Consider the following 72,089-nt stretch of genomic DNA (forward strand, 5'->3'; position numbering starts at 1 on the left):
AGTGACCCAATCGGTGGGCGGGATGGCCCCTCCCCTTAAGCTAGCCACAGCGCCTGCCTGTGCAGTCTGTGAACTCGCTCCCGCCGCAGGCTGAGGATTTCTATCCTCAGACCCTACCCCAACTGGCTGTTTTCTGCTTTCGGGTATAAACAGTTTACACTGATTAATATGGAACCATTTGGTGCGCCGAGGCATCTTAATGGCATATACCATGGGGCTGGCCTTGTCTACAATGCTGTAGGGCCCCATGTATAATGGTTCCAGACTCCCTACCCGGGCATAGTTCCTCACCATGACCTGATCCCCTACCTCCCACTTGTGCTTTCGGGGTTCTAACAGCAATCAATTGCTCCGATGCTGCTTTCCCATGTTCCCAGCCGCCTGCTCGTGGACCTGTTTAAGGTGCTCGAAGAAGTTTCGGGCAAACCTGTCCCGGTTTACCTCTCTGAGCTGACCCTCTGTGAGCACCGGGGCTAGTACATGGGTGGGGGTCCGCATAACCCTGCCAGTCATCAGCTCGTATGGGGAGTACCCCGTGCTTTTTGACTGGCTGGCCCGGATCTCCATCAGAACCAACGGTAGGACCTTGGCCCATTTTCAGGGCGAGTCCACCGACTCCTTCCTCAACCTTTCCTTTAGGGTCCTATTCATTCTCTCCACAATCCCTGATGACTGTGGGTTGTGGGCCACGTGCCACTTCCCCTCGATGCCTAGCAGCATAAGGGTATTCTGCATTACCTGCCCGGTGAAGTGGCTCCCTTGGTCGGACTCCACATACTGTGGTAGCCCCCACCGCGAGAACACCTCCCGGACCAGGATCCTGGCAGTACCCAGAGCTGTGGCTGTTCTGCAGGGGAAGGCCTCTACCCATTTCGTGAACACATCTACCAGGAGTAGGCAGTAATTATAGTCTCCCTGGGCGGTGGGCAGGGGCCCGATGTAGTCGACCTGAATCGATTGCCAAGATCCCTCTACCCACCTGATGTGTCCCATAGGTACCTTCCTTTTGTGGGTGTCAGGGTTGTTAGCAGCGCACACCAGACAGCCGGCGCAGAACTCGCGGACATCTTCCCTGAGTCCTGGCCACCATCCTGTCTGTTCCACCCGTTGCCAGGTGGTCTCAGGCCCGGGATGCCCCGCTCCTGGACCCTCATGGGCCAGTTGAAGGAATTCCCTCCGGTGTTGCTGAGGCACCACCCACTGTTCCCCCCAGAACAGCACGCCCTCTTTGGCGGAGAGGGTTGCTGTGCCGTAAGGACCTTCTACCCTTTTACCCTCAGTCACTGCGCTGAGGACTGCCTTGAGGACAGGGTCTTGGGCTTGGACCGTCTTAAGGTCCGGGGCTAAAGCTACCCCTACACTCCCTTGGGTCCCGTCCCTATCTCTGACTGCTGCCATGGGACACATATGGGTCCCAGAAAGTGCCTGTGCGGGCACCCTCCTTGGCGAGCATGTCAGCCTGCTGGTTGCCTTGGCTACGGGGTTCTGTGGAGGAATGGGCCTTCACCTTGTGGATAAAAACCTCCCCTTCCTCCCCCACTGCTGCTAGGATTTTTTCCAGCAGGGGTTTCACTGTGAGGGGTCTCCCGTCGGCGGAGGTGTATCCGCGGCGGGACCAGATGGCCAGGTACTCCGTACACGAATTGCACGTAAACATGCTGTCCGAGCAAATCGTGTATGGGGTGGAGAAAATTTCGGGGTGTGTAACGACGTACACTACCGCAGACAGTTCAGCCTGCTGGGCGCTCATGGTGCTGGGGAGCTTAATCGCCAGGGCAATGATTGCCGCTGGGTCATAAACTCCACACCCCGTGAGACGCTCGCCGGCAGATACCATGCTGGAGCCGTCCACATAGATCTCGCGGCCTGTGGGATGTATCCCGGCCCGTAAACCTATGTCCACTTCCCAAACCCCTTCAATGGAACACCGGTGGGCTGTTCCAGGATATATCAGGTTGGCTGCGAGCTTAGGCTCGCAGAGACCCTTCACTTTAAGGTCCACCTGTGAGAGGAGCAAGGTCCAGCGAGCAATGCGGGCACTGCTCACCGTTCCATCCTTGATCCTCCCATCCAGAAGCATCTGGGTGGGTGTGTGATGGGTGAGGAGGGTGATAGGAGAGGTGCCTGTGAAGATCAGTGATCTTTTCACAGCCCAATGTGTGGCCAAAAGGTGCTGCTCACAGTTGGAGTAGCTCCTCTCCACATCCGTGAGTATCCTGGAGGAGTAGGCCACCGGCCTCAGCCTGCCGTGCCGCTCTTGGAGCAACACAGCACTCAGGCTGTCCCCGCTGGCTGCTACCTCCAGGAAAAACTCTTTCCCCCCATCTATGGCCCCTAGAGCTGGTGCGGTCTGCAAGTCCTTCTTGAGCCTGACAAATGCTGCCTGGCAACCCTCATCCCATATTCACTCCACTCCCTTGTGTCGGAGTCGGAGCAGAGGGGCCGCTGTGGCTGCATAGTCTTCAATAAAGTCCCTGCAGTACCCGGTCAGCCCTAGAAATGACCTCACACCCGTGACTGTGTTGGGGACTGGTAACTCTTGTACCGCTTCTCTCCTAGCCTTATCTATGGCCCTTTCTCCAGCGCATACGGTCAGGCCTAGGAATTTCACCTCCTGCTGGCCGATCTGCGCTTTCTTGGGGTTTACTTTAAAACCCTTTTGCCCGAGCAGCTCCAGCAGTTCAGCCAGCACTGGGTCATCCTCCTCTCTCGAATCAGTGAACAGGAGCAGGTCATCCACATATTGTACCAAATGTCTGGGCTGACTGAAATCCTTTAAACTGTTTGCCATGCACTGATGGAAAATGCTGGGGCTGTTGTGGAAGCCCTGAGGCAAACAATTCCAGGTGTGCTGTTGCCCTTTAAACGTAAAGGCAAACTTGTACTGATCCTCCCTCCTTAAAGGGATGGACCAAAACCCGTTGGAAATATCCAGCACCGTGAAAGTGGTCGCGGATGCTGAGATACTTCCTATCAGGTCGGCAACTGCTGCTACCGTGGGTGCACAGGCTGGGATGTTGCTGTTGAGCACCCAATAGTCCACCGTGGCCCTCCAAGAATTGTCCGGCTTTCTAACCGGCCACAGTGGAGAGTTTACGTGGGTGGCTATCGGTCTCAGAACCCCCTGTTGTACTAAGGAGGACATGGCTGCTTCCATGTCTGGCTCCGCTTCCCTGGGGAACTTATACTGTTTCTGTGGCTGGGCCATGGGGTCCCCGTCTACGCTGACCTCAAACCCGTTGACCCTCCCGCAGTCGTGTTTATGTGTGGCAAATGTGGCTAGGTGGGCCTGCACAAATGCCTGGAACTCCTTTGGGGTGTTACTGACCATGAGCTTGAGGTTATAACCCTCCTTGGGCTTCATGGTGCACAGGGTCCCCTTCCCTTCCTTCCCTGGGGTTACTACTACCTCGCCATCCTTTCCTGTACTTGCCCCCCATAGGCAATGATGTCTTAAATCGACCAGGATCCCATGACCTACAATAAAGTCGGCTCCCAGGACCCTGCTTCCACCCTCCACTTCCCACTTCATTAGGACACATGTCCACTTAGAGCGGAGAGGTCCTAAACGAATGGCGAGCGGGATGGAAAACGAGCCAGCCTGTTCTTTGCCTGTGAATCCCGACAGACTGTCAGACTGTATGGGACCCTGCTAGATAGAAGTGAGGTGGTGGGGTTAGCTGAATAGACCATGGTGCATGATGCCCCCGTGTCCAACAGATAGGTCCCCTTCACCTTTTCTACCTCCATCTCCACGAGGGGTCTTTTCCATTCATCGTACCAAAGGGAACACAGGTAAACAGGCTGTGCTGGCTCTAGTCATGGCTGTGGGTTGGATGGGGCTGATGGGGTCAGAGCACCAGTACCAGCTGCTACTCTCCCGTGGCCAGTCAATAAGGACCAAAAATGACTCGACCGCGGCGAGAGGGATTCCTGCCATCGCCTTTTGGGCTGGGGCTGTGGAATTCTTTCCCTTGTTTTCTTTCCAAGGGTTTTTGCACTCCTTCTGCCAGTGACCATCCTTCCCACACCCATAACAATTCATCTTTGTGTTGGGGGGGTTATTCCCTTCCTGATGCCACTCTTTCCTACCCTGTCCGGGTTTTACCTCATGCACCTTCCCCTTGGGTGGGTGTGCATCGGTTCCCCTACCATTCTTATAGGCTAGGGTCAACTGTCTGATCACTGTAAGTTCGGTGGTCTGGGGATTCTTGGGGTCGAACCAGACTTCCGCCTTGGCCCAGACCTGTGGCAAGCTGTTTGCCACCAGGCAACGGAACCAATGGGCCAGTGGATCCCTGTTCAGGAATGCCCGGTTAGGTGCCCCCGGATAGGCACTCCAGTACACCGGCCATAACCTGCCGCGAAAGCTTGCGGGGTTTCCCCTGCGAGCTGCACCGTCTTCTCCACACGGGAGAAAGGACTTCCCTCATTCATCCCCATGGCCTCCAGAACTTCATCCCTGAGCTCCTCATACCTGCACTGCCCCTTCTTACACTCGTCAGAGAAGGATTGGAGGAGCCTACTCTCCAGGGAGAATAGCAGCATGTTGGCCTGCTCAGCGCCATCGCAGTCGTTGACGCTGGCTGCCTGCTCTACTTCCCTGAAGTGGGTCGTGGGGTCCCCCTTTTCGGAGAGCTTTGGTTTATGGCTCACCATAGCCCTAAGCTGTTGGGTGTTATAGGGTAATATGAACTGGTTTTGGAGGGGTCCCTCATCATCGCCATTGACGGGTGGGCCGAACCTCCGATGCCGGGCTGGGCACATCGGTCCTGGCTCCGGCCTCTCTGGCGGGGGTTGCTCCACCTCTGCTCCCACCTCTGACTCCACCCCCCCTTGCTGCCAGACCTCGCTGAAACCTGGCGCTACGGGTGGTGGTCGTGTGACCTCCTGTTCCTCAACCGGGTCGTCCCTGGGCACTACCAGTGATGTTTGAACTGTCCTCCCCTCGTTCACCATAAAATCCACCTGGCCTGCCTTCGGGCTTATGAGGCACACCATGTCTTTTGCTTTCCTGAGGACCAGGCTCAGATTTTCTATCTGCTCCTTGCAGGGGCCATGATCTGCATCTTCAAACTCCTGTTCGCTCACTAACTTGTAAGCTGCCTTTACCTCTTTTACCTTCTCCTCCTGTTCTCTCACTTGCCTTGCTAGGCAGGCGTTCTTTTCCTACAACCTCAACTCGTTACCCTTGGCTTCAGTGACTTGGCACTGTAGGTATTCCAACTTGGCCTTATGTTCTCCCATTAAATGTAAACTCTCCTGATTCAGGGCTTGCAATGCTACCAGTAACTTTTCCCCTGCTAAAGCCTTGTCCTGGATCTCCAGGGCTGACTCCTTGAACTCGGCCGCCTGTGCTGCAACGAGCCTGTCCAAAAGCTGGACCTGCTTCTTGAAACACATCAGCCAGACTGCCTTCCCTAAGGACTTCTTGTGCTCCCTCCCTTCTGTCCATTTAGCTGCTGCATCTACCGGACGCCCAGCCCTCAACAGAGTGGTGATCCACTTCTTTGTGATATTCACCTTACTAAACACATAATCAGAAATCCTTTCCTCCATCATGGTTTGCTCATCTGAACCATTGTCTACTGTACCGCACCCCTGTTGCCAGAGTCCTGCCAAGGTCGCCATTTCTGTAGGGGGTGGCGTGCACCCAGTCAGCTTCACCTCTGACTGTCTTTGAGCGGTTCGAATCACTCCCACACCCCTGGGTTCTAGACACCGGACTTAGGTACATGCGGCGATACAGAAAATCGAGTAGACAAGTGGTTTGGTGCAAGAAAACCAACATTTTATTAAAGCAGAATAAAACACAACTTTTGAAAATTACTGGTATGAATACAGGCATAACCAATTACACTTATATGGGAATGGGGAACACATGGCACATCGAGGGAAAACAACTACATTAACAATCCCCTTATCCTTATCCCACCCCCTATACCTAACTAGATTAAGCTATGAGGGGCCAGGAATTCACGCTCACCAATCCGAAACCTGTTGCTTTAACTGGTGGGGTTTTGAGGTCCACTCTTGCTGTCCTTTGGGGTATCCCATCGCCACGTGGTCCCAGGGCGCGATGCTGAAGTTGTTTATGCGAAGCACCCTCCTTTTCCTCAGCTAACGTCGTCGTCGAGTCGCGATGGGTTTTCCTCTTCTTCTTCCTCGGGTGGTCGTCGGCGGTATTGCTGCAGTTGGGGGTCGGTTGGCAGTCTTTACCCTCTAAATGATTTCTTTATCCAAGCTACGAACGCCAGTTTATTCTTCAACCGGGCTATTATTGTCCATGTGACAAACGCCAGCTTATAACTAGGCCGTTTGTATCGATTTTGCTACCCATTGTTCGAACGCCAGCATATTCTCAAAAACGGGGTTTTACTGTCCATGCATGTAACACCAACTTATTCACCAAACACCAGCTTATAACTAGGCGTTTGTCCCCAAATGCATCTTTCCGCTGCCTTTCTCTGCCTTTACCGGTTTTACCTTCTTGTTCGTCTCGTCTCGTCTCGTCTGCCCATTTGTGGCCTGTGTGTCCTGTGTGGTTTTGAACTCGGGTCTCATTCTCCTCCCGTGTCTGGCCCCGGTGTAATGGGCGTCCTTGGTTGTTGAGCGGCGTGAGGAGCGAGAAGAGAGCCCGCCACGAGGCCAGGGCACGAGAACGAGAGGCAGCAGGCCAAGGCCACAAGATGAGGGCAGGAGCAAGAGTCAAGAGCCAAGAGAGCGATTGCCACTGATGGGCCTACAATTATACCCATTCTTCAATCCTTATCTGCGCGCCAAATCAAGTCAGTCCTTTGTCTAACTTTTGGCGGGCTCGTTTAAAATGATTGCAGCCATTTACTTTAACGACTTATGGAGTGGTAGTCTCCAGGTCTAATGGCCCCGATGTCCTGGTTGTTTGTCATGGATGAAACTTAATTGTCTCCATCCTGACTTGATGGCTACTGTGAGCTGTTACCGATTAAATATGCAGAAACCTAATGGCCTCTATTTTAGGCCCATTCTAGCTTGATCTGTTTCAAGACGAATGAATGCATATTCTGTGTTTACTTTGGCTGTCTGGCTCGAGAGTCTTTTCACAGATTCCTGCATTTTAAGTTTTGTCTCCGGGCCTGCCTGTCTGCAGGGCCTTGCTTTAAAATCCTGTCGGTTTTGGTCACGAGGTTACAGAAGCCATTTTGGGTACCCTGTTTTTAATAACGTGTCCAAACAGGGTCCCTTGATCCATAATTTGGGGAGTGCGGGAATTTTAAGAACCCTACAATATTTGTTATGTACGGAGATAACTGCGCTAAGTAATAAGCAGGTTTCCTAAATGCAATGGTTATCTCTATTGGGAATAAGAGTGGGACATCTTTCTCGCCTGATAATTGTCTGATAAATGCATTACGCTGCTGGCAATTGAGTGTTAGTGGCCAACAATCTCCAGAGTTTTATGTTTTACACACCTCCCGCCCGCTGAGAGCTGGTCGTAAACCTGCTGCAGAGCTTTTCCTCAGTTGTTGCACTTTAGTGCACAGACTGCATGGCAAGGATAGTTGCAGCAACGACAACAATAATTTGCATTTATATAGCGCCTTTGATGTAGTAAAACGACCCAAGGCACTTCACAGGAGCGATTATCAAACAAAATTTGACACCGAGCCACAGAAGGAAATATTAGGTCAGGAGGTCAAAGAGATAGGTTTCAAGGAGTGTCTTAAAGGAGGAGAGAGAGGTAGAGATGATTAGGGAGGGAATTCCAGAGCTTGGGGCTTAGGCAGCTGAAGGCACAGCCGCCAATGGTGGAGCAACGAAAATCAGGGATGCGGAAGAGACCAGTATTGGAGGAGCACAGAGATCTCAGAGGGTTGTGGGGCTGGAGGAGGTTACAGGGATAGGAAGGGGCGAGGCCATGGAGGGATTTGAAAACAAGGATGAGAATTTTAAAATTGAGATGTTGTCGGACCGGAAGACAATGTAGGTTAGCAATGCAAATCTGGTCAACCATTGACATGTGGAGGTGTTCATTAAAAGGCTGAAATTGGTAATGCAAAATAGACAATAACAAATCGGCAGCTCATTTTACATCATGCCTGATTTTCTTTTCCAATGTTAAACACATCTGACAAATAACTATGCCCAAGCCACCTTACACTTCGTTTCCATGCCCGGTTCTTCCAATATCATCTTATGATGCTATATTACAAGTATTGAAAAATAAATACAGCACAATATTCATGTGGAGTCAAATGCATTGACTTCCTCTATTATGTAGTGTGTGAATGTTAGCAGCTTTAGTTGGTATGCCTTTTCTAAATGAATCAATAAGATTTGCTCCAGTGCCAGCAAAAAAACACCAAGCAAAAGTGCTCCCTTTATAGAGGGGGGGCACAAGTCATAAGGAACTATAACAAAGGAAACTTATAAACTGAAATAATAAATTTGTTGCTAGTATCCACCATGCCCGCCAATCTCTGCGATGCCCACTAGTCATGGAAAGCCTCAAGCACACCAGTGGATACCGCGTGCACCTTCTCCAGGGCCACCCAGGCACGGACAAGATGATTGAAGAGAGGCGGGCAGCCAGAGCGACCACCCCCCATGGGCCGCATCCAACCTGGACTTGTAGATGGCCACCTTGGCCATGTCCAGGAGCAGGCCCATGAGGAGGTCCTCGGATGCACCCGCTTCCCCCTCTCCACGCAGTTGGCATGGCGCCACCCTTTGGTGCTTGCGCTTTGTTTTAAGTGTGTGACACCATAACCTTTCATTCCTTCTAAAGTGATCTTATTATGGAAGAAGTAGGTGTATTGGCTGGCTGCAGGACTTCACTCAGCAGTCATCCTAAGTCATCCTGGTCTGTGCTTTGCTAGATCCCTGCATGTGAGTCAGTCACCTCTGGAACTATGGTGGCTGATTGTCCTTGGGTGCTTTAAGCTACCTCCTTCTAGAACTCATGCACCACACGTGTCTGGGGGGAGACAGTGGGTATCAGTTCTACCGTCTCTCTCTCTCTCCCTGAGTCCTTTGAGAATGACTTGCAGACCCTGGCCATCTAATTGTCTGTTCTCAGTCAGTAGTGCTCAAAGCTACAACAATCTGTGGAGCAATCAGTTAGCTGTGCTCGTTCTAGTGCTATTTCAGGTACTTAACCGGCTTCTAATTGCAGTTTACAGCTGATTTAGAGGATTGTTAATGCTGTTCCTTTCTCATGGCTGGCCCACCTTGCAGGCAAGGCTACCCCCATTTTAGACCACAGATTGAAAACAGCAAACTCTGTAATAACCAGCAGGGGCACATTCTCACAAAACTTTTAATCATCCAAAGTTAGCCTACAATTAGCACATAAATAGCAATTTCCAGGCTAATAAAGCTGACTCTCAGCCCCACACAAGAAGCACTTTAGACAGCATTACATCTGCGTGCAGGTTGGGATCCTGGGCGAACAGTGTCAAAGTGATCTCCTTGCACTGCTCACCTGTTATAAGATTTAAGTCTGCTGCTTGTCTACTTTGAAAAAGAAAGAACTTGTGTTTATAAGATGGTATGTTTTCTGGTCAAAGGCCAGGAAAAGAACAGGCAGTGCAGGATCTATATACTGGAGCTGGATCTGGACCAGCTCAGTGCTGATTTGTGATTCCCCATCAGGCTTTTTAGATCAGCCTGAAGGGGCTTGCAACTAGTTTTGTAAAACAATTTAGTACAGACTTCTGTTACTAATTTTGATGAAAAAAAATTATTTTGTTTGGAGAACTTTTTTCTCTCTTAGTATTAACAGTGCGTAACATTTATGTGATGTCATCTGCGCATTCATAGAAATCCAAATAATAGAAGCATTTTGGAGATCTTTAACAAAGCAATTTAAAAAAAAGGGAGGATGTAACAGGGAGCTCTTGCCATATAACCTTTCATGGAAGTTATGGGACGAACAAGGTATTTGAGTGAAGAGTCTTGTAACAGTCATCAAGTCGAGTTAATATTACATGCATACGCAGAATTGCATAGAATTTACAGCAGAACAACAGGCCATTCCTGCCTCTCTTCCGCGGCTATGTCCGCACGCAGGTGTCCCTGGAAAGGGGGCAAGCAGTGTGCACGAGTGCACTTGAGGCTTTCCGCGACCAGCAGAGGCTTTCCGTGGGCACCGGAGGGAGTAGAGGGCATAGTCGACACGGGCAGCAACATTTTGATTTGACAAGTTTCCTTTTTGTTTAATTATAGTTTGAAGTTTATTGTTTGTGCCCCTTTTTTAAAAAGGGGGCACTTTTGTTAATTTGATTTCTATAGATGGCACCTCATCCTAATTGCTCCTTTAATTCAGCCCAACTGGTCCATGCCAGTGTTTATGCTCCACACGATCCTCCTCCTACCCCTCTTCCTCTCACCCCATCAACATATCCTTTTATTCCTTTCTCCCTCATGTGTTTATCTAGCTTTCCCTTAATTTGAGTTGGTTTGAAGCACCACAGCATTTTGTCTTTGATGTGAAAAAAGGTGAAATAAAGGCAGGAAGATTAGCAGGCAACCGAGCTGACTATATTTTGCCACTGTTAGATCCGTGTATCTTGATGTTGTGTCCTTCAATAATCAGACAAAAGACTGCAGGGAACGATCAACAGGTGTTTACTGAATGAGGGTTACTCTAGAACTAACTCTACAGATCACTACTCAGTTTATATACAGGTGTGGTCACTGCCGGTACTACAGTATACAGGAGCTGTAAAAAGTAGTTCTCCCCTTAAAGGTACATACATTACAATTCTTCCCCTTTTAGATTAACAGTACCTTAACACTCATTGAACAATTAAATATCAAACTAATTACAATTAACACTTTTAACATGCAACATTAGCTGAAAATAGTCTATTTATAAATTCAGTCTTTGGGGAGGCTTCCTGATCCTTTCTGGATAGCGCCTTTCCCGAGTGTCTTGCTCTTGGTGCAGAGGCGATTCTGGCCCCCTGTCGCCAGTTGGTTCATCAGCTTCCGATGCTACTGTTTCTGAGGTAGATGCGACCTGTACGTCGGGTTCCTCACCAGGTACGTATGGCCGAGACATGGGGTTGACTCGTTCCTGTGACTCTAGGATCTGGTCAGCATTGTGTCTCACAATGTTCTCCCCAACATCCACTGTGTACATTAGTGGCCCCTGCCGTGTGCATATCGTTCCTGGTTGCCATTTCTCTGTCCGGTAGTCGCGGGCCAAGACTGGTTGCCCTACATTGAAGCTCCTTGTCGGCTTCTCATTGATGTGCTGGAATTGCTTACTCTCAACATCTCTTCGTACATTTGGTCTGAGCAAATCCAGACGAGATCTCAACCTTCGGTTAAAGAACATCATGGCTGGGGCCTGGTTGGTGACAGCATGTGTCGCATTTCTGTAGGCTAACAGGAAATTGTCCACCTTATGCTGCAGTGGAATGTCGTCATCGCACATGGCCTTTACTGCTTTTTTAAAGGTTTGTACGAACCTCTCAGCCAATCCATTTGTGGCTGCATGATACGGGGCGGATGTGTAATGCCTTACCCCATTCCTTTTCATAAATCTTCGAAACTCTTCGGACACAAACTGTGGTCCGTTATCAGAGCAAATCTGCTGTGGCAAGCCGTTCCTGGCAAAAATGGTCCGTAGGACTGCAATAGTTTTCTCCGTGGTGGTGGAGGACATTTTGATCACCTCAGGCCATTTCGAGTGCGCATCCACGGCTATTAAAAACATTGAGTCCATGAATGGACCAGCAAAATCAATATGCACCCGTTGCCATGGCGATGAGGGCCACTCCCATGGGTGTAGATGATCATGTGGTGGTGCATTTTGGAACTTCTGGCATCCTGAGCAGCTCTTTGTCAGGTCCTCGATTTGCTGATCGATCCCCGGCCACCACAAATAAGCCCTAGCAAGCCTTTTCATTTTCACCCCTCCCAGATGACCTTCGTGAAGCTCATTGAGCACTCTCTCCCTTAACTTGGGTGGAATTACCACTCGGGATCCACACATCAAGGTCCCCTGGCATACTGACAGCTGTTCTCTTCTGGATGAGAATGCTGGCAACAGTGAGTCACCATGTGCTGGCCATCCCTTCACCGTCAGATCATATACCCGAGACAGCGTCGGGTCATTTCGGGTCTCCTTCTCTATACCAGCGTTAGTTACTGGCAAGCATTCAATTATAGTCGAATGAAATATTTCGACAGGATCCACTGCTGGTGCTTCCTCCGCAGTAGGCAGTGGCAGGCGTGATAGCCCATCAGCGTTTCCATGCTGTTTCGTGCCCTTATACTCGATTTCATATTGGTGCGCCCCTAGAAAAAGGGACCATCTTTGTAGCCGTTGCGCAGTCATCACCGGAACGCCCTTCTTTGGATTAAAGATGGAGACAAGTGGTTGGTGGTCAGTCAGCAAGGTGAACTTCTGCCCGTGCAGATAGTGATTGAACTTTTTCACTCCCCACACTAGGCTGAGGGCCTCCCTGTCAATCTGGGCGTAGTTACGCTTGGCTGAGGTTAGTGACCGGGACGCAAAGGCTACTGGCCTCTCCAAGCCATCTGGGAATTTGTGCGACAGCACCGCTCCAATGCCATAGGGTGATGCATCACACGCCAACTGAATTGGTAGTGCTGGGTTGAAATGAGCCAACACGTCTTTTGATGTGATCAATGCTTTGCTCTTCTGGAAAGCTCGTTTACATTCGTCACTCCACTTCCATGGTACCCCCGTTTGCAGTAGGGTGTTCAGTGGGTGTAGTACGGTAGACAAATTTGGCAAGAACTTATGGTAGTAGTTCACCAGCCCGAGGAACGACCTCAGTTGTGACACATTTACCGGTGCTGGAGCCTTGACTACTGCCTCAATCTTTTCAGGGGACTTATGTAACCCCTCTTTATCAATAGCGTGGCCACAATACGAGGTCTGCTTCTGGAAAAACTCGCATTTGTGGCGATTAGCTCGGAGCCCATATTCCTTCAATCTAGTGAGCACCTGCTCCAGGTTGGCGAGATGATCACTGACATTTTTGCCCATGACCAGGATGTCGTCCAAATAACACTGGGTCGCTGGAATCCCTTGCAGGACTTGTTCCATTGCCCTTTGCCAAATAGCCAGAGCTGATGCTACCCCGAACACCAGCCGGTTGTATTGGTAGAGACCTTTATGAGTGTTGATCGTGAGGTACTGTTTCGAGGCTTCTTCTACCTCCATTTGCAGGTACGGCTGGGCCAGATCAATCTTAGTGAAGCGTTTCCCTCCAGATAGCGAGGCAAAAAATATCTTCAATTCGCGGAAGCGGATATTGTACAGTGTGAAGGACTGGGTTCACTGTCACCTTAAAGTCCCCACAGATGCGAACCTTCTTTGGTTCCCCAGGCACATTACTCAACGACCTCTTCATTACAGGAACGATGGGTGTAGCCCACTCGCTCCAGTCCACTTTGGACAGTACTCCTGAACGTTCCAAACCTTCCAGCTCTGCTTCGACGGCTGGGCGGATCGCATAAGGTACCGGTCTGGCCTTAAAAAACTTTGGGCTTGCATTTTCCTCTATTTTGATCATCGCTGTTATGCCTTTTAGTGTTCCGAGTCCCTGCTGGAACACTTGTGCGTCAGTTAGCATTTTTGACAGTCGTCCACGTGTGACGTCGTCATCCTTTTTGGCATCTACAGTCAGTGCTTGTATGGAATGCCAATCTTGCTGTATCTTCCGGATCCATTCACGTCCTAGTAGTGGTGGTCCTCCATCTGGCAATACATATAGGTCCATTTTTGGTGTTTCCTTGCCGTTATATATAACGTTCACCCTTATTTTTCATTTGGGGTAGACTTTTTGCCCCGTGTACGTCTTCATGACAATCTTTGTATCTCTCAAGGGTATATGTGTGAATAGCCGCTTGTAGTCCCTTCAGTTTATGACTGTTAGGGCTGAACCTGTGTCCAATTCCATTTTCAGTTGGACTCCTGCTATCTTGAGCGTGACCCAGATAGTGTGGTGATCCTCCGTTTTGATCACATTATGTAGTTTCAGACAACCCAGCTCCTTGCTTCTGGAGTCTCTATCACTTTTCTGTTCGTCTGAACTACTCTCCGTCACCTTATGTACCTTCTTGTGCTTCTCCTGTGGAGATTTCTTGCTGCTGGTTTTCTTTCCCGACCTGCAGACTCTTGCTATGTGTCCTACTTTTCCACACTGTCTGCACGCTTTGTCCTTGAACCAGCAATCATTATGGTCGTGTGTTGTTCTGCCGCAGCGATAGCACTTCACTGTTCCGTATGACATTTCATTTGTGCCATATTCTTGCGGTCTCCGTTGTATCTCTGCAGCGCCCCGTGTGGCTGCTTCGTGTGATACTGCAATGCTGAAAGCCTTGTCCAGTGTAAGATCCTTTTCTGATAGAAGCCGTTTCTGGTTTCCTTCACTTTGAAGCCCACACACAAACTTGTCCCTTAAAGTATCTGCTAGTCCCGTTCCAAACTGGCAGTGTTTCGATAGCTTGCGCAGTTCCGTTAAATACTCAGCATTACTTTCATCTTTATGCTGGTTCCTTTTGTGAAACTTAAATCTTTCTGCTATCAGCAGCGGTGTGGGGCTTAAGTCCTTTTCTACTGGCTTCTCTGGGGTTACTAGGTTTCGTAGTAAGCCATACGTTTTTGCACCCATTGAATTTAGCAATACCAGCGCTTTCTTGTCATCTGGCACTTCATTCACCTTGCAGTATACTTCTATGCGTTCGACATATGTCGTCCAATCTTCGACTTCATTGTCGATCGCTGTGATACTGCCACTTGTAGTGTATGTACCTTTAAGGGGAGAACTACTTTTTACAGCTCCTGTATACTGTAGTACCGGCAGTGACCACACCTGTATATAAACCCTGAGTAGGGATCTGTACTGTTAGTTTTAGAATAACCCTCATGCAGTAAACACCTGTTGATTGTTCTCTGCAGTCTCTGGTCTAGTTATTGAAGGACACACAACATCAAGATACACGGATTTAACATTGGCGATGAGTCGATTCGAACCTACCTGCAACTCTGCAGAAGAAGGCCGATTCCAAAGGCATGGGTGTCGACCATCCAGCGGAGACTCCAGTGAGGCGGGCTGGCAACAGGTACGGCGCAGACCCTTCCCGCACAGCGGCAGCTAGAGCCGACCGACGGCACAGGAAAAGGCCGAGCAGCGTCGACGGGAGCAGAGAGAGGGTAGAGCGCACAGGGCACAGCCGGTGTTCAGGACCGAGCGGCGTTGACACGAGAAGAGAGAGGGTAGAGCGCACAGGGCGCAGCCGCTGTTCAGGACCGAGCGGCATCAACGAGAGAGGCACGCAGGAAAATGCACAGAGCGCAGCCGGTGTTCAAGGGCTGAGCAGCGTCCGCGGGGAAGAAAGGAAGTGCGGGAGACGCCATTTGAGCCGCAGCGGAGAAGAAGGGAGAGCGCGGGAGATGCCATTTTTTTTGAGCCACAGCGGAGAAGAAGGGAGAGTGCAGGAAGAAAGGAAAGTGCGGGAGATGCCATTTTGAGCTGCAGCGGAGAAGAAGGGAGAGCGCGGGAGACACCATTTTGAGCCACAGCGGAGAAGAAGGGAGAGCGCAGGAGACGCCATTTTTAGCCAGTCTAACCACACCCAGGGATGCCGAAGAGTGGCAGTGTCACAGCGTTCGACAATGAAGTCGAAGATTGGGCGACATATGTCGAACGCATAGAAGTGTACTGCAAGGTGAATGAAGTGCCAGATGACAGGAAAGCACTGGTATTGTTGAATTCCATGGGTGCAAAAATGTATGGCTTACTGCGAAACCTATTAACCTCAGAGAAGCCAGTGGAAAAGGATTTTGAAAACATAGTGTCAATCCTACAGGACCACTTAGACCCCACACCGCTGCTGATAGCGGAAAGATTTAAGTTTCACAAAAGGAACCAGCATAATGATCAAAGTAATGCTGAGTTTTTAACGGAACTGCGCAAGCTATCGAAACACTGCCAGTTTGGAACGGGACTAGCAGATACTTTAAGGGACAAGTTTGTGTGTGGGCTTCAAAGTGAAGGAACCCAGAAACGGCTTCTATCAGAAAAGGATCTTACGCTGGACAAGGCTTTCAGCATGGCAGTATCACACGAAGCAGCAGCATGGGGCACGGCAGAGATACAACGGAGACCACAAGAATATGGCACAAATGAAATGTCATATGGAACAGTGAAGTGCTATCGCTGCGGCAGAACAACACACGACCATAAGGATTGCTGGTTCAAGGACCAAGTGTGCAGACAGTGTGCAAAAGTAGGACACATAGCAAGAGTCTGCAGGTCGGAAAAGGAAACCAGCAGCAAGAAATCCCCACAGGAGAAGTACAAGAAGGTACATAAGGTGACGGAGAGTCGTGCAGACGAACAGAAAAGTGATACAAACTCTGGAAGCAAGGAGCTGGGTTGTCTGAAACTACATAATGTGATCAAAATGGAGGATTTCCAAACTATCTGGGTCACGCTCAAGATAGACGGAGTCCAAGTGAAAAAGGAATTGGACACAGGATCAGCCCTAACAGTCATAAACCGAAGGGACTACAAGCGACTATTCTCACATATACCCTTGAGAGATACAGAGATTGTCTTGAAGACGTACACGGGGCAAAATGTCTACCCCAAAGGAAAAGTAAGGGTGAACATTATATATAACGGCAAGGAAACACCAAAAATTGACCTATATGTATTGCCAGATGGAGGACCACCACTACTAGGACGTGAATGGATCCAGGAGATACAGCTAGATTGGCATTCCATCGAAGCACTGACTGTAGATGCCAAAAAGGATGACGACATCACACCTGGACGACTGTCAAAAATGCTAACTGACGCACAAGAAGTGTTCCAGCAGGGTCTCGGAACACTAAAAGGCATAACAGTGATGATCAAAATAGAGGAAAATGCAAGCCCAAAGTTTTTTACGGCCACACCGGTGCCTTATGCGATCCGCCTAGCCGTCGAAGCAGAGCTGGAAGGTTTCGAACATTCTGGAGTACTGTCCAAAGTGGACTGGAGCGAGTGGGCTACACCCATCGTTCCTGTAATGAAGAGGTCATTGAGAAATGCGCCTGGGGAACCAAAGAAGGTTCGCATCTGTGGGGACTTTAAGGTGACAGTGAACCCAGTCCTTCACACGGTATATTATCCGCTTCTGCGGATTGAAGATATTTTCACCTCGCTATCTGGAGGAAAACGCTTCACTAAGATTGATCTGGCCCAGGCGTACCTGTAAATGGAGGTAGAAGAAGCCTCGAAACAGTACCTCACAATCAACACTCATAAAGGTCTCTACCAATACAACTGGCTGGTGTTCGGGGTAGCATCAGCTCCGGCTATTTGGCAAAGGGCAATGGATCAAGTCCTGCAAGGGATTCCAGGGACCCAGTGTTATTTGGACGACATCCTGGTCATGGGCGAAAATGACAGTGATCACCTTGCCAACCTGGAGCAGGTGCTCACTAGATTGAAGGAATATGGGCTCCGAGCTAATCGCCACAAATGCGAGTTTTTCCAGGAGCAGATCTCGTATTGTGGCCACGTTATTGATGAAGAGGGGTTACATAAGTCCCCTGAAAAGATTGAGGCTGTAGTCAAGGCTCCAGCACCGGAAAATGTGTCATAACTGAGGTCGTTCCTCGGGCTGGTGAACTACTACCATAAGTTCTTGCCGAATTTGTCGACAGTACTACACCCACTGAACACCCTACTGCAAACGGGGCTACCATGGAAGTGGAATGACAAATGTAAACGAGCTTTCCAGAAGTGCAAAGAATTGATCACATCAAAAGAGGTGTTGGCTCATTTCAACCAGCACTACCAATTCGGTTGGCGTGTGATGCATCACCCGATGGTATTGGAGCGGAGCTATCGCACAAATTCCCGAACGGCTCGGAGAGGCCAGTAGCCTTTGCGTCTCGGTCACGAACCTCAGCTGAGCGCAACTACGCCCAGATTGACAGGGAGGCCCTCAGCCTAGTGTGGGGAGTGAAAAAGTTCAACCACTATCTGCACGGGCAGAAGTTCACCTTGCTGACTGACCACCAACCACTTGTCTCCATCTTTAATCCGAAGAAGGGCGTTCCGGTGATGACTGTGCAACGGCTACAAAGATGGTCACTTTTTCTAGGGACGAACCAATATGAAATAGAGTATAAGGGCACGAAACAGCATGGAAACGCTGATGGGCTAACACGCCTGCCACTGCCTACTGCGGAGGAAGCACCAGCAGTGGACCCTGTCGAAATATTTTATTCGACTATAATTGAATGCTTGCCAGTAACTAACGCGGATATAGAGATGGAGACCCGAAATGACCCGACACTGTCTCGGGTATATGACTTGATGGTGAAGGGATGGCCAACACATGGCGACTCAATTCAATTCAACTCAATTCAAATCGCTTTATTGGCATGATAAGGTACATCTTATGTTGCCAAAGCATCGAAATACTGTTGCCAGCATTCTCATCCAGAAGGGAACAGCTGTCAGTATGCCAGGGGACCTTGATGTGTGGATCCCGACTGGTAATTCCACCCAAGTTAAGGGAGAGAGTGCTCAATGAGCTTCACGAAGGTCATCTGGGAGGGGTGAAAATGAAAAGCCTTGCTAGGGCTTATGTGTGGTGGCCGGGGATCGATCAGCAAATCGAGGACCTGACAAAGAGCTGCTCAGGATGCCAGAAGGTCCAAAATGCACCACCACATGCCCCTCTACACCCATGGGAGTGGCCCTCCTCTCCATGGCAACGGGTGCATATTGATTTTGCTGGTCCATTCATGGACTCAATGATTTTAGTAGCCGTGGATGCGCACTCGAAATGGCCTGAGGTGATCAAAATGTCCTCCACCACCACGGAGAAAACTATTGCAGTCCTACGGACCATTTTTGCCAGGAACGGCTTGCCAGAGCAGATTTGCTCTGATAACGGACCACAGTTTGTGTCCGAAGAGTTTCGGAAATTTATGAAATGGAATGGGGTAAGGCATTACACATCCGCCCCGTATCATCCAGCCACAAATGGACTGGCTGAGAGGTTCGTACAAACCTTTAAAAAGGCAGTAAGGGCCATGTGCGATGACGACATTCCACTGCAGCATAAGGTGGACAATTTCCTGTTAGCCTACAGAAATGCGACACATGCAGTCACCAACCAGACCCCGGCCATGATGTTCTTTAACCGAAGTTTGAGATCTCGTATGGATTTGCTCAGACCAAATGTACGAAGAGATGTTGAGAATAAGCAATTCCAGCACATCAATGAGAAGCCGACAAGGAGCTTCAATGTAGGGCAACCAGTCTTGGCCCGCGACTACCGAACAGAGAAATGGCAACCAGGAACGATATGCACACGGCAGGGGCCACTAATGTACACAGTGGATGTTGGGGAGAACATTGTGAGATGCCATGTCGACCAAATCCTAGAGTCACAGGAACGAGTCAACCCCATGTCTCGCGTACCTGGTGATGAACCCGACATACAGGTAGCATCTACCCCAGAAACAGTAGCATCGGAAGCTGATCAACCAACCGACGACAGGGGGCCAGAATCGCCTCCGCACCAAGAGCAAGACACTCAGGAAAGGCGCTATCCAGAAAGGATCAGGAAGCCGCCCAAAGACTGAATTTATAAATGGACTATTTTCAGTTGATGTTGCATGTTAAAAGTGTTAATTGTTAAATGAATGTTATGGTACTGTTAATCTAAAAGGAGAGGAATTGTAGTGTATGTACCTTTAAGGGAAGAACTAGTTTTTACAGCTCCTGTATACTGTAGTACCGGCAGTGACCACACCTGTATATAAACCCTAAGTAGGGATCTGTACTGTTAGTTTTAGCGTAACCCTCATCCAGAAAACACCTGTTGATTGTTCTCTGCAGTCTCTGGTCTAGTTATTGAAGGACACACAACATCAAGATACACGGATTTAACACCACTCTTCAGCATTTTTGGGTGTGGTTAGACTGGCTTAAAATGGCGTCTCCCGTGCTTTCCTTTCTTCCCCGCTGCTGCTTAAAATGGTGTCTCCCGCGCTGTGGCCAACGCCGCTCTCGGCGGTCCTCGTGGCAAATGGCGATGCCCTGTGGGTTTCGTGCGCTGCTCCTGCGCTGCTGCCAATGCCACTCTCTGCGGTCCTCGTGGCAATGGCAGCGCCTCGCATTTTCCTGCGTGCCTCTCTCCCCCGTTGACGTTGCTCGGCCCTTGAACACCGGCTGCGCTCTGCTCTCTCTTGCCTCTCTCCCCCGTTGACGCTGTTCGGCCCTTGAACACCGGCTGCGCTCTGCTCTCTCTCGTCTCTCTCCCCGTTGACGCCGCTCAGTCCTGAACACCAGCTGCGCCCTGTGCACTCTGCCCTCTCTCTCTCCCCCGTCGATGCTGCTCGGCCTTTTTCTGTGCCGCTCGGTCGGCTCTAGCCGCCGCTGTCCGGGAAGGGTCTGTGCAGTACCTGTTGCCAGCCCGTTTCGCTGGACCACCGTGACTGGAAAGCCAAGCCTGGCTCTCAACAGCCTCCCCTGCGATGCTCAAATCTCCGCTGGATGACTGGGCGGTTGCCCGTGGTCGACGCCCGTGCTTCTGGACTCGACCTCCTTCCACTGTTCTCCAGGAGCAAATCCCTGGGAGTTGATGCAGAGTTGCAGGTAGGTTCGAATCTGCGTCGTCGCCAATGTTAGATCCGTGTATCTTAATGTTGTGTCCTTCAATAATCAGACAAAAGACTGCAGGGAATGATCAACAGGTGTTTACTGAATGAGGGTTACTCTAGAACTAACCTTACAGATCACTACTCAGGGTTTATATACAGGTGTGGTCACTGCCGGTACTACAGTATACAGGAGCTGTAAAAAAGTAGTTCTCCCCTTAAAGGTACATACATTACAGCCACCAAACACATCTGCAGTGTCCTGGCACACCTACCTGACAAAGACCATGAGGAACGGGTCTCCCAGCTGTTGGGTCAGCATGCAGCCAGTTGCAGATCTGTGCCATTTGCTGCACGATCATGGCAGCCAATTTGCGCACAGCAAAGTCCCACAAACAGCAATGTGACAATGACCAGATAATCTGTTTTTTAGTGAGGTTGACTGAGGGATAAATATTGGCCAGGTCACCAGAGGGAACTCCACTGCTCTTCTTCGAAATAGTGCCATGGGATCTTTTACATCCACCTGAGAGAGCAGACGAGGCCTCAGTTTTTAAAAGTGCACCTCAGACGGTGCAGCACTCTGTCAGTACTGCACTGGAGTGTCAGCCTAGATTTTTGTGCACAAGTCTCTGAACTGGCACTCTGCATTGGGAAGGTCACCTCCTCTCTCAACTTTATTGATTTGCCTCCTTCCATTCATACATGGGGATTGTCTGTGGTATCAGCAATTGTGCTGCACACACATGAAATAACAGGTGATGGCTCAGAATGGCTGGTACTTGTATTGATTTGTATGTGGGTTCTGTTACGTCCGTGAATAATTGAGACACGGACAGCAGGAGTGAACAAAGTAAGTCTTTACTGGTGGAAGTCAATAGTGAAACTAAAAACACAAAGGCTCAATAGCGCCTTTTATACAGGGGTGGTCACTGCCGGTACTGCAGTCTGAGACCAGTTATTCTCTTAAAGGCACATACACAACAATTCCTCCCCTTTTAGATAAACAGTACATAACATTCATTTAACAACTAAATGATAACTAGTTACAATCACAATTACTGTTGCTAGATACTTTGGTTAAGTTTAAGCAATTATAAGTTCAGTCTTTGAGGAGGCTTCCTGATTCTGTCTGGATAATGCCTCTTTGGGGTATCAGGTTCTTCTGGCAATGTTGAGTCGGGATCAATGTCGTTGTTTGGTTCATCTGCTTCCAATATTACGGGTTCTGCGGTAGCTGCAATTGGAACGTCGATTTCATTACCAGGTGTATCAGATCGTGGTGTGGAGTTGACGTTTTCCCGTGACTCTAGAATCTGGTCAGCATGGCGTCTTACAATGCTCTCCCCAACATCCATGGTATACATGAGAGGTCCTTGTCATGTACAAATCGTTCCTGGCTGCCATTTCTCAGTGCGGTAGTCCCGGGCCAAAACTGGTTGACCTATCTTAAAACTCCTGGTCGGCCTTTCATTCATATTCTGAAACTACCTGTTCTCCACATCTCTTCGGACGTTTGGCTTAACCAAATCCAAGCGGCATCGTAGTCTTCGATTGAAGAACATCATGGCTGGAGTTTGGTTGGTAACCGCATGTGTCGCATTCCGGTAGGCAAACAAGAAGTTGTCCACCTTGTGTTGTAGGGGTATATCTTCATTACACATTGCCTTGATAGCCTTCTTGAATGTTTGGACAAACCTCTCGGCCAATCCATTAGTGGCTGGATGATATGGGGCAGATGTGTAATGCTTAACACCATTGTTCTTTAAGAACCTCCGGAACTCTTCAGACACAAACTGTGGTCCATTGTCAGAGCAAATCTGTTCAGGCAGCCCATTCCTGGCGAATATGGTTCGTAAAACTGTGATAGTTTTTTCCATGGTGGTTGAGGACATTTTTATTACCTCTGGCCACTTTGAATGTGCATCCACCGCAATTAAAAACATCGAGTCCATGAAGGGACCAGCAAAATCAATGTGTACCCTTTGCCATGGAGATGAGGGCCACTCCCATGGATGCAGAGGAGCTTGTGGTGGGGCGTTTTGGACCTTCTGGCATCCTGCACAGCTCTTGGTCATCTCTTCGATTTCTCTATCGATTCCCGGCCACCACACAAACGCTCTGGCTAAGCTCTTCATTTTTACCCCACCCAGATGACCCTCATGAAGCTCATTGAGCACTCTATCCGTCAACTTAGGTGGAATTACTACTCTGGATCCACACATCAAGGTTCCTCTGCACACTGACAGCTGTTCTCTTCTCGGCGAGAATGCTGGCAGCAGTGGTTCGCCATGTGCTGGCCATCCCTTCACCGTTAAATCATAGACCCGTGATAGTGTCGGGTCATTCCGTGTTTCCTTTTCTATGTTTGCATTCGTCACAGGGAGACATTCGGCTATGGTCGAGTGGAATAACTCCATTGGATCCACTGCAAGTTCTTCTTCTTCCACCGTCGGCAATGGTAGACGTGACAATCCATCAGCATTTCCATGCTGTTTAGTTCCTTTGTACTCGATGTCATATTGGTATGCCCCTAGGAAAAGGGACCATCTCTGCAGCCGTTGTGCTGTCATTATCGGTACGCCCTTCTGAGGGTTGAAAATGGAGACAAGAGGTTGATGATCGGTTAGTAGAGTAAATTTTTGACTGTGCAGGTAGTGATTGAACTTCTTCACCCCCCACACTAGGCTGAGGGCCTCTCTGTCAATCTGGGCGTAGTTACGCTCGGCAGAAGTTAACGAGCGTGACGCAAAAGCTATCGGCCTCTCTAAACCATCAAGGAATTTATGTGACAGTACTGCCCCAGTGCCGTAGGGAGACGCATCACGCGCCAGCCTGATTGGCAGTGCTGGGTTGTAGTGAGCCAATACTTCCCTTGAAGTGATTAAGTCCTTACTCTTCTGAAAAGCACGCTTACAATCATCGCTCCATTTCCATGCTACCCCCGTTCGTAGCAGGGCATTCAGTGGGTGCAGAATTGTCGACAAATTCGGCAAAAACTTATGATAGTAATTCACCAATCCGAGGAATGACCTCAGTTGCGACACATTTTCAGGTGCTGGGGCCTTAACAACCGCTTCAATTTTGTCAGGGGACTTATGTAACCCCCCTTCATCAATCACGTGGCCACAATACGATATCTGTTTCTTAAAAAATTCGCACTTCGGGCGGTTGGCTCGCAGCCCATGTTCCCGTAGTCTAGTGAGCACCTGTTCTAGGTTGTTAAGGTGTTCACTGTCATCTTCACCTGTTACAAGGATGTCGTCCAAGTAACACTGAGTCCCCGGAATCCCTTGCAGGACTTGTTCCATCGCTCTTTGCCATATCGCCGGAGCCAATGCTACTCCGAATACCAATCGATGATACTGGTAAAGACCTTTGTGAGTGTTTATCGTGAGATACTTCCTAGAGGACTCCTCAACCTCCATCTGCAAATATGCTTGTGCTAGGTCAATTTTTCTAAAACGCTTCCCTCCAGACAGTGAGGCGAATATGCCTTCTATCCTTGGAAGAGGATATTGTACTGTGTGAAGGACCGGGATCACCGTCACCTTGAAATCCCCACAGATGCGAATCTTCCTTGGCTCTGGACAGTCTCTCCTGCAAGTTTCCAATCCGACGATTTGGAGGGCGGTTGCCCACGGTCGACGCCCGTTTCTCGAGTTTCATTGGATTTTATTTATTTTTTCTTTCTTCTGGCTTCGACCTTCAATAACGTCGTCTGAGGTGCTGCCGAGTTGCAGGTAATTTTGTTTCTTACTTGTCGCCAGTGTTACGTCCGTGAATAATTGAGACACGGACAGCAGGAGTGAACAAAGTAAGTCTTTACTGGTGGAAGTCAATAGTGAAACTAAAAACACAAAGGCTCAATAGCGCCTTTTATACAGGGGTGGTCACTGCCAGTACTGCAGTCAGAGACCAGTTATTCTCTTAAAGGTACATACACAACAGGTTCAATGACGACACATTCATGAAAGAGAATGACTTTTTATCTAAAGTATGTTCAACTCAGTTAACAGCATTACAGGAGACACCATCTTAGAGATCCATCTAAAACGAAACCAAAACTAAACTAAACTGCTTGTTTCTCACATGCCCTCTGCTGGTCAGGCATAAATAATCAATCAGGCAAATATGCTGGTAAGGCATAAATAATCAAACAGGCAAATACCATCACTATTTGCTGATATCATTACATCTCCCTTTCTTAAAACAAAAGTATTTTACTTTTATCTAACAACATGTTTGCTTTGTATTACTCTGCATTTTAACTGTAACACTTAATGTACTTACATTATCATTATCACGATCAAGGTTTTTTAACCTTGTTTTGTGTGTTCACATGAAATATGTAAATACCTAGAACTTGAAGAGAGAATAAGATAACATTACTTCCTTCTGTAACAAGAGTCCTTAAACTTGCTCAATGAGTCTCTCAGGAGGCTTCACGCGTCTTGAGGATTTTCTGATTGATTGTCCTTGAACCTGAGTTGTTGCCTCAGATGATGATTTCTCAGCTGTGTGATCAGGTTGTTCAACAGTATCAGTCTTTTGACCTGCTGTGTGATCAGGTTGTTCAACAGTATCAGTCTTTTGACTTGCTGTGGCTGGTCCCATGAGAAGATCTCGATGATTTCTTCGCAGCACAGCACCCTCATCTGTCTGAATGGTGTATGATCTTGGTTGGACTTCACTCAGGACAGTTCCCTTCTGAGTCCATGTGTTTGTTTTGTCTTTGAACCTTACTTGGTCACCAGTGTGGAGTTCAGGTAGGTTTTGTGTTCCTCTGTCATAGTAGTACTTTTGCTTTTCTTTCTGTTGTTCTTTGAACTTCCTCACTTTCTCCCCCTCTTTTGTTTTCAGGAGGTTCTCCGGGATGGGTAGGTTTGACCTTAGCCGACGTCCCATAAGGAGTTGGGCTGGTGACATACCACACTCGAGCGGCGTTGTGCGGTATACAAGCATGCTCTGGTAGAAGTCAGTTCCACTGTCTTTTGCCTTGTACATCAGTCTTTTCACTGTCTGGACTGATTTTTCCACTAGTCCATTGGACTGTGGAAAGTGAGGACTTGACGTTGTGTGGACAAAGTCCCACTCTTTGGCAAAGTGTCAGAAACTTGCATTGTAAAACTGGGGTCCGTTGTCTGTGAAGACCTCGCTTGCCACGCCATGTCTGGAGAATATGGCTTTCATACATCTTATCACAGCATCTGCAGTGGTGGTGTACAGTCTACAAACCTCTGGATACAGGGAGTAATAGTCTGTGACTACAAGATAGTCCTTCCCTTGACATACGAATAGGTCAGCGCCTACCTTCTGGTAAGGTCTGTCTGGCGCTGGGTGTGGCTTTAGTGGTTCTACCGGATTGCTTGCTCGATATTTCAGGCATATTGTGCAGTTTGACACCTCATTTGTCACATCTTGGTTGATTCGTGGCCAGTACATCACCTCTCGTGCTCTTTTCTTACACTTTTCGATTCCCAGATGTCCTCCATGGATTCTTTTTAGCATCTCTTTTCTCAGACTCTTTGGGATAACTATTTTACTTCCTTTGTAGATGATGTCTTCGACCACTGATAGTTCCGCCCTGCAGTTCCAGTACTCTGCCATGTCAGGTGAGCAGTCTTGCTTCATGTTGGGTCATCCATCCAAGATGCTTTTCCTCAGTCGTCTCATTGTTTCATCTTTGTTTGTCTCAGTCTTTATGAGCTCCATTTTTGCATCTGCTATGGGCAGTGCACTTGTGATCATGTCCACGTAGGCGTTCACTTTTTCATCCATTTTGGTGTTTGCGGGCTCACTTGGGTCAACAGCTCTGGACAACGTGTCTGCTGTATACATCAGCTTACCCGGTGTGTACGCAACATTCAGTGTACAGTGTTGCAGCCTGATCATCATTCTTTGTATTCTAAGCGGACAGCTATTTAGTGGCTTTTGGAACAATGCAATCAAGGGCTTATGGTCAGTCTCTACACTGATTGCTTGTCCTGCCACAAACTGGTGAAATCTTTCACAGGCGTATGTGATGCTGAGCAGCTCCTTTTCTATTTGAGCATATCGCGTCTCCGTGTCTGTCATTGAGTGCGATGCATATGCAATAGTTTGCCAGTAGTCATATTTTTGCAGAAGAACGGCACCGAGCCCACTCTGTGATGCATCTGATGATATCTTGATGGGTCTCGCTGGGTCATAAAACCTCAGAACTGGTTCCTCTGTGAGCAATTTCTTTAGATCGCTCCATGACTTCTCATGCTCATGATTCCATTCCCATTCTATGTTCTTTTCAGTTAGTCGTCTCAGTGGCGCCATCTTTTCTGAGAGGTCGGATATGAATTTCCCCATGTAGTTGATCATTCCATTAAACCTCTGCACGTCCTTTTTGCATTGTGGCTTTGGCATATTCTCAATGGCGGACACCTTTCTGGGATCTGGTCTGATGCCCTCACCGCTAAGGATATTTCCCACGAATGTCAGTTCTGTCACCCCGAGCTGGCATTTCTCTCTATTCAGCTTCAGGTTTGTATTCCTTGTTGCTTCCAGCACTTTTTTCAGTCTCTCATCATGCTCAGTTCTCGTGGTTCCCCATACTATGATGTCATCCATTGATGTATCAACTCCCTCCAGGTGCTCATAGATCATATGGATAGTTTTGTGATACACTTCAGGAGCTGAGGCAATGCCAAATGGTAACCTTAGGAATCTGTATCTGCCAAATGGACTGTTGAACGTGCACAGTCTTGAACTTGCCTCGTCCAATTTCATCTGCCAAAATCCTGATGATGCATCTAACTTGCTGAAATACTTCGCATTTGCAAACTGTGACATGATTTCCTCACGTGTAGGAAGCTTGAAGTGCTCTCTCTTTATTGCTCTGTTTAGATCTCTTGGATCCAGGCAAATTCTGAGCTTTCCATTCTTTTTGTCCACAACGACGAGGGAACTCACCCACTCAGTTGGCTCATCTATCTTCTGAATCACGTTCAGGCTTTTCATCCTGTCCAACTCTGCCTTCAGTTGCTTTTGAAGAGCAAATGGAACTTTTCTGCATGGATGTATGACCGTTGGCATACTTTTATCTACTCTGATCGTGTGTTCTCCTGGAAGGCAGCCTAGACCCTGAAATAGGTCGTTGTACTCTTTCGTGAGTTCATCATAGACTGTCTCTCCTTCGCTTTCCACAACGAGGACTCTCTTTACCAGGTTCAGTCTCTCACAGGCTATTAAACCTAGTATGGCTTGCACATCCTTTGGCACCACGATTAATGCTAACGTGTGCTCTCTGTACTTGTGTGTCACTTTGACAATGCATCTTCCTTTCACTGGTATATCAGTACCTGAGTATCCTGTCACTTTCACTTTTATTCCATGTATCTTTGGTCTGGGTCTAATTTTCTTAAAATCAGTCTCTGATATCACATTAACTTGTGCTCCAGTATCCAATTTAAATGGAATATGTATGTCATTCACTTTTAGTGTCAACATCCAGTGTCTTTTTTCTTTTTTGTTTTCAGACACAACATCCACATAGAACTCCTCTATCTCGCTTTCATCTACTGTATGGACCTTGCTTTGTTGCGCTTGCTTCTTACAGCAACGGGCATAATGGTTGTTTTTGTTGCAACTATTGCATTTTTTACCATATGCTGGACACGTTTTTGGTGGATGCTGTGTACCGCATCGACTACATGACTTTCGATTGCCCCTTTCATTTTTGTTCACTGGCCACGCCTCTTTTTTCACATTGGCGCTCTTTTTGTTAAACGGTTTGTGTCCGTTCTTACTCACTGCATCCACGTTGCAGCTACTATCACTGAACAGCTCCTTTGCCTGCGACTTCACAGTCTCTGTAGCCCTACACAGTGCTATGGCTTTTCCCAGGTCTAGATTTTGCTCTCTTAGCAGTCTTTCCCTTGGACCATTATCTGGAATACCACACACCAGTCTGTCTTTTATCAGCGAGTCTGTCAGTCCCCCAAATTCACATTTTTGCTTCGGTTTCTCAGTTCAGTCACATACTGATCAATAGTCTCTCCCGTTTTCTGTACACATGTGAAAAATCTGTGCCTCTTAAACATCACGTTACGTTTAGGTATGCAGTAGGCCTCAAACTGTTCCATTATTTTATACAGCTTCATTTTGTCTCCATCAGCAGCGAATGTGAAGTTATTATACACCTCCTGCGCTTCATCACCCACGACATGTAAGAACACTGACGCTTTCATTTTATCACTTTTCTCGTCAGCTCCGATTGCCGCTAAATACAACTCCAAACGTTGTTTGAACCTCCTCCAATTTTCAGCCACATTACCTGTCAACTGAAGCTTCGCCGGTGGGTGTAAACCTTCCATTTTTCCACTTCGTTAGCTATTCTCCAATGTAAGTAACGATGTTCTCTTTTGGCTTGCTAATATGTGGAGAGCTGATTTAACTTCAGATTTTTCCTCTTCATCTCTTTCAATCACTTCTTCTGACACCATGTATTGATTTGTATGTGGGTTCAATGACGACACATTCATGAAAGAGAATGACTTTTTATCTAAAGTATGTTCAACTCAGTTAGCAGCATTACAGGAGACACCATCTTAGAGATCCATCTAAAACGAAACCAAAACTAAACTAAACTGCTTGTCTCTCACATGCCCTCTGCTGGTCAGGCATAAATAATCAATCAGGCAAATATGCTGGTAAGGCATAAATAATCAAACAGGCAAATACCATCACTATTTGCTGATATCATTACAGTACTTTCCTTTTCCGTTTGGCTCAGTGGGTAGCATTCTCATCCCTGAGTCACTAGGTTGTGGGTTCAAACTCCCACTCAAGAAACTTGGGCAGATAATCCTAGCTGGCACTCAGTGCAACACTGAGGGAGCACTGCATTGTCATCTTTCAGATGAGACGTTAAACCGAGGCCTACCCAGGCGGGCGTTATTCAGAGAAGATCAGGGGAGTTATCCCCAGTGTCCTGGCCAACATTTATCTCCCAAAACCAACAACAACAGATGATCTGCTCATTTCCCTCATTGCTGTTTGTGGGACCTTGCTGTGTGCAAAATGGCTACTTTATATCGGGGACTACACTTCAAAATTAATTTATTGGCTGTGAAGCACTTAGGGACATCCTGAGGATGTAAAAGGTGCTATATAAATGAAAGCTCTTGTATTCATTCACTGAATAGCAATAGCAGCTGCCCAATATCACTGCGCTGTTGCATTTCCCAATTTAAGTGTTCACCAACAGCCATATGGCATCCTGTCGTCCACTCTTGTGTCAGGAAAGGATTATGCATCATGCAGGCAGGTTGTGTTACAATCAATTATTTGTGTAAAGACCTTTTGAAGATGTCAGAGTGTCAAAGCATCAATTACAGCTGCAATTGTGTGCCATGTTGGAATATGGGCAAGAATGATGAGCAATGAAAGAGCTGTAAGGTTGGGCGAGGGCTTGGAATGGACCAGCAGTAAATGTGGAACAAGGTAACGGGCAGCACTCTATGGAATGCATTCTTGGGCCATTCTACCTGGCAAATGATACAGCTGGATAGTCTTACCCTAGCAGCTTCTTTATGGTCTGGCATTACTGTCCGCAGCTGTTCCAGGTAGTGCAGGTACTGTGCACACCACGGAGCTTGGCTTTCACCTCTGGAGAGGGTACCTTGGAGGACCAACTAGATCAACCCTCCTCGTATTGCCGCATTTAGCAGCATCTGCACTGTGCTAGCAACCAAGCAGGAGGTTTAGATGCTGTTTGTGAGGACCTTGCTGTGGACAAAATGGATGTATCTTTGCATGTATAGAAACAGTGACTGCACCTCAAAGTCATTCGTTGCATTTTTTGACATATGTAAAAGATGCAATAAGGTGCTATCTATATGAGGGGTATTGTACGAACTGCTGCAGTCCTCCATCATCTGTCTGCACATTTTATTTCTAACCTCCACATTTATTTTGTTAGCCTCTGATTTTTGCAAACCACTTTTATTTTGTCCCATACAGTCTTGGAAAGGCTGAAATACACGTTTATAATATTTACACTGTAAAGGCTTTTCTCCATGTGCAGCCACTTCCCATTGAGCGCCTGTATCCTTTTGCATTTTAGCTTTAAGGGCTGCTGACACACACACAATTTCCTGGTGAGCTTCCACTGCCAGGCTTGATATGGCTTCACCACGAATAAGTAATTAGGGCTAATTCTGGAAAGTCCCAGGCCTTCAACTCACATTAGAACTGATGCTGCACAATGTCCCTCATAGAGCACCTTATTGCACCTTTTAGATTTGTCAAAAAATGCAACGAATGACTTTGAGGTGCAGTAACTGTTTCTATACATGCAGATACATCCATTTTGTCCACAGCAAGGTCCCCACAAACAGCAAACAGGTGAATGACCAGTAAATCGGTTTGTGGTGATGTTGGTTGAGTGAGGAATTTTGTTCAGGTCACTGAGAAAACTCCTTGCCTAAAGTACCATGGGATCTTTTGACTTCCACTTGAATCAGCAAAACAGGCAGACAGAGCCTGGGTTCAGTGCCTCATCTAAAGGAATGACACCTTCAACAACACAGCATTCCCTCAGTCCCACACTGAAGCAGCAGCCTGGATTGTGTTCAAATTCTGGAGTGGAGTTTGAACTCTACCTTCCCACCCTTGTGTTCAAATCCCTCTACAGCCTCACCCCTCCCCATCTCTGTAACCTCCTCCAGCCCCACGACCTTCCGAGATCTCTACGCTCCTCCAATTCTGACCTCTTGCGCATCCCTGATTTTAATCGCTCCACCATTGGCGGCCGTGCCTTCAGCTGCCAAGGCCCTAAGCCCTGGAATTCCCTCCCTAAACCTCTCTGCTTCTCTACCTCTCTCTCCTCCTTTAAGACACTCCTTAATACCTAACTCTTTGACCAAGCATTTGGTCATCTGTCCTGAAATCTCTTTATGTGGCTCAGTGTCAAATTTTGTGTGATAATCTCTTCTGTGAAGCGCCTGTGGACGTTTTACTATGTAAAGGCGCTATATAAATGCAAGCTGTTGTTATTGTCATTATAGTCTGCGGCAGGAATGTTTGCTTAATATGCGATTTTATTTACCACATGTAGGTAACGAGAATATGAAGATAGATTCTGCTGCTGGCACAGAACACTGAGAACACACATCAGGAATATGGACGAGGAATCCTGCCCAGCCCAATGAGCTGCACACCTGAATTGCCAATGGAACGGATTCCGCATTCAGACCAACAAATGGTCGCACTCCCACGTTTGCGTCCACAACTACCTTGGGATGTTTTACTGTGTTACAGGCCCTATATAAATGCCAGTTGTTGTTGTTGTGAGTCAGAGACTAGAGTACTGCCAACAACGCCAAGCTGTCTCTTTTGCAGGCCTATTGGGAACACATGGACCACGTCTTCTGTGCATGCATGGGGTGGTCTATTTGAAGCACGAGCAGAGTGTCTTGAGAACTGATGAGATAAAAATAACTGCCCTTTTTTGATATTTTCTACATGACAACAGTGACTACACTTCAAAAGTACGTCATTGGCTGTAAAGCGCTTTGGGACTTCCTGAGGTCATGAAAGGCGCTATAGAAATGCAAGTCTTTCTTTCTTTTGTTATATTGCAGCTGATTTTATTGATTTTGGTTGCTCGGCATAACTTGCAACAGTAAAGCGAAAAACCATTTTAAAAGCTTCTGACTATCCATTTTCAAGACTGAGCCTGTCCTGTCAACCCGAATGCTTGTATCGCTCTGCTTGTTTGCATCTTGATACAAGCACGGCGATGTACTAAGCTGACTCACTGCATTTAGCCTGCTAAAGAGGGAGGTGCTTGATCAGATTACAGAGCAGAATACCAACTAAAATCCATCCATCAAAGCTGGGTCCTTTCCTTTGAGGAGTGCTGTTAACACTGGGAGTAACATACTTAGACAATTGATGGCACTCAAAAAAAAGCATCTGTAGTAGGGGTATATTAGCTAGAGATTTTATGTGGCCAGGAAGAGCCATAAGTAATGTCAGCTGTGTCATATGTCTCAGTATATTATTGTATTGTAATGAAAAATGTATTGTTGGACAAATATTTTTCTTTTGTGCATCCAGCATAGAGCTTCACACTGGAATGGCTAAAGATTTTTAATTTACCCCAGAGTGTTTTATATGGATTCTGTGTTACAGAAAGACCCTTTTTCATTGACAGACCCAAGTGAAAGGTCATGGATCGGGCACGACCAAGGTTGAAAAAGATGGGAGAGAAAATTAGGTAGATAAAGAGTGTAGTGTTTAAGCGATGCCAAGCTTGGATTTTTAAAGGTTTGTAGACTGCTGGAATTGTTGTTACAAGGACCACTGTGGTTCCCATTGGATTAACATTAAACCCACATACAAAGATAGTTTCTTCACCACTGTCTCCAGAAAGCTTTCTCAAACTGGCTGGCGGATCAGAATATTAAAGTTTAAAAGCTTTGAGCAAGTTTTCAGTACTGCTATGAGCTTTCCATCCTTACTGTGTGGTTTCACTACTCGGTGAGATTTTTTTTAAAATTCAAATTCATCTCTTTCCTTCCTGAATGAATTATGCATAGTGATGGTATAGGCATTTCTCTGTACCATTATACCAATAGTTCCATTAAGCACATTTTTTTTGGAGAAAATACATTAAGTAATAGAAAAGAGAGTGGCTGAATTATTTACACTTCTATTGTTACTTTTACAAAGCTTTTCAATTCAAATGAACAGAATTTCAAGTCTTCTCACAGAACAGTGCAGCATCTTTGAATGATCAAGGACCTGTTTTTTGTCAGTCAAAGTTTTAAATCTCGCAAAAATTACTAGGTTAGTTTGTAATACTACTTTCATATTCTGTTTAAAATCCCAACACCACTGAGCACGTCTATACCACATGATTACTTCTTTGCTAAAGAAAGGTATGACATTTTTTGCCCTTTATTAGTGAATGTACTTTATGGAATAAAGCAGCCCTGCGACTGGTCTGATATCGTTTTGTCAATGACCATAATGAGCCTTATAGCGACACACCATGGAAACAATGCACTTTAGACTCCATGAGGTAAATTTATGTCTTGACCACATGGGTGGTTATCTGAGGGCGTGGATCTCCCATCCGTTGAGATCAATGGAATAAAAACCTGGCGGGTGCTCTAGTCTGCGGGCAATCTGCTCCACCAGATCACTACCCATGTGGTGATGAGGAAACTTTACTCTCCACAATTACACTCTGTTAGATAGTGTTCCAGTGTTTCACTTTTACTCAATGCAAGCTTTGACATTTATCTATCCTTTCATTATATAAATAGAACAGTGATTGACTTTTTGCTGCAATATGACGAGTTCTGTGATACTTGTGTGTCATCCTCTGTGGACTTGGGGATGTCAGTTGTGTGCAACTAGATGGATCAGTTGTATTAAACTTGCAGTAGAGCAAGTGTTAAAGAGCTTTTACACTTGCGCTCTTTTAAGTTGGATTCAGGAGATTGGTGTTTGCGAACTGGCACCTGGCATTTACAATGCTAAATCCTGTTGTAGGAGACCCCACTTGTTGCGATGGACAGCAAGCTGAATGCAACTGATGTTAACTGTGGGAGACGGGGAAAATCACATTACAGAAAACGTAAAGGGAGTAACTATTTTAACTGCTAATGGAAGTTCCATCCTGTTGGTGAAGTGCCTTTTTTAAGTAACAGATCCAGGTTACAATGAGGGATATTAATGACTAGTAAAAATATATATTTTTTTGGTAAATGTTTAGTTCAACAAGATGGAGGATGTTAGTTTCTGCAAATGGGACAATTTTTCCAGGTTCTGTACTCAGTATCAGCACACACAAGCTCAGCTACAATACACAATGGATACACTCTATTCCACGATCCTTAGCGCTATTTCATTCAATTCCGCCCGGATTATACCGATATCTAGGTGGAAAGCATGCAGAAACTCCAGGCCCTAGACTCCTGGACAACATTCCTCCTTCAAGCACAACTCCAAACAAACCAAATAACCAGTCAGCCATCTTGTATTAGTTTGTGAGATCTAGCTGAGTGCAAAATGGCTGCTGCTTATACCTACATGAAAGCAGGAACTGCATTTTAAAGTACTTTGTTGTATGTGAGATACTTTGGCACGTGTCTGTTACATCGTTATATTATTACATCGTTAAATGGAACTACTTGTTACATCGTTATATGGAACTACTTTGGTTAGTGTATTTATATTGCTATGTGGCACACTGTGAAAGGCAGTGCGCAGTGCAAGGTCGGACATCGGGTATCACCCCGCACCATGCGGCAGCAACATCATAAAAGCAAGAATACAACTGAGTGAAAGTCGTAAACTAAATGAGTTAAAAGTGTCTGTATTACATAGTAATAAGAACACAAGGAAACACAACATGATGGCAGTGGTATAAGTGAGTACAACTTGTGCCATACGAACTACGAATAAGACAAAAAGTGAATATATGAGCTGATCGTGAGTGCCGGTGTCTGTGGTGATTGAGCGTGAATTGTACGGGCAACTAAGATGGCAGCTACCGCTGCACTGACTGCGCAAATGCAACCCCTCATGAACTGGGAAGCCGACGATATAGTAGAGGCATTCCGCAAGTTCAAACAGAAATGTGACCTTACATTCAAAAGCTTCCTGAAGGGTACTGCCAATGAAGAAAAGGTTAGTTACATTCTGTTGTGGACAGGAGAAAAAGGTCTAGATTTGTATAATAGCTGGAGTTTGAATGAAGAGGAAAAGGAAAACCCTGCGACAATCTTTGAGAAATTCAACAACCATCTAGAGCCTAAATCCAATCACCGTATACACAGATACAAATTTCAGAGTCTAAGACAGGAATCCGGTGAAACAGCTGACAATTTCCTGACAAGGCTGAGAAATGAAGCCAGCAAGTGTAAATTTAAGGAAATGAAGGAAAGGCTTGTGGACCAGCTGATATGGGGGTCAGCACATGCAGAGGTACAAAAAGCCCTGATAGGGAAAGAAAAGCTCAAAATAACAGAGGCTATAGATACTGCGAGAGCTCATGAAGCCATGAAGCAGCAAATGAGAACGCTGATTTTTCAAACGGCTGGCATGCGGACAGCTTCTGAGACGGACAACAGAGTGGATACAGTGAGAGAAAAGTACAACACACAAAGACATGCACATGACAACGGGAGAAACATGTGCAGAAACAGTGGCAGACCGCACGATTATACAGACAGGAAGAAATGTCCAGCATATGGAACAAGCTGCAATGCATGTGGCAAACTAAGCCACTGGGAAAAGAGGTGTAGAACGAAGAAAGAAGGAACATACATCAAAAACAAAGGCAGACAGCAGAACCAGAGAAAGAAACACAATATCCATGCCATGGATGAACAGGATGATGATGATTATGGTCATGACAATACACTAAACATCGAAACCATAAAGGTACAGCTTCACGAGATGTCCAGAGCGGAAAATACTCCGAAGAGAGAATTGCACATCATCATCCAAATCGAAAAGAGGGTCAAAGGTCAGCCCACAACCATCAACTTAAAGTTGAAGCTGGACGCAGGGGCTCAGAGCAACATTCTCCCATTGAGACGGTACCAGCAGATCTTTCCTGAAAACTTGAGAGAAGATGGCTACCCGAAAAAGGGTTGTTTAAAGGCAAGTAATGTCATGCTGACAGCATACGGGGGGAGTGAGATTAAACAACTCAGAATAACCTTTGTCAAAGGGACACATAAAAGAAAGAACATCAACTGCATGTTCTATGTCACCGACACTGAGGGGCCAGCGATCCTGGGATTAAACAGCTGCGAGAAGTTGAGATTGATCTCAGTGAATCACGAGCTGATGGAAACATCACTGAGGATAGACAGCAACACCCCGCTGGAGAATCGCCCACAAATCAAGAGTAAAAAAGACTTGATAGACATGTATCTGGAATGTTTCGATGATACGGTGGGATGTTTCGGAGATTTCCAATACCACATCACCATCGATCCAGAGGTAAAGCCCATTATCCATGCTCCACGAAAAGTACCCATTGAGCTGAAGACAAAGCTTGAAAGAGAGCTAAAGGAGATGGAAGAAAAGGGAGTGATCGTAAAGGTCACTGAACCCACAGACTGGGTAAACTCAATTGTGGTACGAGAAAAGCTAAACGGGCATCTCAGAATATGTTTGGACCCCAAAGATCTAAACCAGGCGATAAAGAGGGACCACTATCCCACCCCAACGCTAGAGGGGATTACGCCATCACTGGCAGGAGCCAAGGTTTTCTCAAAACTAGATGCCAGAAATAGATATTGGAACGTGAAGTTGGATGAGGAATCAACAACACTGACAACATTCAACACACCATTTGGGCATTACAAATTCCTGTGGCTACCATTCAGGTTAAAGGTCAGTCAAGATATCTTTCAACAGAAAGTAGACGAGACATACAGAGGCTGTGGAGGAGCTATAGGAATAGCTGATGATATTCAGATCTATGGAGCAGATGAAAGAGACCATGATATGCACCTACATGAGGCCATGGAGCGTACCAGGAAGGCTGGCATCAAGTTAAATGCCGATAAGTGCATAGTTAAAGTCAAGGAATGCCAATTCTTCGGTATGATTTACACACCAGAGGGAGTCAAGCCAAGTCCTGAGAAGATTGCGGCGATTGCTGAAATGAAACCACCCAAAGATAAGAAAGAGCTGAGGAGTTACCTTGGCTTGGTCCAATACAAGAGTTCTTTCATCCTAAACATGTCGGAACATACAACAAATCTCAGAGAGCTAATGAAAGAAGACGCCGAATACCATTGGTCTGAATCACATGAAAGGAATTTCAAACAGCTTAAAGAATTGTTGTGCAAAGAAACAAGTCTGTCATATTATGACAGAAGAAAACCAGTCACTCTACAAGTAGAGGCTTCTACTAGAGGACTAGGGGCAGCTCTTGTGCAGGAAGGAAAGCCAATAGCTTTCGCATCAAAGGCCTTGACGTCAGCCTAGACGAGATATGCCAACATAGAAAGAGAACTATTAGCAGTAGTGTATGGATGCGAGAAATTCCATACATACCTGTATGGAAGGCAGTTTACAATAGAGAGTGACCATCGTCCACTAGAACAGATCTACAAGAAGAATCTGTGCAAAGCACCTACAAGACTGCAAAGACTACTTCTAAGGCTCCAAAGCTACGACTTCAGGCTTAAATATGCCAGGAAAGGAAATGGTGCTAGCAGATGCGTTGTCTCGATTGTCACCATATGACACGAGGTGGAGGGTCTAACAGTAAAAATCCACCACCAATGAGTGTTACCCCTACAAAGCTTAGTCAAATCAGAGATGAGACTAGCAAAGATGAGGAATTGCAACTACTCACACAACAAGTGATACAGGGGTGGCCGGAGAGAATCCAGCAGGTACAGGCAACAATTCATCAATACTGGACAATTAGAGACGACATCGCAATAGAAGACGGTATTCTCTTTGCTGGATCGAGGATCATCGTGCCAAAGACGATGCAGACAGAACTTCTCCATCTAATACATGAAGGCCACATGGGAATGGAGAAATGCAAGCTGAGAGCCAGATCAGCTGTATACTGGATAGGCATGTACAAAAATATCGAACAGATGGTTTCTGCATGTGGTATATGCCAGAAATACAGAAATGCACAACAGAAAGAGGAGATGATACCTAGTGAAATATCGTAAAGACCATGGCACACTGTTGGGGCAGATCTCTTCATGTGCTATCAAGAATGGTATCTCATAGTGACAGATTACTCTTCCAAGTTTCCTTTTGTGAGAAGGATGAAAGATCTGAGAGCCACAACTACCACCAGAATTGCAAAGAGCTTGTTTGCTGAACAAGGGATCCCGGAAAAGGTAATCTGTGACAATGGAACCCAGTTCACATCGAGTGAATTCAGAGCTCTGGCAGAAAAGTATGGGTTCAAAATAGTAACCTCATCCCTACATTTCCCAAGGGGACACGGGTTCATCAAAAGACAGATCCAGACTGTCAAGAGAACTCTCATCAAAAGCAGTGAGATGGGGGAAGACCAAGACCTTGCCCTCCTATCACTCAGATCAACACCACTGAAAGCAGACATGAAATCACCTGCGGAATTGCTGAATGGGAGGAAGTTTAAGACTACCCTACCAGCAAAAATACATCCTCCCCAGGACCAGGAGGACTTCAGACAGAAGCTGGCAGAAGCACAAGTCGTAGGGAGCAAACATTATGACAAACATGCAAAGATGCTACCAGAATTGCTGAATGGACAATCAGTGCATGTGCAAGACCCGGTGTTGAAAACCTGGAATCCAGCCAAGGTCATTGGAAAAGCTGATACTCCAAGATCCTACTTCATAGAGACTGAACCTGGTAACCAATACAGACGGAACAGACTCCACATCAGACCTTCACCTGAACTGGTTAAGCAGCAGACAACATCAGCAACATTGACAACACCAGCTACCACAAGCAGTACAATGCCAGAAACAAGCACCACAAATCAAACAACCACGAGCATGCACACTCCAACTCCAAGTGCAACAGCAACAACAACAACAAGAGCGGAACACACCAAAACACCACAGAGAGGGGTGGTCACCATCAAATCCACAAGATGGAGGGACAATATCCAACCACCTGAGCGATATCATGAATAAGAAAAGAAAACTCACGATTCTTTGTATTTGATAATAATAGTTTAGATATAATATTTTTTTAAATTAAATTAAATTTCATGTTTTAGTTTTTTTGAGAAAGAGGGATGTTACATCATTATATTATTACATCGTTAAATGGAACTACTTGTTACATCGTTATATGGAACTACTTTGGTTAGTGTATTTATATTGCTATGTGGCACACTGTGAAAGGCAGTGCACAGTGCAAGGTCGGACATCTGATATCACCCCGCACCATGCGGCAGCAACATCATAAAAGCAAGAATACAACTGAGTGAAAGTCGTAAACTAAATGAGTTAAAAGTGTCTGTATTACATAGTAATAAGAACACAAGGAGACACAGCAGTATCTATTAGATGTGATAAGACACTATAAAGATGCTAATCTTTTTTTCCTTTATCTCTCTCAATTTTAACAGAGTGATTAACATATTTAAGATAAAATAAATGTGCTAACAAACTTTCATATGAATGTATTACAGGTTTGTCCATTAACATCCCAGACCGTAATTTCTAGGCTTTAGAGACAAAATGTATTTAATTCCCCTGAAAGTTATAATTGAGCATCAGCCCTGCCACTACTGGCTCTCATTATGAGGTTGCCTCTTAAGGGTATATTTTTCTCTGTTCACTATTTATTGGAAAAAACTGGACGTAATTATGAGGTGAAAAGAATGTTGTATAAGAACATAAGACATAAGAAATAGGAGCAGGAATAAGCCATATGGTCCCTCGAGCCTCACCTAAAACAGATTATCTGGCCATTATCACATTGCTGTTAGTGGGACCTTGCTGTGCGCAAATTGGCTGTCGCGTTTCCTACATTACAACAGTGACTACACATCAAAAGTGCTTCATTGGCTGTAAAGTGCTTTGGGACATCTTGTGGTCGTAAAAGGCACTATAGAAATGCAAGTCTTTCTTTCATGGCTGACCTTCTACATCAGCTCCACTTTCCCATACTATCCCCTTATCCCTGGATTACCTTAGTGTCCAATAATCTATTGATCTCTGTCTTGAATATACTCAACAGCTGAGCATCCACAGCCCTCTGGGGTAGAGAATGCCAAAAATTAACACAAAATGGCAAAAAGTAACCCTAGGATTTACGAACATGGAATTGGTAGAGTATCTGGCAATGGGTTTGGAAATATGATCACAGGTCCATGTACATTTCTGCAGCACTGGGATGGGGCTTAAGGTGGGTCCAACACAGACAAGAGTTTTAATTATTACTGTATTAAATTAATTATTGATGATATACTGATAAATGCATAAGCAATTTGCTGTGGTTCTCGCCAGGTGTGCACTGTGTTAGTCTCACCTGTACAAACCAGGCCTGGCAGGGAGGATCATTCAGCCCTGACCTGAAGTGTCTCCTGGACACAGACATCCAGTCAATCTCTACCATAAGGACAAATAGTATCCATGCTCGGCCCAAAGCCCTGACACAAGTTAGAGGTGGACACCTCCGTGCCATTGCTCGCTCGCAGGCTTCCCAGTGCACCTAGCATTTCCCACTGTATGCCTATCATTCTTCTTTGATTGCCTGAGTCCTCTGCAGCAGAGCTAGTATGTGATCTCGCCCTCCGAGAGCTGGTTGAGTTTGCAGAGTGTCGAACCACACTGTCTAATTTGAGTAGTGTTTCGCTACCTGCTGATTTGGACAACGTGTCTCACCTGGGATTGCTCTGTTGAACAGAGTATATGCAACTAATAGCAACATTTTCAAGCCTCTATGAGTTGATGTAAAAGTTTAAATATTTAAATAAACAATAACATTATTAATAGTTGCTCTATACTGATAAATCCTGTGGGACAAAACGTACCTGGCACAAAGATATTCTTTGTAATCATGCAAATCACAGGTCTGATATTTTCATTGGACCCTTTATTATTTAATTTAGTTTGCACACATTAACGCTCTCAATGCAGTATGTTAGTTCAAAGTGACTTCACAATAAGTCACCAGGACACGACTAGAAATACTGAAGGTACTTGTAATGATCAGTAACCTGTCATTCTGGAATGGTACACTAGGTGGTGCTGCATGTATATAAGAGTGGGCTACCCACAAGGCTGCAGTCAAGATGGATGCCTCTACAGTTACTGTACCTAGTCCACATGTGCTCAATAATGTGTCTAGCAAAAGCTAGCTGTTCTTAATAAAAACGACTAGTTATTAATGAACATAACATGGTACCAGGATTGGTAAGATCTGCGGAATATTGTGCAACGCGACATGGAGAATTTGAAGCCACCAGAGCATTTGAAACTCACAGGAAATATCGACTACAATTGGCAGACTTTTAAACAACAATTCGAACTCTACATTGCTGCCAGCGAGTACAGTACGAAGCCAGATGCAAGGAAAATAGCGTTGCTGCTCACGGTTGCAGGCCCACAGGTGATAGAGGTATTTAATACATTTGTATTTAATCCAGAGGAGAACAGAGAAAAATTAGACAATGTGCTAAAGAAGTTTGATACACATTGTACTCCCAAAAAGAATGAAACCTATGAGAGGTACATCTTCTGTTCTCGGACACAGCAGCAAAATGAGACTTTTGACAGCTTTATGACTGATCTGAAACTGAAAGCACAGACATGTAATTTCTCTGAGCTGAAAGCATCCATGATTCGTGTCCAGATTGTGTTCGGTATTCATGATAAAAAAAGACAGGGAACGTCTGTTGAGAGAAACCGAACTAACATTGGAAATTGCTGTGAAAATATGCCAAGCCAGCGAGCTAGCTCGAAAGCACACGAAGACTTTCAGTGAAATCAATAATGATGCGATTGTAATGAGTGATAATGCTGCTGTCGGTGCTGTGTCCTACAAGGGGAAGAAACGTGGGCAGAACAGAAGTGAAAAGCAATCGGAGGATGAAATTTTTAATTGTAAACGCTGTGGTTACAAACACCAGTTAAGACAATGCCCAGCATTTGGAAAAATGTGCACAAAGTGTAATGGAAAGAATCACTTTGCTAAACAATGCTTTTCAAAAGTAAAAACAAAGAAAGGGCAACGAGTTAATGTGATTGAGGACACTGATTTAAGTGAGACATGTTTTGTAGGAATGGTGTCATGTGACAATATCAAAAAGGATACAGAAAATGTGCAGCCCTCAGGAATTAACAATGCTGAACATAAAGTTAATGCAGTAAAAGAGGACAAATGGATGATCCCACTGCAGGTAAATGGAGCATTAGTTACATTGAAACTAGACACTGGGGCAAAAGCAAACTTAATCAGTATGAGTGACATTAACAATATGAAAGAAAAGCCCAAAATACAGAAAAAGTCAGTACTACTGAAGCACTATAATGGACAGAAAATAGATAGCTTAGGTGTATGCAGACTTAAAGTGACAGTCAAAGACAAAGTGCATCATCTCATGTTTTCTGTTGTGGCTGAAGGACTTGATTCACTACTGGGTGACAAAGCTTGTGAGGACTTAGAACTGGTCAAGAGAGTCTACCGTATAAACTGTGCCATAAGCAGACCAGATGACTCGGTGGATTCTGTAGTGAATAATTTCCAGGATGTGTTCAAAGGATTTGGAGTTCTACCATTCACTTACAAGATCGAGCTAAAGGAGGATGCTCAGCCAATGGTACATGCTCCACGAAGAGTTCCAGCACCCCTGCGTGACCGGCTCAAGAATGAACTGGACAGAATGACCACACTAGGAGTCATCAGGAAAGTCGAAGAGCCAACAGACTGGGTTAACTCCATGGTATGTGTAAAGAAAAAGAACAATGATCTAAGAATATGCATGGATCCAAAGGACTTAAATGCAAACATAAAACGTGAACACTACCAGATTCCCAAGCGAGAAGAAATCACCAGTGAAATGTCAGGTGCCAGATACTTTACAAAGCTCGATGCCTCACAAGGATTTTGGCAACTAAAACTGGATGAAGAGAGCACCAAATACTGTACCTTCAACACACCATTTGGCAGGTATTGTTTCCTCAGAATGGCTTTTGGGATAATATCTGCATCTGAAATCTTTCATAGAGTGATGGAACACATAATTGAAGGTCTGGAAGGAGTTTGGGTCTATGTTGATGACATCATCATCTGGGGCTCCACACTGAAAGAACACAATGAGAGACTGACTAAAGTGCTACAGAGCATACGCTGGAATGGACTGAAGCTCAACAAAGCCAAGTGTCAGTTTGGCGTCCAGGAAGTCACTTTCCTTGGAGATAATCTATCTGGTAAAGGAATAGAGCCAGATATGGAAAAAGTAAACACCATACTCAAAATGCCCTGACCCACTGACAAAAAAGGAGTGCTACCCATCATGGGGATGATAAACTTAATTGGAAAGTTCATTCCTAACTTGTCAGCCAAGACAGCCTGTCTGCGAGACCTGCTACGTAAAACAAATGAGTTCGCATGGACAGAAAGACATGAACAAGAGTGGATAAACCTCAAAACAGTGCTGACAACCACCCCTGTACTCACCTTCTTTGACCCAACAAAAAGAATCAAAGTGTCAACGGATGCATCAAAAGATGGCCTAGGTGCGGTCTTGCTACAAGCAGAGGGTGAAGATTGGAAGCCTGTTGCCTATGCCTCCAGGTCTATGACTGATACTGAGTGTCGATATGCCCAGATTGAAAAGGAATGTCTAGGCTTCGTAGTTGGACTAGAAAGGTTTCATGGCTACATATATGGACTTCCCACCTTCACAGTTGAGACAGACCACAGCCTACTGGTTGCCATCATAAAAAAGAACCTGAATGAGATGTCTCCAAGGATTCAATGACTCATGATGAAGCTGCAAAGATATGACTCTGAACTGATCTACACACCAGGCAAATACATAGTGTTAGCAGATGCACTATCCCGAGCACCCACAATGAGTCATGTGAGCTCTACTGAAGAAGACGTGGATGTTCATGTGAGTATGGTCACTGCTGCGCTGCCCGTGTCAGACACAAAATCAAAGCAAATAGCAGAAGAAACAGTAAAAGATACAGTATTACAAACAGTAATAGAGAACATTCATCATGGTTGGCCAAAAGGTTCCTGTCCAAAATATTTTCACATAAGGTCAGAATTGAGTGTCACAAGTGGACTATTACTAAAACAGAACAGAATAGTCATTCCACAGGCTTTACGTCAAGACATGCTCAAAAGGATTCATGAGGGACACCTCGGAATTGAAAAATGCAAAAGGAGAGCAAGAGACACTGTTTATTGGCCTGGCATAAATAAGGACATTGAGAACATGATAGGCAAATGTGAGACATGTCAGAAACACCAAAACAAACAAGCAAAGGAACCAATGATAGTAGCTGACATACCAACAGCACCATGGCAAACGTTTGGTATGGACCTTTTTCATTTAAATGGTAAAGACTATCTAATAGTGATTGACTACTATTCTAACTATCCTGAGATGGTGCTGCTCTCAAGCACCACAGCAAGCAGTGTCATAATGCATGTGAAATCCATCTTCGCCAGACATGGAATTCCCAGGATTGCCGTTAGCGACAATGGTCCGTGCTTCAACTGTAAGGAGTGGCAACAGTTTGCAGCACATTATGACTTTCAACACATCACATCCAGTCCTTTGTATGCTCAGTCGAATGGTAAGGCAGAGAAAGGTGTTCAAGTTCTCAAGCAGCTACTGAAGAAAGCGACAGAAAGCAAGTCTGATCCTTATCTCGCCCTGCTGAGCTACCGAGCCTCACCTTTAGACTTTGGTTCTTCACCTGCTGAACTCCTAATGGGTCGCAAGTTGTGTACCACGCTACACTGCTGTGCAAAAGAAAAGCAGAGTAAGGAACTGAGACAGAGACTTCAACTGTTAAAGCTGAAACAGAAATCATACCATGACAAGTCATCCAAAACTCTGAAACCATTGACAAGGGATGATGTTGTCAGGATTGAGGATCCAGATGCATGGAACAGGAAAGCTATGGTTCTTGAGGAAATAGGACCAAGGTCGTACACTGTTAGAACTGAGGAAGGACAGATTCTCAGGAGGAACCGCCGTTCCCTCCTAAAAACACAAGAGACTATCGAATAGCAAATCGATGACAATGCCGCAACTGAATCTTGTCACTCACCGCCAGAAAAACCTAACACAAATACACATACAGGCTCTCATGAAAACACATCAGACTTACCTGTGCTGCGAAGATCCACACGTGAATTAAAAAAGCCTGATAGACTTAATCTTTGAGTACAAAGAAAACTACATTGAAAATGTATTGACTGTTGAAGATGTTTATGTTTATGATTGATTGATATTGATTGATACTGATTTTGTTTAACCTCAAAGAAAAGGGGATGTAATGATCAGTAACCTGTCATTCTGGAATGGTACACTAGGTGGTGCTGCATGTATATAAGAGTGGGCTACCCACAAGGCAGCAGTCAAGATGGATGCCTCTACAGATACTGTACCTAGTCCACATGTGCTCAATAAAGTGTCTAGCAAAAGCTAGCTGTTCTTAATAAAAACGACTAGTTATTAATGAACATAACAGTACTGTTGCTGAATATTTCAGAGTCTTTGGGCCAGGATACCACTGTTAGCAGGCCTGCACTTTAACTCCATTTATACTGCCAATCCCATGTGTACTAATCTAAATTTGGTTTTCACTTAACCTCCAGCTCCTGAATAAACAGCAGCATGGAAAGGGAAGCCTTAGCCACACAGTGACGGGATCAATGGCTAATATTGAGGCTACTAACATTGGCTAAATACACAGATTCCACACAATATTTCTAGATAGAATTCCTGGATAGAATATAAGCAATAATATGGTTAACCATTTTTATAATGTTGCCATTAGTATTTTTTCAAATGTAGAACTGTCTGAAGAACATTACGTAGGAACTTCAAGACAGGAGTAGGCCATTGAGCTTGCTGTGCCAAAGGGTTAGTGATGTTACCAGAAGGCATTATCAAAAGGATGGTTATAATGTTTTTTCTATTAAGAGGAGATAATAAACATTGACCTGGATTATGCGGTCAGTGGCGAAGGAACGGCGCTCAGTATTCATCACGGTTACAGCTGCCCACAGACTTTTTGTGGGCTTTTGAGCAGCAACTTACGGTTACTGGAGATTCTTTACAGCGTGGCACACTCTGCAGGGGGTCTGTGGCATGTGTGAGTAGGTCAGCCAAGAGCATGTCTCTTCAACCAATCAGACTGAAGAATCCTCACTGAGACACGGCCCCGATTTTAACTCCAGGTGGATTCCCTGCTCAGGCCTGAGTTAAAATTACAGTCGTGTCTCAATGATGTCGCCAGGCCACAACATGCATATGTAAAGAAGGACCCTGTTGGCTCCGGGCGCGTGTCCTTGCCACCTGCTCAGGAGAGTAGGTTAAAATTGGAGATATTACGATCATGACAGCTTTTGGACAGGTAAGAGCCAGGGCGATTTTAACTGCCCACCCGCCAGGTTTCTGCTGAGCGAGTAGGGTTAAAATTGCCCCAGCAGAGTCTAAACCAGGAAGTATAAATTCATTGCAAAATCAAGTACAGAAAGTCAAATAAAAAGAGGGAAAGAAAGATGGAGTTAAGAGAGAGACAAGAGACAGAAAGAAAAAGTAAAAAAAAAATTAAATTTTTTGAAATTTCCCACACTAATTAAACTCTGAAGGAATGAGACTTCCCATTTGTAAAATTAAATTTTACGGGCCAGAAAAGTTTGGCAATAATTAATTCTTATCACACCATTAAAAATTCACTTACACCTGAATGCACCAGCCCTAACTTTTTCTGGCGTATTTAGTGGGTAACTAGTGAGTAAGTACAGTAACTTCACGCCCTTACATGGATTTCAATGCCGAGTCTCTCGGCGAAGTATCGGTGTAGTGCAGTTTGCGGAGGAACAGAGTAACTCTGACCGCCATTTCAGGATTTCCAACTTTAACTGCGCATGTGCAGATGCTGGAAGTTGCTGTCAGATTTACTCCGTATTAACGCTGAGCGCTGTTAGCCTCACCATTATTCTTAACACAAAATCCGTGCCAATATATCAGAGACCATGCCATATTGGACAGCGGGAGTGTGAGATTGCTGTACAAACCACAGAAAGCAATGAAGATATACAGTTAGGTCAAAAACAAAATACTATGGGGCCCACAAATTGGGCTACTTACCGTCACCTGTTTGCACCACAATCCTGGAAGAAAATGGTGGCTGCCACTCTAACGCCCTTCTCTGGCACAGGACTCGGCGGCTGCTGCTATTTTGGCGAGAGCCTCAGCCCTGCCAATAGCAGTGCTGGCCCTGGACATGCAAATATGGAGAGCATGACATCAGTTGGCAGGCAACGCCAACTTAACATCACGCTCTGCGAACTTGGACTTTTGCGCTGAGTTTAATGCTGGTTCCTAAGCTCACTCTGAAAAGCGAGCATGCAGCAAACTGACAAAGACACTGTCAGCACTTCTTAAAGGGATACACATCTTTCAGGTAAGTTTGTATTTAAGCTTTTGGCTTGGTGCAATACATGTTAACAGTTTTTAAAGTGTGCCCGGCGTACAGGGAATGCTACTGGATGCTTGCAAGGCCTCGGATAGTAAAGGAAGGCCTCTGAGATGACAGAAAATGCTGGAAATAATCAGCAGGTCAGGCAGCATCCATGGAGAGAGAAACAGAGTTCACGTCTCAGGTCAAGATGCTGCCTGACCTGCTGAGTATTTCCAGCACTTTAAGCTTTTATTTCAGATTTACATCATCTGCTCACAGAGGGAAGAGGAAGATGTAGAAGAGGAGGATGCAGAAGAGGAAGACGCAGAAGAGGAGGATGCAGAAGAAGACAAAACAGAAGAGGAGGAAACAGAAGGAATGATGCAATCCAGACAGCCCCTGTCTGACCGGGATATCCGGGGTGGAATCATCCGCCTGCGGTACCAGTGATCACAACTCCAATTCCCCTTTCAACATTTGTCCCACAACTTACCTTCCCTCTGTTACTGACCATCACAGTGTCCTTTTGGCCACAATGCTGAAATAAAAGCCAGCACAAAACTTTCCAATCCAACTTTATACATCTATCTATCCAATATGACATCAAGAAATCAACCCATTACCCTTATGCATTTTCTTAGTGACTGTCTTGTGTGTGCCTTTGCCTATCCTACTGATGTCACACAGTGCTGCCCCAGTGGCTGCAGCATGGCTGGTGGAAGGCTGCTGACTTTCAGTGGGAGACACTGCAAATGGCCTTGCTGGATGACCTTGAGGAGCCTATGGCTGGGAGTGTGAAATCGAGTGACGGTGTTTCTTCTTCTTCACTCTCCTCTCCCTCTTCTTGATCAACCACTGGCTGGACAGGCTGCATTTCTTGGGTGTAACCACTGGCTGGACAGGCTGCATTTCTTGGGTGTCTGAAATGAGGATGGTGTGGTGGTTCCACCGGGTGTCCCTTACTATATATATACATAATTCCCTTTAACTTACCTTTGTATGTACATAACTTACCTGTTTGGGCCGTTGCCCTTTTAACTTACCTGTTTGGGCCGTTGCCCCTTTAAGAACACGACGTAACGCACTGACGTCATGTCACGCATCGCATAGCACACTGAGATGCGAGCCGACCTAGCTCGGCCTTACACTCTCCCGACGGTCGCCGGCACAACTCGGCCTCCCGCTCCTGTGGTGGCCGCCGGCCCGGTTCGGCCTCCCATGCTCGCGATGGCCGCCGGCCCGGTTCAGCCGCCGGCTCTCGCGACTTTGGCCGCAACGGCCAGCCACAGCTACGCGCCGACACAACGGCGCAGGTCACGTGACCGCCCAAGCGCGGGCAAACGCGCTAATGTCACGACGCGGTCACGTGACCACCTAAGCGTGGGAAAATGCGACCGAGCGTGATGATGTCATCATGCTCTCCACAGGACTGCAGAGTCAGTCCTCGTGGCGTCCCCGCTGGGGAAAGACCTACTTCACAGCGCTCCTGCATCCAGCCGCCTTACCTGCTGTATTTCATCTGTTCTTGTAAATAAACAACTTCTAGATTGTTCTCCTGAAGTCGAACTCGATTATTTAGTAGTCATTCATCCAATACCTACCTAAGTGAACACGAACTGCTACTTTGGTGACCCAACGACGTGAATGCCGGAGCTCATCAACTGCTACATTGGTGACCCAACGATGTGAATACGGGAGCTCATCAACTGCTACATTGGTGACCCAACGACGGGAGTGCGGGTCTCATCAATACCTACATTGGTGACCCCGTATCCGTGAACATTTTTCACAGACGAAACGTACAGCCTGACCCTCGTCTGCACAGAAGACAACCAACGAACAATCGACGAACAACAGCCGACGAACACCAGTTCCTACATTGGTGACCCAGTCTTTGCGAACGTATTTGCAAAGGAAGCGCAACCAACAACACCTACAATGGAGACCGATTTTACAGCGGTAGAGCACGACCAAAGGCAACCATCGAACACAAACGCCAACGCCTACAACTGGTGAGTTTTGTGATCATCTTTCAAAAAAGAAGCACGCTATGGAAGCTTCAGCCGTTTCGCTGTCACTACCGCCATTCAGGGAGCTGCAACCGCCCTCGTGCTTTCTAAAGGTAGAAGCCCCGTCCGCCGGGAACATCGATGCGGCACAGACCACGCACATGCTTACGGTCTCCATACTCGATATTTCTACCACCACATGGTTCGTCCGCCTCTACGACATCTCCCAATGCAACAGCATGCATGAATCCCTCCAAGCGCGGGGTCCGCAGATTTTTGAGCCCGCAAGATCGGAGCGCGCCCCCGCGGAGATGCCACGAGGACTCGCTCCTCTCGAAACACGAGGACTCGCTCCTCTCGAAACACGAGGACCTGCTCCTCCCGAAACACAAGGACCCATCCCTTGCGAACCACGAGGACCCATCCCTCGCGAACCACGAGTCCCCATCCCTCGTGAAACACGAAGACTCATGCCCCGCCGACGATGCACCAGCCCGTCAGCCTGCTGGTTGTGTTACCTACCACACTTTTCAGCGAGACAAGAAGCGTGCCGCCCTCCCAGCTGTTTTCTCCTATAGCAAGAACAACTACAAGTGTTGCCGCCCTCCAGGCAGAGTTTACCCCTACCGAAATTCACAACAACCCGGACCGTTGCCGCCCTTTCTCCAGTTTTCTCCTCAACAAACGCAAACATCTACTGACGCTGCAAACATCGAGGACGGGTCCAACGGGCATCCTGCAGCCGCAATCAGCCATGTGAAAGTTGCTGTCCTCACTGATCACTGATCAACGCAGCAACTTTTCACCCTCCGTTGTGTTATCGTCGTAGCACTATGGCACACACCGTTCCATGCGTTCTAGCCTCCCGAAGGTTTCGCTCACCTGTCGGCGAGTTCACCGACCTCACCTGTCAAGTCCTTCTGGATCGCTCGTTTGGTGTTCCTGCAGAGTTCGTCAGAACAAGGACTTGTTTCAACATCAACGGAGACACCGCCCACGTCCGCCCAACCTGCCCATCACTCTGACAAGGCCTGCTGTTTCGCACGTCTCCACGGTCCTTCGCCTGACGGATATGTTTTATTCGCCACGACGTGCGTAAGGATCCGCTTACGACCAGCATCTTCAGACCTGGCCCGCCAAGTCGAGACAGCATGCCCGTCGAGACCACTAGCTCGTCAGACCATCTCATCTTTGGACTTTTGTTAAAGCGAATTCTGGGGGGGCGCATGTGGCGGTTCCACCGGGTGTCCCTTACTATGTATACACATAATTCCCTTTAACTTACCTTTGTATGTACATAACTTAACTGTTTGGGCCGTTGCCCCTTTAAGAACGTGACGTAACGCACTGACGTCACGTCGCACATCGCGTAACACACCGAGATGCGCGCCAACCCAGCTCGGCCTTACACTCTCCCGACGGACGTCGACACAACTCGGCCTCCCGCTCCTGTGGTGGCCGCCGGCCCGGTTTGGCCTCCCGCGCCCGCGATGACCGCCGGCGCAGTTCGGTCGCCCGCTCTCGCGACTTCAGCCGCAACGGCCAGCCACAGCTACGTGCCGACGCAACGGCGCAGGTCACATGACAGCCCAAGCGCGGGCAAATGCGTTAACGTCACGACGCGGTCACGTGACCACCTAAGTGCGGGAAAACGTGACCGAGCGTGATGACATCATCACGCTCTCCACAGGACTGCAGAGTCAGTCCTCGTGGCGTCCCCGCTGGGGAAAGACCTACTTCACAGTGCTCCTGCATCCAGCCGCCTTACCTGCTGTATTTTGTCTGTTCTTGTAAATAAACAACTTCTAGATTGTTCTCCTGAAGTCAAACTCGATTATTTAGTAGTTATTCGTCCGATACCTACCTAGGTGAGCACGAACTGCTACAATGGCACAGTTGCAATATGGAAATTGATTCCCCTTTTGATTGGCCAATTGATGTAGCCAAACACAAAATAAATCCTACAGTTTGGAAAGTCAGGAGATGGCAAATTTCCTATCAGCTTCAGCCTGTGTTGAAGTTGCCGTGTAAACTGCTCCTGGCTTCCGAAAAACTGTTGGAAGTTTTTTTTTTAATTGTTGCACCCCTAGCACAGCTGGATGTAGTTTAACTGAAACATTTCTTGGAGGATTTACAAATATTTAATGTAAATTAGAAAAGTAAGTTTCTTATTTGGCTGTCTGTCAGAGTTGTAGCCATCCTGCAAACAATATACCGTCAATCTAAATATGCAACTTTCTGACCAAATTGGTTAAAATACTTTATGAAGGAATCTAACGTAGAAGAAAATGTTTGGCAGCGAGCGTGGCAGATTTTGGCAGATGTAGCAAAAGCAAATTTGAGACAACCGCCCATTTATTAATACTGCTTCAGCAGCACAGCAAATCAAAACCAAGTTGTTCATGGGTGGCAGAAAAGCTGCACATATAGTATTACCATCTCCTTCTAACAAGGACTTGTCTGATTTGTAGTTGTGGGGCTGAACGAGTGAAGCATGGCTGTACGACCAGATGACAATGGATTGCCTCCTTAGCTACACCATTTAGTACAGAACAGTTTCACATAGAATTACACAGTATTTACAGCGCACAAACAGGTCATTCGGCCCAACTGATCCATGTGGGTGTTTATGCTCCACACGAGCCTCCTCCCACCCCTCTTCATCACACCCTATCAGCATGTCCTTGGAAGAGCAAGAGTATAAGAGCCTCTCTTTCACTTTTGCATGCGGAACTGTTGCCATTGCAGTTCATGAACACAGTAGAGTAACAGTAGTCACCGCTCTTGGTGTCATTTGTTTTTCATTGAAACACCTTCCAAAGTTGAAGGAAACATTCGTGCACCAGTTAAATTCAATCTTGCCAGTTTTCTGACGCTGAATTATCTTGCAACTAATCAAGGGTAATTATTTGTGCGATGATCGCCTAATTTCATTTTAATGTAACTGGGTTTGTGTAAGAATATCTTAAAATGCTTCAGCATCAGAGCCAGAGAACGAATGTGGCGGAAAGGGGAAATGTATGAACAAAGACAGTTTGGAGACACAAAAGACAGAGAATGATAAACACCCAGGTCAAGAGTTGTCCCATACCGAGATAAGGGAGCAGTTGCGAAGACATCACATACAAGGCCACTTGGCCTACACATTTAAAGGACCAAAACCAAAGCTTGTAGAACAGAAATGAAGGCCAAAAGATTAAAAGTGGGGTAGACACCTAAATACGTGGCCTCGGCAAACGTGCGCCTACACGTGTGTTATATGTAGACATAGTCCAAGGTAGCCGAAACATATAAGAACGGGACTTATAGGTCAGAGCACACTCAGGGTAGTCGAAGCCCAACCATGAAAGATTATGGCCATGATTTTTCCGATCGATACGGCTTGGGGGCTGGACAGCTGCCTTCCGGGTTTCAGTCCCGCCCCAATGACATCAGACACACAGACGCGATTTTGTGTCAATTGGCCTTGTTAAGTCTGCCCTGCGTGCTTGCCGGCCAATTAAGAGGAAGCCAGTGTCAGGTGACGTCAGTTGATGACGCGTCATCTTCCGGTTTTCTTAAAGCGGCCATGCACAATTTTTTTTGACAGCTGATTTTTCAGTGTTTGACAGCATTGAGGTGCTGCAAACACTGACAATCACTGTACAAAGGTGAGCCCTTGCACCCAGGCTCTCAAGTGACTCCCTCCTTAGTCTAGAACAGATGGCAGCTGCAGGTGAGGTTACAGAAGTGATCTGTCACTGGTGAGAGAGGTTCTCCCAATGAGGTGGGACTAGACACACAATCCAAAACTTGTCACCTACAGAAAAGTGTAAATGCATTAAAAATGACTTCCCCAACATTTTCTTACCTCTGAAACTCACCAGTGTACTATTGGATCCTTCACACCACTTCTGCAACTGTCATCAATGCAGAAACATTACAGTAGACCCACAGCACGCCACACTTAACCTGGTGTTGTGTCTGCACATCAGGAAGCCCGCAGTAGACCTGTCAAAATTGCAAAAAGCCTCTTAACTGCCAGTTAACAATCTGTTAACAAGCAGTTAAGTGGCTATAATCCTCTTCCCACCACTAGGTGTCGGGTCCATGCGCAAATCGGGGACCCGACACTTGGGAAGATTGTTTGGATGCAGCTTGACAGCAGGTTTCTGACCCGCTGTCAATATTTGCAATTTTGCCGGATGTCCCATCTCCAAACCTGCCCCCTGAGCGCTAGCAAAATTCCAGCCTTTAAGTCTGATCAGCTTGAACGGGAATTTGTGCAAAGATAAACAGGTTATCTTAATTGCTCGCCATTTAATGTAATACTGTAGGTCAGTTGTGTAAAGCCAATACTGTTATTAGTCAATGTATATAAAAGCTTGTTGCTTAAAAGCACTCGGGCCTGAAACTGAGCAGAGGTCATTGATGCTGTCAGGACTAACAACCCTTTATTGAGTAACCACAGAAAATTTCGTTAACAGTTTGTGATGTCATTGAAATGTGTTTCATTTTTATTAATAATTCATTTGATATTGAGTAGAGGGGGACTGGTTAAGGTTTAACTATAGTGATGGGCTTCTGCTTGTGTTACTGGCTGACTATATATGCATATACATACATACAGTCATATATATGCACACACATCTACATACGTACAGAGGCACACATACACATATAGATAAATATATATTTATATTAAAATATGTACATATATTAACAAAATCAAGTAGCCAAATTTCAAGTAGCAGACGAGGGCAGAAAGATTCCCGACAGGAAAGCCGGAATTTGGCGCAGAGTCGTGATTCATCCAAAAAATTGCTGGCAGCAGATCTACAATTTCGTGAAATGCACTGCTGGAGGACAAAGATCCTGGCTACTGGTGGGTAGCAGAAAAATCAAGCCCCAACCCTCACACCCCTCCCTCCTCCCCACTGTCTGCGGCGATCACTCACCCCTCCCCCACTGTCTGCGGCTATCACCCCCCCACTGTCTGCGTCTGTCACCCCCTCCCACCCACTGTCTGCGTCTGTCACCCCCTCCCCCCACTGCCTGCGTCTATCACCCCCTCCCCCCACTGTCTGCATCTATCACCCCCTCCCCCCACTGTCTGCATCTGTCACCCCCTCCCCCCACTGCCTGCGTCTATCACCCCCTCCCCCCACTGTCTGCGTCTATCATCGCCTCCCCCCCACTGTCTGCATCTATCACCCCCACCCACCCAATGTCTGTGTCTATCACCCCCACCCACCCACTGTCTGCGTCTATCAACCCCACCCACCCACTGTCTGCGTCTATCACCCCCACCCACCCACTGTCGGCGTCTTTCATTGCCTCCCACCCACTGTCTGCGTCTTTCATCGCCTCCCACCCACTGTCTGCCTCTGTCACCCCTTCCCACCCACTGTCTGCATCTGTCACCCCCACCCACCCACTGTCTGCGTCTGTCACCCCCTCCCCCCCACTGTCTGCGTCTATCACCCCCTCCCCCCCTGTCTGCGTCTATCTCCCCCTCCCACCCACTGTCTGCGTCTATCATCGCCTCCCACCCTGTCTGCATCCATCACCCCCTCTGGGAATTAAACATACCAGGTTATTTAACGATCAGGAAGGGCAGGCAGGAAGGAAGGGGAGGTGGGGTGGCTATGTTAATAAAGAAAGGAATCACTGTAATACAGAGAAATGATATTGGGTCAAAAGATCAGGATAATGAAACAGTTTGGGTGGAGGTAAGGAATAATAAGGGGAAAAAAACACTCGTGGGCATAGTCTATAGGCCTCCGAACAGTTGCAACTCTGTTGGACGGAGTATCAATCAGGAAATAGTTGAGGCTTGTAATAAGGGATCATCTATAATTATGGGGGATTTTAACTATCATATTAATTGGACAAATCAAATTGGGCCTTGAGGATGAGTTCATTGAGTGTATTAGGGATGGGTTTCTTGAGCAGTATGTAACTGAACCGAGCAGGGGGCAAGCAACCTTAGATCTGGTCCTGTGTAACGAGACAGGATTAATTAAAAATGTCCTAGTAAAGGATCCCCTTAGAATGAGTGACCATAACATGGTTGAATTCCATATTCAATTAGAGGGTGAGAAGGTTGGATCTCAAACAAGCATGCTAAGCTTGAATAAAGGAGACTATGAAGGTATGAGAGCAGAATTGAGTAGAGTGGATTGGGAAAATAGATTAAAGGGTAAGACGATACATGATCAGTGGTGTACATTTAAGGAGTTATTTTACAACTTCCAAAAAAAATATATTCCACTGAGAAGAAAAGGGTGTAAAAGAAAAGACAGCCATCCGTGGATAAGTAAAGAAATTAAGGATAGTATTCGACTAAAAACAAGGGCATATAAGGTAGCCAAATCTAGTGGGAGGATAGAGGTTTGGGAAAACTTTAAAAGACAGCAAAAAATAACAGAAAGATTGATTAAGAGAGGGAAGATAGATTATGAAAGTAAATTAGCAAAAAATATAAAAACAGATAGTAAGAGTTTTTATACTTATATAAAAAGAAAAAGGGTGGCTAAAGTAAATGTTGGTCCCTTAGAGGATGAGACCGGGAAATTAATGGTGGGAAGTATGGATATGGCAAAAACACTGAATGAATATTTTATATCAGTCTTTACAGCAGAAGACACTAAGAATATCCTAACACTGGACAAACAGGGGACTAAAGGGGGGGAGGAGCTAAACACAATCAAAATCACTAAGGAAGTGGTACTCGGTAAAATAATGTTGACTCAAGGCGGATAAATCACCTGGACCTGATGGCTTACATCCTAGGGTCTTGAGGGAAGTGGCGGTAGGGATTGTGGATGCATTGGTAATAATTTTCCAAAACTCCCTGGACTCGGCAAAGGTCCCGGCAGACTGGAAAACTGCTAATGTAACACCCTTATTTAAAAAGGGCAGTAGACAGAAGGCTGGAAACTATATGTTAGCCTAACATCTGTGGTAGGTAAAATTTTGGAGTCCATTATTAAGGAGACAGTAATAGGACATTTGGATAATCATAATTTAATAGGACAAAGTCAGCATGGTTTTATGAAGGGGAAGTCATGTTTGACAAATTTGCTGGAGCTCTTTGAGGAAGTAACATATAGGGTGGATAAAGGTGAACCAGTGGACGTACTGTATTTAGACTTCCAAAAGGCATTTGACAAGGTGCCACACAAAAGATTATTGCTTAAGATAAAAAAATCACGGGATTGGGGGTAACATTCTGGCATGGATAGAGGATTGGCTATCTAACAGAAGGCAGAAAGCTGGGATAAATGGTTCATTCTCAGATTAGCAATCAGTAGCTAGTGCTGTTCCTCAGGGGTCAGTGCTGGGTCCCCAACTCTTTACAATCTATATTAACGATTTGGAGGAGGGGGCCGAGTGTAACATATCAAAGTTTGCAGATGATACTAAGATGGGAGGGAAAGTAGTGAGTGAGGAGGACATAATAAACCTGCAAGGGGACATAGACAGGCTAAGTAAGTGGGCAGAGATTTAGCAGATGGAATACAATACTGGAAAGTGTGAGGTTATGCACTTTGGCAGGAAAAATCGTAGAGCAAGTTATTATCTTAATGGCAAGAAACTGGAAAGTACTGAAGTACAAAGGGATCTGGGGGTCCTGGTGCACGAAACTCAAAAGGTTAGTATGCAGGTGCAGCAAGTGATTAAGAAGGCCAATGGAATGTTGGCTTTCATTGCTAGGGGGATAGAATATAAAAATAGGGAGGTATTGCTTCAGTTGTACAAGGTATTGGTGAGACCGCACCTGGAATACTGCATACAGTTTTGGTGTCCATACTTAAGAAAAGACATACTTGCTCTCGAGTCAGTACAAAGAAGGTTCACTCGGTTAATCCCGGGGATGAGGGGATGGACATATGAGGAGAGGTTGAGTAGATTGGGACTCTACTCATTGGAGTTCAGAAGAATGAGAGGCGATCTTATTGAAACATATAAGTTTGTGAAGGGGTTGGATTGGGTGGATGCGGGGAGGATGTTCCCGATGATGGGTGAAACTAGAACTAGGGGGCATAGTCTTAGAATAAGGGGCTGCTCTTTCAAAACTGAGATGAGGAGGAACTACTTCACTCAGAGGGTGGTAGGTCCATGGAATATGCTGCCCCAAAAAGCTGTAGAAGCTACATCATTACATAAATTTAAAACAGAAATAGACAGTTTCCTAGAAGTACAGGGAATAAAGGGTTATGGGGAGCGAGCAGGAATTTGGACATGAGTCTAGGTTCGGATCGGTCATGGCCCTGTGGGTAGCGGAGCGGGCCCAGGGGCCGTGTAGCCTGATCCTGCTCCTATTTCATGTGTCTAATTCTGTTCGATTCAGGAGATGGTTCTGTGATAGTAGATTGGCGGTTAGGATCAGCTCAGCCATGATCTTATTGAATGGCGGAGCAGGCTCGAGGGGCCGATTCGCCTACTCCTGCTCCTATTTCTTATGTTCTTATGTTCTTATGTCACCACCTCCCCCCACTATCTGCGTCTATCACCCCCTTCCCCCCACTGTATGCATCTATCACACCTCCCCCACTGTCTGCGTCTATCACCCCCTCCCCCCACTGTCTGCGTCTATCACCCCCTCCCCGCCACTGTCTGCGTCTATCAACCCCTCCCCCCCACTGTCTGCATCTATCACCCCCTCCCCCACTGTCTGTGTCTATCAACCCCTCCCCCCCACTGTCTGTGTCTATCAAACCCTCCCCCACTGTCTGCGCCTGTCACCCCCTCCACCCACTGTCTGTGTCTATCAACCCCTTCCCCCCACTGTCTGCGTCTATCACTCCTCCCCCACTGTCTGTGTCTATCAACCCCTCCCCCCCACTGTCTGTGTCTATCAACCCCTCCCCCACTGTCTGCGCCTGTCACCCCCTCCACCCACTGTCTGCGTCTATCAACCCCTTACCCCACTGTCTGCATCAGTCACCCTCTCCCCCCACTTTCTGCTTCTGTCACCTACCTCCCCCCCACTGGCTGCGTCTATCATCCCCTCCCCCCCACTGTCTGCATTTGGCATCCCCTCCCCCCGACTGTCTGTGTCTGTCACACCCTCTCCCCACTGTCTGCATCTATCAAACCCTCCCCCCACTGTCTGCGTCTGTCACCGCCTTCTCCGACTGTCTGCATTTACCACCCCCTCCCCCCCACTGCCTGTGTCTATCACCCCCTCCCCTCCCCACTGTCTGTGTCTGTCGCCCCTCCCCGCGACTGTCTGCATTGTCACCCCTCCCCCCACTGTCTGCGTCTCCCCACCTACCCCCACTGTCTGCGTCTGTCACCCCTCCCGCCCACTGTCTGCGTCTGTCACCCCCTCCCTCCACTGTCTGCGTCTATCACCCCCTCCCCCCCACTGTCTGCGTCTGTCACCCCCTCCCACCGAATGTCTGCGTCTGTCACCCCCTCCCCCCGCTGTCTGCGTCTATCACCCCTCCCCCCACTGTCTGCGTCTATCACCCCTCCCCCCCACTGTCTGCGTCTATCACCCCTCCCCCCCACTGTCTGCGTCTATCACCCCTCCCCCCACTGTCTGCATCTATCACCCCCTCCCCCCAGTGTCTGCGTCTATCACCCTTCCCCCCCCACTGTCTGCGTCTATTACTCCCTCCTCCCACTGTCTGCGTCTATAATCCCTCTGCCCTACTGTCTGCTTCTGTCTCCTCCTCCCCCCACTGTCTGCGTCTATCCGCCCTCCCCCCACTGTCTGCGTCTATCACCCTTTCCCATCACTGTCTGCGTCTAACACCCCTCCCCCCCACTGTCTGCGTCTATCACCCCTCCCCCCACTGTCTGCATCTATCGCTCCCTCCCCCCGCTGTCTGTGTCTATCAAACGCTCCCCCCCACTGTCTGTGTCTATCAACCCCTCCCCCACTGTCTGCGCCTGTCACCCCCTCCCCCCGACTGTCTGTGTCTGTCACCCCCTCCCCCCACTGTCTGCATCTATCACCTACCTTCCCCCCACTGGCTGCATCTATCACACCCTCCCCCCCACTGTCTGCATCTTGCATCCCCTCCCCCCGACTGTCTGTGTCTGTCACCTCCTCCCCCGACTGTCTGCATCTATCAACCCCTCCCCCCACTGTCTGCGTCTGTCACCGCCTTCCACGACTGTCTGCATCTACCACACCCTCCCCCCAACTGTCTGTGTCTGTCGCCCCTCCCCGCGACTGTCTGCTTTGTCACCCCTCCCCCATACTGACTGCGTCTGTCACCCCTACCGCCCACTGTCTGCATCTATCGCCACCTCCCCCACACTGTCTGCGTCTATCACCCCTCCCCCCACTGTCTGCATCTATCACCCCTTCCCCCAACTGCCTGCGTCTATCCCCCCTCCTCCCCAATGTCTGCGTCTATCACCCTTCCCCCCCACTGTCTGCGTCTGTTACTCCCTCCTCCCACTGTCTGCGTCTATAACCCCTCCGCCCTACTGTCTGCATCTGTCACCCCACTGTCTGCGTCTATCACCCCTCCCCCCGCTGTCTGCGTCTATCACCCTTCCCCCCCCACTGTCTGCATCTATTACTCCCTCCCCCCACTGTGTGCGTCTATAACCCCTCCGCCCTACTGTCTGCATCTGTCACCCCCTCCCCCCACTGTCTGCGTCTATCACCCCTCCCCCCCACTGTCTGCGTCTATCACCCTTTCCCATCACTGTCTGCATCTATCACCCCTCCCCCCCACTGTCTGCATCTATCACCCCTCCCCCCACTGTCTGCATCTATCACTCCCTCCCCCCGCTGTCTGTATCTATAACCCCTCTGCCCCACTGTCTGCATCTATCACCTCCTCCCACCCACTGTCTGCGTCTTTCACCCCCCCACTGTTTGCATCTATCACCCCCTCCCCCACTGTCTGCATCTGTCACCACCTCCCCCCCACTGTCTGCGTCTATCACCCACTTCCCCCCACTGTATGCGTCTATCACACCTCCCCCCACTGTCTGCGTCTATCACCCCCTCCCCCACACTGTCTGCATCTATCAACCCCTTCCTCCCACTGTCTGCGTCTGGCATCCCCTCCCCCCAACTGTCTGTGTCTGTCACCTCCTCCCCCCACTGTCTGCGTATATCACCCCCTCCCCCACTGTCTGTGTCTGTCACCACCTCCACCCACTGTCTGTATCTATCACCCCCTCCCCCGACTGTCTGCGTCTGTCACCCCTCCCCGCGACTGTCTGCATTGTCACTCCCTCCACCCACTGTCTGCGTCTGTCTCCCCCTCTCCCCCACTGTCTGCGTCTGATACCACCTCCTACCGACTGTCTGCGTCTATCACCCCCTCCCCCCACTGTCTGCGTCAAACACTGCCTCCCCCCACTGTCTGCATCTATCACCGCCTCCCCCCCACTGTCTGCGTCAAACACTGCCTCCCCCCACTGTCTGCGTCTATCACCGCCTCCCCCCCACTGTCTGCGTCTATCACCCCTCCCCCCACTGTCTGCATCTATCACCCTTTCCCATCACTGTCTGCATCTAACACCCCTCCCCCCACTGTCTGTGTCTATCACCCCTCCCCCCACTGTCTGCATCTATCACTCCCTCCCCCCGCTGTCTGTGTCTATCATCCGCTCCCCCCCGACTGTCTGTGTCTATCAACCCCTCCCCCACTGTCTGCGCCTGTCACCCCCTCCACCCACTGTCTGCGTCAATCAACTACCTCCCCCCCACTGGCTGTGTCTATAACCCCCTCCCCCCCACTGTCTGTGTCTGTCACCCCCTGCCCCCGCTGTCTGCATCTATCAACCCCTCCCCCCACTGTCTGCATCTGTCACCGCCTTCCATGACTGTCTGCATCTACCAACCCCTCCCGCCCACTGTCTGTGTCTATCACCACCTCCCCTCCCCACTGTCTGCATCTGTCGCCCCTCCCCGCGACTGTCTGCGTTGTCACCCCTCCCCCCACTGTCTGCGTCTCACCCCTCCCCCCACTGTCTGCATCTGTCACCCCTCCCCACCACTGTCTGTGTCTATCACCACCTTCCCTCCCCACTGTCTGCATCTGTCACCCCCTCCCTCCACTGTCTGTGTCTATCACCCCCTCCCACCGACTGTCCGCATCTGTCACCACCTCCCCCCACTGTCTGCGCCTATCACCCCTCCCCCCACTGTCTGCGTCTATCACCCACTCCCCCCCACTGTCTGCGCCTATAACCCCTCCGCCCTACTCTCTGCATCTGTCACCCCCTCCCCCCACTGTCTGCTTCTATCACCCCTCTGCCCCACTGTCTGCGTCTATCACCTCCTCCCACCCACTGTCTGCGTCTATCTCCCACCCACTGTCTGCGTCTATCACCCCCCCACTGTTTGCATCTATCACCCCCTCCCCCCACTGTCTGCATCTGTCACCACCTCCCCCCACACGGTCTGCGTCTATCACCCACTTCCCCCCACTGTCTGCGTCTATAACCCCTCCGCCCTACTGTCTGCATCTGTCACCCCACTGTCTGCGTCTATCACCCCTCCCCCCCACTGTCTGCGTCTATCACCCTTCCCCCCCCACTGTCTGCATCTATTACACCTTCCCCCCACTGTGTGCGTCTATAACCCCTTCGCCCTACTGTCTGCATCTGTCACCCCCTCCCCCCACTGTCTGCGTCTATCACCCCTCCCCCCACTGTCTGCGTCTATCACCCTTTCCCATCACTGTCTGCATCTATCACCCCCCCCCACTGTCTGCATCTATCACTCCCTCCCCCCGCTGTCTGCATCTATAACCCCTCTGCCCCATTGTCTGCATCTATCACCCCTCCCCCCACTGTCTGCGTCTATAACCCCTCCGCCCTACTCTCTGCATCTGTCACCCCCTCCCCCCACTGTCTGCTTCTATCACCCCTCTGCCCCACTGTCTGCGTCTATCACCTCCTCCCACCCACTGTCTGCGTCTATCACCCCCCCCACTGTTTGCATCTATCACCCCCTCCCCCCACTGTCTGCATCTGTCACCACCTCCCCCCACACGGTCTGCGTCTATCACCCACTTCCCCCCACTGTATGCGTCTATCACACCTCCCCCCACTGTCTGCGTCTATCACCCCCTCCCCCCACTGTCTGCGTCTATCACCCCCTCCCCCCACTGTCTGCATCTATCAACCCCTTCCCCCCACTGTCTGCGTCTGGCATATCTTCCCCCCAACTGTCTGTGTCTGTCACCTCCTCCCCCCAATGTCTGCGTCTATGACCCCCTCCCCCCATTGTCTGCGTCTATCACCCACTCCCCCCCACTGACTGCGTCTGTCACCCCTCCCCCCCCACTGTCTGCGTCTATCACCCTTCCCCCCCCACTGTCTGCGTCTGTCACCCCCTCCCCCCCACTGTCTGCGTCTGATACCACCTCCCACCGACTGTCTGCATCTATCACCCCCTCCCCCCCCACTGTCTGCGTCAAACAATGCCTCCCCCCACTGTCTGCATCTATCACCCCTCCCCCCACTGTCTGCGTCAAACATTGCCTCCCCACACTGTCTGCATCTATCACCGCCTCTCCCCCACTGTCTGCGTCAAACAATGCCTCCCCCCACTGTCTGCATCTATCACCGCCTCCCCCCCACTGTCTGCGTCTATCACCCACTTCCCCCCACTGTATGCGTCTATCACACCTCCCCCCACTGTCTGCGTCTATCACCCCCTCCCCCACACTGTCTGCATCTATCAACCCCTTCCTCCCACTGTCTGCGTCTGGCATCCCCTCCCCCCAACTGTCTGTGTCTGTCACCTCCTCCCCCCACTGTCTGCGTATATCACCCCCTCCCCCACTGTCTGCGTCTGTCACCACCTCCACCCACTGTCTGTATCTATCACCCCCTCCCCCCCACTGTCTGCGTCTGTCACCCCTCCCCGCGACTGTCTGCATTGTCACTCCCTCCACCCACTGTCTGCGTCTGTCTCCCCCTCCCCCCACTGTCTGCGTCTGATACCACCTCCTACCGAATGTCTGCGTCTATCACCCCCTCCCCCCACTGTCTGCGTCAAACACTGCCTCCCCCCACTGTCTGCATCTATCACCGCCTCCCCCCCACTGTCTGCGTCAAACACTGCCTCCCCCCACTGCCTGCGTCAAACACTGCCTCCCCCCACAGCCTGCGTCTATCACCCCTCCCCCCACTGTCTGCATCTATCACCCTTTCCCATCACTGTCTGCATCTAACACCCCTCCCCCCACTGTCTGCGTCTATCACCCCTCCCCCCACTGTCTGCATCTATCACTACCTCCCCCCGCTGTCTGTGTCTATCATCCGCTCCCCCCGACTGTCTGTGCCTATCAACCCCTCCCCCACTGTCTGCGCCTGTCACCCCCTCCACCCACTGTCTGCGTCAATCAACTACCTCCCCCCCACTGGCTGTGTCTATAACCCCCTCCCCCCCCACTGTCTGTGTCTGTCACCCCCTGCCCCCGCTGTCTGCATCTATCAACCCCTCCCCCCACTGTCTGCATCTGTCACCGCCTTCCATGACTGTCTGCATCTACCAACCCCTCCCGCCCACTGTCTGTGTCTATCACCACCTCCCCTCCCCACTGTCTGCTTCTGTCGCCCCTCCCCGCGACTGTCTGCGTTGTCACCCCTCCCCCCACTGTCTGCGTCTCACCCCTCCCCCCACTGTCTGCATCTGTCACCCCTCCCCCCCACTGTCTGTGTCTATCACCACCTTCCCTCCCCACTGTCTGCATCTGTCACCCCCTCCCTCCACTGTCTGTGTCTATCACCCCCTCCCACCGACTGTCTGCATCTGTCACCACCTCCCCCCCACTGTCTGCGCCTATCACCCCTCCCCCCACTGTCTGCGTCTATCACCCACTCCCCCCCACTGTCTGCGTCTATAACCCCTCCGCCCTACTCTCTGCATCTGTCACCCCCTCCCCCCACTGTCTGCTTCTATCACCCCTCTGCCCCACTGTCTGCGTCTATCACCTCCTCCCACCCACTGTCTGCGTCTATCACCCCCCCCACTGTTTGCATCTATCACCCCCTCCCCCCACTGTCTGCATCTGTCACCACCTCCCCCCACACGGTCTGCGTCTATCACCCACTTCCCCCCACTGTATGCGTCTATCACACCTCCCCCCACTGTCTGCGTCTATCACCCCCCTCCCCCCACTGTCTGCGTCTATCACCCCCTCCCCCCACTGTCTGCATCTATCAACCCCTTCCCCCCACTGTCTGCGTCTGGCATATCCTCCCCCCAACTGTCTGTGTCTGTCACCTCCTCCCCCCAATGTCTGCGTCTATGACCCCCTCCCCCCATTGTCTGCGTCTGTCACCCGCCTCCCCCCACTGACTGCGTCTGTCACCCCTCCCCCCCCACTGTCTGCGTCTATCACCCTTCCCCCCCCACTGTCTGCGTCTGTCACCCCCTCCCCCCCACTGTCTGCGTCTGATACCACCTCCCACCGACTGTCTGCATCTATCACCCCCCTCCCCCCCCACTGTCTGCGTCAAACATTGCCTCCCCACACTGTCTGCATCTATCACCGCCTCCCCCCCACTGTCTGCGTCAAACACTGCCTCCCCCCACTGTCTGCGTCTATCACCCCCTCCCCCCCGACTGTCTGCATCTATCACCCACTCCCCCCACTGACTGCGTCTATCACCCCTCCCCCCAACTGTCTGCGTCTTCCACCCCCTCCCCCCACTGTCTGTGTCTATCACCCTCCCCCCCCACAGTCTGCGTCTATCAACCCCTCCCCCCACTATCTGCGCCTGTCACCAACTCCTCCTGACTGACTGCGTCTATCACCCCCTCCCCCCCCACTGTCTGGGGTCTATCATCCCCTCCCCACACTGTCTGCGTCTATCACCCCTCCCCCCACTGTCTGCATCTATCACTACCTCCCCCCGCTGTCTGTGTCTATCATCCGCTCCCCCCGACTGTCTGTGTCTATCAACCCCTCCCCCACTGTCTGCGCCTGTCACCCCCCTCCACCCACTGTCTGCGTCAATCAACTACCTCCCCCCCACTGGCTGTGTCTATAACCCCCTCCCCCCCACTGTCTGTGTCTGTCACCCCCTGCCCCCCGCTGTCTGCATCTATCAACCCCTCCCCCCACTGTCTGCATCTGTCACCGCCTTCCATGACTGTCTGCATCTACCAACCCCTCCCGCCCACTGGCTGTGTCTATCACCACCTCCCCTCCCCACTGTCTGCATCTGTCGCCCCTCCCCGCGACTGTCTGCGTTGTCACCACTCCCCCCACTGTCTGCGTCTCACCACTCCCCCCACTGTCTGCATCTGTCACCCCTCCCCCCCACTGTCTGTGTCTATCACCACCTTCCCTCCCCACTGTCTGCATCTGTCACCCCCCTCCCTCCACTGTCTGTGTCTATCACCCCCCTCCCACCAACTGTCTGCATCTGTCAACCCCTCCCCCCCACTGTCTGCGCCTATCACCCCTCCCCCCCACTGTCTGCGTCTATCACCCACTCCCCCCCACTGTCTGCGTCTATAACCCCTCCGCCCTACTCTCTGCATCTGTCACCCACTCCCCCCACTGTCTGCGTCTATCACCTCCTCCCACCCACTGTCTGCATCTATCACCCCCCCCACTGTTTGCATCTATCACCCCCTCCCCCCACTGTCTGCATCTGTCACCACCTCCCCCCCACACGGTCTGCGTCTATCACCCACTTCCCCCCACTGTATGCGTCTATCACACCTCCCCCCACTGTCTGCGTCTATCACCCCCTCCCCCCACTGTCTGCACCTATCAACCCCTTCCCCCCACTGTCTGCGTCTGGCATATCCTCCCCCCAACTGTCTGTGTCTGTCACCTCCTCCCCCCAATGTCTGCGTCTATCACCCCCCTCCCCTCATTGTCTGCGTCTGTCACCGCCTCCCCCGACTGTCTGCGTCTATCACCCACTCCCCCCCCACTGACTGCGTCTGTCACCCCTCCCCCCCCACTGTCTGCGTCTATCACCCTTCCCACCCCACTGTCTGCGTCTGTCACCCCCCTCCCCCCCACTGTCTGCGTCTGATACCACCTCCCACCGACTGTCTGCATCTATCACCGCCTCCCCCCCACTGTCTGCGTCAAACAATGCCTCCCCCCACTGTCTGCATCTATCACCGCCTCCCCCCCACTGTCTGCGTCAAACACTGCCTCCCCCCACTGTCTGCGTCTATCACCCCCTCCCCCCGACTGTCTGCATCTATCACCCACTCCCCCCCCACTGTCTGCGTCTATCACCCTCTCCCCCACTGACTGCGTCTATCACCCCTCCCCCCAACTGTCTGCGTCTTCCACCCCTCCCCCCACTGTCTGTGTCTATCACCCTCCCCCCCACTGTCTGCGTCTATCACCCCCTCCCCCCACTATCTGCGCCTGTCACCAACTCCTCCTGACTGACTGCGTCTATCACCCCCTCCCCCCCCACTGTCTGGGTCTATCATCCCCTCCCCACACTGTCTGCGTCTATCACCCACTCCACCCCACTGTCTGCGTCTTTCACCCCCTCCCCCCCACTGTCTGCATCTATCACCCTCTCCCCACCACTGTCTGCGTCTATAACTCCCTCCTCCACTCACTGTCTGCATCTATCACCCTCTCCCCCCACACTGTCTGTGTCTATCACCCCCTCCCCCCCACTGTCTGCGTCTATAACTTCCTCCTGCCCCCACTGTCTGCATCTCTCACCCCCTCCCCCCACTGTCTGCATCTATAAATCCCTCCTCCCCCCGACTGTCTGTGTCTATCACCCACTTCCCCCCACAGTCTGTGTCTATCACCCCCTCCCCCCACTGTCTGCGTCTATCACCCACGCCACCCCGCTGTCTGCGTCTGTCACCCCCCTCCCCCCACTGTCTGCGTCTATCACCCCCACTGTCTGCATCTGTCACCCCTCCCCCCCACTGTCTGCGTCTGTCACCCCCTCCCCCCCCACTGTCTGCGTCTATCAGGCCCTCCCCCCAACTCTCTGCGTCTGTCACCCCCTCCCCCCACTGCCTGCGTCTGTCACCCCTCCCCCCCACTGTCTGCGTCTATCACCCCTCCCCCCCACTGTCTGCGTCTATCACCACTCCCCCCACTGTCTGCGTCTATCACCCCTCCCCCCCCACTGTCTGCGCTTATCACCCCCTCCACCCACTGTCTGCATCTATCAGCCCCTTCCCCCACTGTCTGCGTCAGTCACCCCCTCCCCCCACTGTCTGCGTCTATCATCTACCTCCCCCCCACTGGCTGCGTCTATCAGCCCCTCCCCCCCACTGTCTGCATCTGGCATCCCCTCCCCCCGACTGTCTGTGTCTGTCACCCCCCTCCCCCCACTGTCTGCATCCATCAACCCCTCCCCCCACTGTCTGTGTCTGTCACCGCCTTACACGACTGTCTGCATTTACCACCCCCTCCCCCCCACTGTCTGTGTCTATCAGCCCCTCCCCTCCCCACTGTCTGCGTCTGTCACCCCTCCCCGTGACTGTCTGCATTGTCACCCCTCCCCCCATTGTCTGTGTCTCAACCCCTCCCTCCACTGTCTGCGTCTGAAACACCTCCCGCCCCTTGTCTGCGTCTGTCACCCCTCCCCGCGACTACTGCGTTGTAACACCTCCCCCCACTGTCTGCATCTCACCCCCTCCCCCCACTGTCTGCGTCTGTCACCCCCTCCCTCCACTCTCTGTGTCTATCAGCCCCTCCCCTCCCCACTGTCTGCGTCTGTCGCCCCTCCCCGCGACTGTCTGCGTTGTAACCCCTCCCCCCACTATCTGCATCTCCCCCCCTCCCCCCACTGTCTGCGTCTGTCACCCCCCTCCCTCCACTGTCTGTGTCTATCACCCCCTCCCCCCACTGTCTGCGTCTGTCACCCCCTGCTCCCACTGTCTGCTTCTGTCACCCTCTCCCACCGACTGTCTGCATCTGTCACCCCCCTCCCCCCCACTGTCTGCGTCTATCACCACTCCCCCCACTGTCTGCGTCTATCACCCCTCCCCCCCACTGTCTGTGTCTATCCCCCCTCACACCCCACTGTCTGCGTCTATCACCCTTCCCCCCCAGTGTCTGCGTCTATTACTCCCTCCCCCCACTGTCTGCGTCTATAACCCCTCCGCCCTACTCTCTGCATCTGTCAACCCCTCCCCCCACTGTCTGCTTCTATCACCCCTCCCCCCCACTGTCTGCGTCTAACACCCTTCCCCCCCCCACTGTTTGCGTCTACTACTCCCTCCCCCCACTGTCTGCGTCTATAACCCCTCCACCCTACTGTCTGCGTCTGTCACTCCTCCCCCCCACTGTCTGTATCGATCACCCCCTCCCCTCCCCACGGCCTGCGCCTGTCGCCCCTCCCCGCGACTGTCTGCGTTGTCACCCCTCACCCCACTGGCTGCGTCTCCCCCCCTCCCCCCACTGTCTGCGTTGTCACCCCTCCCGCCCACTGTCTGCGTCTGTCACCCCCTCCCTCCACTGTCTGCGTCTACCAACCCCTCCCCCCACTGTCTGCGTCTGTAGCCCCCTCATCCCACTGTCTGCGTCTGTCACCCTCTCCCACCGACTGTCTGCATCTGTCACCCCCTCCCCCCACTGTCTGCGTCTATCACCACTCCCCCCACTGTCTGCGTCTATCACCCCCCCCACTGTCTGCGTCTATCACCCCTCCCCCCCCACTGTCTGCGTCTATCACCTCTCCCCCCACTGTCTGCGTCTATCACCCTTCCCCCCCCACTGTCTGCGTCTATTACTCCCTCCCCCCACTGTCTGCATCTGTCACCACCTCCCCCCCCACTGTCTGCGTCTACCACCCACTTCCCCCCACTGTCTGCGTCTATCACCCCCTCCCCCCCACTGTCTGCGTCTATCACCCCTCCCCCCACTGTCTGCATCTATCACCCACTCCCCCCCACTGTCTGCGTCTATCCCCCTCTCCCTACACTGTCTGCATCTATCACCCCCTCCCCCCGACTGTCTGCGTCTTTCTCCCCCTCCCCCCCCACTGTCTGCATCTATCACCCCCTCCCCACCACTGTCTGCGTCTATAAATCCTTCCTCCCCCCACTGTCTGCGTCTATCACCCACGCCACCCCACTGTCTGCGTCTGTCACCCCCCTCCCCCCACTGTCTGCGTCTATCACCCCCTCCCCCCACTGTCTGCATCTGTCACCCCTCCCCCCCACTGTCTGCGTCTGTCACCCCCCTCCCCCCCACTGTCTGCATCTATCAGCCCCTCCCCCCAAATGTCTGCGTCTATCACCCCTCCCCCCCCACTGTCTGCGTCTATCACCCCTCCCCCCACTGTCTGCGTCTATCACCCCTCCCCCCCCACTGTCTGCGTCAGTCACCCCCTCCCCCCACTGTCTGCGTCTATCACCTACCTCCCCCCCACTGGCTGCGCCTATCACCCCCTCCCCCCACTGTCTGCATCCATCAACCCCTCCCCCCACTGTCTTTGTCTGTCAACGCCTTCCACGAATGTCTGCATCTACCACCCCCTCCCCCCACTGTCTGTGTCTATCACCCCCTCCCCTCCCCACTGTCTGCGTCTGTCACCCCTCCCCGTGACTGTCTGCATTGTCAACCCTCCCCCCACTGTCTGCGTCTCACCCCCTCCCCCCACTGTCTGCGTCTGTCACCCCTCCCGCCCACTGTCTGCGTCTGTCGCCCCTCCCCGCGACTGTCTGCATTGTCACACCTCCCCCCACTGTCTGCATCTCCCCCCTCCCCCCACTGTCTGCGTCTGTCACTCCTCCCCCCCACTGTCTGTATCCATCACCCCCTCCCCTCCCCACTGTCTGCGTCTGTCACCCCTCCCCGTGACTGTCTGCATTGTCAACCCTCCCCCCACTGTCTGCGTCTCACCCCCTCCTCCCACTGTCTGCGTCTGTTGCCCCTCCCCGCGGCTGTCTGCGTTGTCACCCCTCCCGCCCACTGTCTGCGTCTGTCACCCCCTCCCTCCACTGTCTGCGTCTACCACCCCCTCCCCCCCACTGTCTGCGTCTGTCACCCTCTCCCACCGAATGTCTGCATGTGTCAGCCCCCCACTACCTGCTTCTATCACCCCTCCCCCCACTGTCTGCGTCTATCACCCCTCCCCCCCACTGTCTGCCTCTATCACCCCTCCCCCCCACTGTCTGCGTCTATCACCTCTCCCCCCACTGTCTGCGTCTATCACCCATTCCCCCCACTGTCTGCGTCTATCACCCTTCCCCCCCACTGTCTGCGTCTATTACTCCCTCCCCCCACTGTCTGCGTCTATAACCCCTCCGCCCTACTGTCTGCATCTGTCACCTCCTCCCCCCACTGTCTGAGTCTATCACCCCTCCCTCCCACTGTCTGCGTCTATCATCCTTTCCCATCACTGTCTGCGTCTATCACCCCTCTCCCCACACTGTCTGCATCTATCACCCCCTCCCCCCCACTGTCTGCGTCTATCACCCCCCTCCACCCACTGTCTGCGTCTATCACCCCCTCCACCCACTGTCTGCGTCTATCACCCCCTCCACCCACTGTCTGCGTCTATCAACCCCTTCCCCCACTGTCTGCGTCAGTCACCTCCTCCCCCCAGTGTCTGCGTCATTCACCTACCTCCCCCCCACTGGCTGCGTCTATCACCCCCTCCCCCCACTGTCTGCATCTGGCATCCCCTCCCCCCGACTGTCTGTGTCTGTCACCCCCTCCCCCCACTGTCTGCTTCTATCAACCCCTCCCCCGACTGTCTGTGTCTATCACCCCCTCCCCTCCCCACTGTCTGCGTCTGTAACCCCTCCTGCCCACTGTCTGCGTCTGTCGCCCCTCCCCGCGACTGTCTGCGTTGTCACCCCTCCCCCCACTGTCTGCGTCTCCCCCCCTCCCCCCACTGTCTGCGTCTGTAACCCCTCCTGCCCACTGTCTGCGTCTGTCGCCCCTCCCCGCGACTGTCTGCGTTGTCACCCCTCCCCCCACTGTCTGCGTCTCCCCCCCTCCCCCCACTGTCTGCGTCTGTAACCCCTCCTGCCCACTGTCTGCGTCTGTCGCCCCTCCCCGCGACTGTCTGCGTTGTCACCCCTCCCCCCACTGTCTGCGTCTCCCCCCCCTCCCCCCACTGTCTGCGTCTGTCACCCCTCCCCGCGACTGTCTGTGTTGTCACCCCTCACCCCACTGTCTGCGTCTCACCCCCTCCCCCCACTGTCTGCATCTGTCACCCCCTCCCCCCCTTGTCTGTGTCTATCACCACTCCCCCCACTGTCTGAGTCTATCACCCCTCCCCCCACTGTCTGTGTCTATCACCCCTACCCCCCACTGTCTGCGTCTATCACCCCCTCCCCCCACTGTCTGCGTCTATCACCCCTCCCCCCACTGTCTGCGTCTATCACCCCTCCCCCCACTGTCTGCGTCTATCACC

Source organism: Somniosus microcephalus, chromosome 3 (assembly GCF_052327205.1).
Source record: "Somniosus microcephalus isolate GS21.2 chromosome 3, FLI_Smic_1.0, whole genome shotgun sequence".
Taxonomy (NCBI): Eukaryota; Metazoa; Chordata; class Chondrichthyes; order Squaliformes; family Somniosidae; genus Somniosus; species Somniosus microcephalus.